Here is a 59,014-nt window from a genome sequence, read left to right as displayed (position 1 = left end):
TTTGTGTTATGTGAAATTACAGTTCATTAAAATGTAATCTATTTTACAGAAAATTCACATTCTAAATCTAAAATGAAATTTCACAATAATTAAAGCATGACTCTTTAATCTGCATAATAATCATTTAATTATTATAATTATATAAATTTCAGCTCTCATGGGATTGGGACAAAGAGATTTATTGCATTTAAAAACTCCCAAATATCTCTTAATCACAGTCGTGGAGCTGTTAACGACTTTATTTTGAAGGGGAAAACTTACTGTAGGGCCTAACCGATTCAATATTCATTTGAAAACATCCCAATCTAATTCAGACATCTGTAGGAATTGGGATCTGTCTTGTTATTTGATTAGATTGGATTCAACCTGTCATGGGGGCAAGTACTCAGACAATGAAACCCAGTTTGGCATCCAATCCGAGGGTGCATGGAGTGAAAAGTAGTGCAAGGAATAAAAATAATATAAACAGTATAAAACATAAGGTGCCGCAGGAATGAGAAAAAAAATGGTCAAGTAAATATATAAGTAAAGTACTTAAGTAAAGTATGTTATCATACTTTCAAAGAGAGCAGAAAAATTAACATCGATAATGAGGTCAGGAGGCCTTATAAGGATTTTAAAATCAGTTGAGGCAGTTTTCCTCCTCCAGTAGCCTCAAGTGTGTAGAGAGCCAAACATCAGCTCTGTCAAGGCAGATAAACAGAAGATGCCAAAGAGATGTCAAAAATGTTCCCGGGCATTGACATTAAAGATGTCGCTTGTGTTTTCATTTCGATGTGTTGTGCTTTGATGTTTAGACCTGCAGGGGGGAATTTTTTCACTAACAGCTCAAATATCCCTGACCGTACACCCACAATGCAGATATTACCAGGACAATGGAAATTGTATACATCATATTGGTTTTGCTGCGCATTTGTTTCTTTCACGCGATGCTGTATTATTATGTAATTTATTATGTAATAATTGTGTTTATTCATCATCAAAAATATCTGTTGATTGTATTATTGTCAGTTATTATGTTTAATGAATGTGCAGCTGTGTGTTCCTGCTGTGATGCAGCAGAAAGGATGAGTCTGAAGTAAAACAGAAGTGTGTCATTCCCAGTCAGCGTCATTGACTTTCACAGAGTGCATCCGGAGGAATTTCTAAGGAACTGAACTACCAGTTGGTTTGGGAACAAGCTTGGTATGTGCAGAATGTACCTCACTCCTCAGGCACATCCTGTTCCAGCTGGTTGTGGAGAAACAAAAGACTACAGCATGTGATTTAAGGTGGTGCTTTTTTATTTTCTTAGCCCCTGTTAGTATTAGAAAATGAATAGCACTTTAATATTTATGATTGCTAAAATTGAGCACAAGCTATACTAATAAATACAGCATATGCCAATGAAAGGTAATGCTACAAACAGCCTGGAGACAAACTATTTCCTGCAGAAATATGAGCCAAAAGCTGTTTAAAATGATAATAATAATACAGTAAGAGTAGCAGCTCCGAGTTAGTTCGAAAGCATGTTCACTATTACAAAAGTTTACATTACATCAAGAATCCTGTCATAACCTTGGACGTACAGAGGAATAACCTGTCTAACGATTATAACTTTCTTTATCTTCATGATTAATAATAACATAACCCGAGACCGTGTTTGACCTTTCAGTAAAGAATGAAATATTCTTTCCGGCATGTCTCTGCAAACACAACTAACCCGTGTTTATTGTATGCCACACCTAAACAGTGTCAGTTTTCTCGCTGACATTAAGGAACTTGGGTATGAGAGAATGAGGAAGACCAAAAATATAAATGTTGTGTCACAGGCTGATACTGATCGGTGCCAACAACCAGAAACTCAAATTTACATATTTAAATAATCTCACAGTTCAAAGAATTCAAAGTGCATCACAGGCATGAAACTATAAAAAAAACCGAGTTCAACATTGATGCAGAAAGACCAAGCTATTGAAAAGCTATGTGGAAGCTAAAGTAAACCAAAAGTACCTTTATTTGGATGGCTTTTCACTGGGATTTTACTGAATACAAAAATAAATACACCTTCATGCAGCGCTCGGGTTGTAGCCACACACAGATATATTGTACTGATGAAGGCTGCGAGATGGTCGTGACAGACTGGTAACCTTTGGACAGTAATTCATAATTAGCATACTGATGAGGATGTCAAGAAAATGAAGACAAATGATGTGCAGACTTTGCAAAAATAAAGGTTATTACTACCGATATTGATTATCAAGTTATGTGATTATTGTATTTTTTTTTTTTTTTCTGCTAAGTTGTACTGTTGCAAAGGCTGTAGACCAGGGGTCTTCAACGTTTTTCAGGCCAAAGACCCCCAAACTGATAGAGGCATGGAGCAGGGACCCCCTACTATATATGTTGTATAAAATTGTGTTTTGTATTAAACTGGAGGAGGCAGATGGCTTGGAGGGACCCGGTCCAGGACCCCCTGTTGAAGACCTCTGCTGTAGACTATTCAGCTGACCCCCTCTGGTGGCCAATGTGAAAGTGTAGAGCAGTGCTGATCGAGCACATGGAGCTGTGCGGTCAATGGGAATTAGGAGTAGCCAGAAACTGGTCGTCAGTAGAGATTACAGAGTGGACTTTCTAGCTCACAAGTGGTGTGAGGGGTGCACGACTCTGACGAACTATAAGTAAACTCGATTGGTTCTGACGAGGGGACGTTATGCAGCCTTTAACGGCTTCAGTTGACGGTGAAGGTTCGGAGGCTGAGATAAAGCTCGGTTATTTGCTATGTGGCTCGTTTCCACTAATGCTCGTTAAGTGTTACATACGAGTTGAGTTAGAACTGTTGGGTTACGTTTGTATTAAAGTAGGATGTTTGCACTGCCATTTAAAGAGGCAACAAGTCATTTCCTTTGTGTGTTTACAGTTGGGGTAATGTAACTTTGCTGCTTGTTTGTTGTTTAAGTATTGTTTTCAATAGCTACCAGATGATGTTAGATTTATTGGTACTAGAAGTAATACCATTATGTGTATCCTTGATATTAAGTTAATAGTTTAATTCTTCTGATTTGTATTTGTTCTTATTCTAGACTGCACCTTCAATTTATCTAATGGAGGAAATACAGTGCGGTTGTGTGACAAATCAACCCAGTAAAGAGCAGTTAACTGAAGCTGAGTGTCCTGTGTGTTCTGACCGACACCCCAAGACCAACATCACTATTCGTAACCTCTCCATACAGTCCGAAGCATCACCTCCACAACATATACTGTTTCCTTGCCAGGCCCGAGGCTGGGAACCTCTGCCACACAGCAGGTTATGTTCACCAGAGCTGAACTGAGGTACAGTAACAGACAGACCAACTCAGCTTTCAGCGACTTATTTAAACTTTAGCCACTGGTGGCTTTGTATTCAACAGTGCAATTGTCACTCTCACCACCAAACGTACTTTAAACTAAACAAATTACATGGCAAGTTTTGAAAAACATCTGCTGCAAAATCAAACATTTTGATTGCGATAATCACAAAAAAACTCTGGAATCCTGGAGGACCTGATTAAACAACTGTCCCTGAGTACTCCACAGTGGTGTCCTTGCCATTAGAATTGTTTTTTAAATACAATATTTACTACAGAGTAAATATTTACTGAGGGGTAACTATTTTATTTTGTATAAATTGCTTTAAAAAGATGGATTTTATATATATATATATATACTTGGTATTTTTGGTTGCTTATTTATGGCTGGTGATTAAGGGAATAAAATCTGACAAAAAACAAGAACGCATTATCACGACTAAAATCAGCAGTTTCAGCTGACAGAAAGAAATGGCAGACAGTGTGATGAGTAAGTTAATGGCCTCATCATTAACACACAAGAACATCTGACTTTTGTCAGGAGTTCAGTTTTGTCCTCCGTTTTGCCCCCGATCACCTCTCCTCCTGTGTCCCCTGTCTTTGTCTGTGGCCACGCCACTCACCTCCCGTGGCCACGCCCCTCACCAGTCCCAGCAGATGCAGCCACTCACCCCTGATCACCACCTGCAGGTGTGCTGCATCTCCCTGATCACCTCTCCAGACTATATGTAACCTGCCCCTGCACAACTCTGGTTGTCGGTGCATTTTTGTTTAGCCACCCATCCGTCCTCTGTCTGCTCTCCGTCCGTCTTCCGTCTGCTCCCCGTCAGCTCTCCGTCAGTCCTGTACCTGTTCCCGTTCCTCCGGGCTCTGTGTCTCCTGCGGATATCCCCGTCAAAATCATCAGTCGGTGGAGTTGCCCTCCCGGCTTGGAGGATTGTTGACGCCGTCCCTTCCGCTGGTCTGCCGGCGGCCCTGTTACCCGTGTCCCCCTGGAGCTGTCGGTTGAGTTGCCCTCCCGACTGGACGTAAAGTGGACACGCTCGGTGCCACATTTTGGTTTGTAGTTTTTTGTTTGTTTTTTCGCTGGATAATAAAGACTGTATTTTTGGAATTTGAAAACCTTGAGTCTGTGAGCTTGCATTTGGGTCCTGGAAAAACACCCCACCTCATAACAACTTTAACCACATTTGTGTTCTCCTTTAAATGAATGTGTTGCTTTTTTTTTTTTTTTAATTACTTAAAAATGGGAGGTTTGATATTGGCCTATAATTTGTTATTATTGCGGTGTCTAAATTGGCCTACTTAAGGAGTAGTTTAATATCTGCAGTTTTTAGGACCTGTGGGAAGACACCTGAGAGAAGGGATGTGTTTACAATTTGTAAAAGATCAAGTCAACAGTTTGATAATAGCCCAGGTTTGTATATGTCACTCAGCAGGTTGACTGATCCTCCACTTTGGTCCAGACAGAAATGATTTTACTATTCGATGGAATGCCATGAAATTATGGACAGATTTTAATGGTCATCTGAGGATGAAGCCTATAGCCTTTAATATTCTGACTTTTTCTTCAGCACCACCAGCAGGTTGGGGTTCGTTGTTCCAAGAGAAATATCTCGACAACTGTTGGATGGATTCCTGTCATTTTTTGCTGATAGTTTTTGCATAACTATGTATAAAGAAAAACATCTGTGCAAGACTGTCCCGAACGTGTTGTGAGGTAGCAGGTGGTGGAGCCAAGAGCAGACACACAGGCGTAGATGGTGAGAATAAAATGGAATGCTTTATTGTAAACAGAAGTTGTAGATGGAGCGGGAATGTATAATCCGCAGGCTGTATAGTCTGTATATACATATACAGGTCTGCAGAATTCAGTAAAAACACCAAACAGAGCATTGACAACCTTGACTGTAGTCATTTAGCTTCAAGTCTTGTTTGCACAAGCTATACACAAGTCTGTCCAAACGTCCTACTTTTCATCCTAACCATTGGTTTACCACAAGTTCCCCTGCACTCGCCAAAGATTATCTGCAGCCAAACTGTTTTCTCTGAAACAGCTGTGACGCCACGCCACCTTGAACCGGTGCCGCTCTTGGTCAAGCATGACAAATTAGGCGTCTCCATGAAGGAGTGGCAATTTGATTTCTTTGGTGGGATGAGCAAAAAGGTATTTGCCCACTTCTGATGGATGATTACAATCGCAACGACTGATGGAGTTGTCAGTGTGGTTTAGTGAACACAGCCATCTGCCTGCCCTCCACAGCAGAGCCCATTCTTCACACACACAATGACAACATCTTATTAGGTGATAAACAAGCTTCTCGCCGTGTTTGACTGGAGATTTCCTGCAGAGAGGAATGAGTTGCTTTTCACCGGTCAGATTAGTTTTTGAGGAGGTTGAGAATCATGAATCACAAAGAAATTGTTTCCAGCCAATACATTCAAATATTTGTGAGTCCACTCAGACACAAAGTCCAGTCTGTAGAAGGTCATTCAGTGTTTTAAAGGAAAAACTACCAAAGAGGTTTGGTTGTATTACTCATCTTAGTACACTGTCATGCTAACAGATTTGAACCCTTATGATACTGATATGCAGTAATGATGGGTGTTGATGTAAGATGTTGGCATGAGTTTTTCTCTGGTTGTGTTTGGCCTCTTGCTAAAATGTCTGTGGGTGGTTCACCATTTCCTTTCTTCTGGCAGATGTATTCATCATCTGTCTGACAAAGTCCTTAGATTCAGGTACATGCTCCAGGTGGTAGCCTGTCAGATTGGCAGGCTTTGTGGCTTCTGCGGAGAGATTACACATTGTGGTGTCCTGTCACTCTCTACTCTTACTGTCTACTGATAACATACTTTTGGTGGCCATTTTAGGTATTTTCAATGTTTCTTTGTTGGCCTAGCTAGCATGAGAAAGGAAGTACCACAAAAGTGTGTTTAACATGTACATACGTCATTTTTATTAGTGAGTAGACTTCAAGCTATTATATACATGCATACATCCAATTCTCGTGAATGTAATATCTCAAGAATGCTCCGCAGGAGTTTGTTAAAACTTGGGACAAACATCCACTTGAACTGAAGGATGAACTGATTAGATTTTAGTGGTCTAAGGTCGCTGTAACTTCACCATACACCTATGGCCTTAACTCAAGTATTCATACGCTATATGACAACATTAAGAATGGAAGATTGTGACCATATTTAACATCTGGTCAGACACTGAAACGATGACATTATTCTTGGTGGTCAACCTTGAAAGTGGAGTGATTGCATAGATATTCTGTGCTGTCGGGTTGAAGATGTGTGTGAAGCATCTGTTTTCTCATTTGTTGCTTCTTTGCAGCAACTTCCATTGTATAGTCAAAGTCTACATATAGATATCAACAACATATTATACAGGTCTGGACAGATATGGATTTGAAACGCTGCTCGATTGGTTGGCGATAGCATACAACTATGAGGTGGTAAATCTAGTTGTTATAAAGGCCTGACTGCTGTCTCAGCAGGTTAACCATCACATCAGGCACTCGAGACAGAGATTCTTCTGGTCATTGATCCAACAGGTATTATTGGGCAGAATGATAGCAGCAGACGCTCCAGTCTTCCTCTGAGACACATCCATCAGTCAAGGAAGGAGACTCGCTTAAGTCCAGCAGGACCAGCACAAGACACAGATCCTCTCCAAGTTACCCGTTAAGTGCGGTTGTTGAGGTAGGATGAGAACAGGGAGAGAGCAGAGCCTGAGACACAGAGAGATTTTAGGCTTTTTATGGCTGATTATGAATCATTTCCAGAGACGCTGCGTAAAACCCCAACAAAGCCTTTTGTTGAACATTGTGATGGCTGCAGAGAAACTAACATACCAAGCATGTCCTCTTCCTTTCTTGTACACTAATTATTTTGCTTAACAAACAGTAGTTACTGCTCCTCTGCTAAACTCCGCTATAAATATGTATTCATGTGGTGGAACTAATTAAATTCTTGAATTAGTCAGCCTCAAAATTGAGTTTTCAAGTTTGAAGAAACAGAAAAAAACAGCGAAATTAGCTGCAGCTCAGTCTAACAGCAGGCCTTCACTGTGTTGCCGTTTGCTTTTTTTTCTGTTCCCAAGGAGATTTGCATAATAGTGACCTGTCCACCACACCCACTCTATGCTCTTATTTTGTTCATACTTGCATTGCTTTATTTTATGAAATACCAAAGGCAAGAAGGCATACATGAGAAAATTGCATGACTTTTCAGGAGGAATGAAGCATTGTTTCAATGAGCTGTTAAGAGTACCAATAAATTCCTCCATGACAGTGTAATATCATTATTTTTAAGCAATAGTTCATTACATTACATTTCATTTCATTTAGCTGACACTTTTGTCCAAAGTGACTTACAATAAGTGCATTTCAACCATGAGGGTACAAAACCCAGAACAACAGGAATCAAGAAAATACAATTTCTTCAAGAAAGCCAAACTACAAAGTTCTATCAGTAAGTTATATTTTAAGTTCTACTAAAGTTCTACTGTTCAAGGTAAAGTCTGAAGAGGTGTGTTTTTAGTTTGCGGTGGAAGATGTTCAGAGTTTCCACTGTCCTGATGTCGGTGGGGAACTCATTCCACCATTTAGGAGCCAGGACAGCAAACAGACGTGATTTTGTTGAGTGTTTAGCTCAGTGAGGGAGCAACAAGCCGATTGGTGGAAGCAGAGTGGAGGGAGCAGGCTGGGATGTAAGGTTGGACCATGTCCTGGATGTAGACTGGACCTGATCTGTTCGCAGCACGGTACGCAAGTACCAATGTTTTGAAACGGATGCAGGCAGCTACTGGTAACCATTGAAGGGAGCGGAGGAGGAAGAGGAGGAAGAGGAGGATGAGGAGGATGAGGAGGAGGAGGAGGAGTGAATTTAGGAGGTTAAAGACCAGTCGAGCTGCGGCATTCTGGATGAGCTGCAGAGGTTGGATGGTACTAACAGGTAGACCTGCCAGGAGGGAGTTACAGTAGTCTAGACGTGAGATGACCAGAACCTGGACCAGAACCTGGACCAGAACCTGCGCCGCCTTCTGAGTGAGAAGGGGACGTATTCTCCTGATGTTGTGCAGCATGTATCTACAGGAACGTGTCGTTGCAGCGATGTTTGCAGAAAGAGAGAGTTGACTGTCAAGTGTCACGCCGAGGTTCCTGGCAGTCAGGGTCGGGATAACAGAGTTGTTGAAGGTAGTAGTCAGGTCGAGGGTGGGAGAGTCTTTCCCTGGAAGGAAGAGCAGTTCAGTCTTGTCGAGGTTGATTTTCAGGTGGTGTGAGGACATCCACTGAGAGATGTCAGTCAGACAGGCAGAGATTCGTGCGGCTACCTGTGTTTCAGATCGGGGAAAAGAGAGGATCAGTTGGGTGTCATCAGCATAGCTGTGGCAGGAAAAGACATGCGAGTGAATGACAGAGCCGAGAGAGTTGGTGTACAGAGAGAAGAGGAGGGGACCCGGGATGGAGCCTTGAGGGACACCAGTAGTGAGAGGACAAGGTTCAGACACCGATCCTCTCCAAGTTACCCGGTAAGTGTGGTCGTTGAGGTAGGGTGAGAACAGGGAGAGAGCAGAGCCTGAGACACCGAGGTCCTGAAGGAGGAAAGAAGGATCTGGTGGTTCACTGTGTCAAATGCAGCAGAAGGTCTAGAAGGATCAGGACAGAGGAGAGAGAGGCTGCTCTAGCAGTGTGAAGCTGCTCAGAGACAGAAGGAGGACCGTCTCTGTTGAGTGGTCTGTTGAAACCAGACTGGTCAAGAGGGTCAAGAAGGTTATTATGGTGGAGATAGGAGGAGAGTTGGTTAAAGATAGCTCGCTCCAGAGTTTTGGACAGAAAAGGAAGAAGAGAGACGGGTCTGTAGTTGTTTACATCAGACAGGTTGAGGGTGGGTTTCTTCAGGAGAGGGTTCACTCTCTCCTTCAGAGAGTTCAGGAAACAGCCAGTTGACAGAGAAGTGTTAATGAGATGGGTGAGAAAAGGAAGAAGGTCTGGAGCAATAGACTGGAGAATGTGAGATGGGATGGGGTCGAGGGGGCAGGTGGTTGGGCGGGCAGAGGTTACCAAGGTGACAACTTGATTGGGAGACAGGGGGGTGAAAGAGGAAAGCGAAGGGGATGAAGATGAAGATGATGGATGTGGTGGTGGGGTGTGGTTAGCTCAGCTGCAGGGGGTAGAGAGTGGGAGGAGTGGTTCAGGGAACAGTGCCGGGCAGGTGTAATGAGCTCAGCTGAGCCAAATACGGACTGATGAGCACAGCTGAGCTGGAGGTGGACTGATGAGCTCTCCCCTATAAAGGGAGCAGGGAGAAGGAGGAGGAGAGAGGAAGTGGTTACACGAGTGCATGGTGTATGGGCCGGGCAAATAAAAGCATTTTACACCTGAACGTACGACTGAGCGTGTCATCTGTGTCCAGGAGAGACCCCGGTAGCACCAAGCTTGCTACAATGGACATGTAGTTACAGAAGCTGGGTTTGAAAATGAGGAGCGTATATCATCTATCTTTTTAGTAAAGCAGTTGACAAAGTGGCTTGGTAGAAGGATGGAGGGAGGAGCGGGGAGGGGGGGGTTAAGGAGGTTGGAGAAGATGGAGAATAGCTTTTGGGGTTGGAAAATGAGGATTGAATTCTGGTTAGGTAGAAAGAGCTTTTGGCTGCAGAGATAGAGGCAGAGAAAGAGGAGAGGGGAGATTGATAAGTGAGCAGGTCATCAGGGTGGTTAGATTTTCTCCATTTCCTTTCTGCCGCTCTCATAGTGGCTCTCTGAGAGCACTGAGTCAGACAACCACGGGGCTGAGGAGGACTTACGGGCCTGTCGTAACGTAAGAGGACAGAGAGAATCAAGAGAGGAAGACAGAGTAGAAAGGACAGTGTCTGTGGCAGAGTTAGGATGCATGAGTGAGAAAGAGTCAGTTGAAGGGAGGGCAGATAAAACAGAGGAGGGAGAGAAGAGGGAGAGAGGAGGGAGAGAGGAGGGAGAGAGGAGGGGGAGAGAGGAGGGGGAGAGAGGAGGGAGAGAGAGGAGGGAGAGAAGAGGGAGAGAGGAGGGAGAGAGGGAGTGAATGTTGCTACAGACAGGTACAGAGTCTGTTGATGTGGGAGGGTTGTCGGTTTGAGAGAGTGGGAGAGTGTAAGAGATATACCAAGAAATTCCTCCATGACAGTGTAATATCATTATTTTTAAGCAATAGTTCATCAGTCACCATTCAGCGCCCTGTCATTCATTTTCAATATCACAGGTGTATAAATAACTGCCTTGGGGCTATGCAGTGTCTGTGCGTGTCAAGGCAACACTGAAAAATGAGGGAGAACTAGTTTTTGTGTTACTCCAAAGTTATTAACAGTCGGTTAGTCTCATCATTGACAACGTACCTCTGGTACATCATAATACTGTCACACCTAAAGGCAAATTAATTTCCCACCTGTGAATGCAGGCCTGTTTTTTTGGTTGTTGAAGGTAGAGATCCGTGAACAAGGTTTGTCTTGTAAACCTTTGACAGAATTGTCGGAGGAAAACTCTTCCGACGTAACTGATCTGTATCTGACACTAGATCCCTGCGTCAACAGTGCGTTCTTGAAGGGAAAACAGGTATATCCAGCCCACATGTCCCTTCTCTGTAATCAATCCGTGTTTGTGTCCAGCAGTGTTTTTCTACCCCGGGGCACACATGACCTTTCTCAACTGGAATCCACAGTCCATATGTGCAGATGACCAATGATGGATGTATATGCTGAGCGCCCCGAGGGGTGGAGAAGAGGGCGCCTCCTGACGTGGATATAAGGCCGCTTTCCTCACAAGGAGGGGGTCAGACTTTCTGGACTCTCCGCGAGTGTAGAAACTCTCTCCAAAACTATTCAGATGAATAAGTGTCCTGTGACTCTGTTTGTACCTGATGTACTCGCTTGGCTCATGTTTGACGATTTGTATGCTGTTCTGATTTTCCATATTTCATCTTGTAATAAATACTCAAACGACAGTGAGCTTGAGATGCTTTTGATTTCTCACAAGAAAAGACATACATTTCCACCACAAAAATGCCTGGTATCAGGATCTCTGTCTGTCCCCGTTTGTCATTCTGTGTTTTACATGATCATTATTAGTGTGCTCTGCCTTTATTTGCTCGTGATACCAGATCCTCATCTGTCACTTGGCCATTATTTACATGTTTAGAATTTGTGGGAACCAAGACCAATAAATCTTGTTCAAACAATTTTAACCCTATTGCTCATCATAACAAGCTGATTGAGCAAACCAATTTTTTTAGAGACTTGGGATATGAATGGACATGAAAAAATACCTCTACAAAATGGAATAAAGTTCAAAACTATTTCAATATTTACTTAGGGTTGTCACGAAACTGGATAAGTGACTCTCCAGTAACACAACAATTCAGTGACGCGTTGTTATCACAGATTCCAACCCTTCTCCAATCCTCTCCCCTGGCAGTTTGCGCTGCTGCATTTCAGTTAGTTGCATCACCAAATTGTACAGGATCTTTCTCACCTCACCGGCCTGCATTATATTTCAACTGTTGCCAGGTAAGAGAAAACATATTTGAACACATTGGGATTGACTTCAAAAACCGTGACAAAATGATTTGTTTTGGTTGAGTGTAGATTGGAAAATATGTGTTCTGTATCTTGATCAAGGCAGAAAATAATTCAGTTGTGCTGTTGTAGTTAGACTTATTGTTAATGTACTGTAACATGTGTGACATTAACTTTCCGATGGAAAAAAACAAATGAAGAAGGTATACTTCAAAACCAATAGTTTTCTGTTTATTAATAGATTTAAGTCCTAATTTCATGGCTGTAATACTTAGAGCACCCATTATTAAACCTCACAATTACTTTTGTGACCCCTTTTCCTTGTTAAACAATTAAAGTATACATTTTTTGTTATATATCTGTTTTTTAAATAAACAAGGCTTATTGCGTTGTGTTTCCATGTTACCTCTGTCATTAACTGGTTTACGGTGTTCTTCCTCAGAGATTATTTTGGTCTCCGTGGAGACAATTTGAATAACACTTGGAACAACATCTACACAACAGTGAAACCAGCACTACAGTAAATACAATACTTTTATTTTAATACAATAGGAAAAACCCAAGCAATGTTTTTCATTCTGCTCATTATGGTGCTGTTTTAATTATCTCCTTACTGAAGGCAGCTCTAAATAACAGGTTTGGTTCCTAATATAAACTGAAAATGAAGTGATGGTTTACACTTCTAAATGGCAGATGTGTATGAAAGTTTCCATGAAGTTAATGTTACTTTTAAATCAGGATCAGATTGATATTTTCAATAGGGTGTGTTTTATGAATCTAATTAATGAATGATGTTTTTTGTACTGCTATTACTATGGTAAACTACACAATTTGTTTTGCTGTAGGCTTATTCATGAAACATTTTCCACATTCATGAATTTACTCACCTGATTATTTCACCACTAATTGTGTCCACAGATTGGATCTGTTCTTCATTCAAGATGCGTCACAAATTCACAGCCAGGATTCTCATTTCCCTTCTCCTGTGCATCCTAGCATTTGCTGTTTTTTTTACCTCTTCATGGAATTTATCTGTGCGTTCCCTTTTCCCTTGGGAGTCAAGACTTTGTGCCTGCGACAAATGTTTACGAGAGAGTACTCCATGCGTAGCAGAGATTATCGAATCATCTCCTGAGCCTTTCATGTCAAGAGACACTACCGCCACAGAGGATGAATTCAACTGGTGGTCGGTAAATATCCCCTTTACCCTAAAATATACAGCACAGGTGTTCTGCTTGTGTTGCACTCTTTGGGTGCTATTTTCATCCACCTATGCAATGCGCCAAAAGCGCAGGGTGTGGCCAACTTGTTTAGTATCTTGGTAAACACTGATGGAAGCACGTCAGTGGCGCAGTAGATAGCGCGATAGTAGATAGAATAGATGGAAGATGTGTCCCAGTCAACTCCAATCAAATCAGCTCTTGTCAATCCCTTTCAAATCACTGTGACATGGCGCATTGTTTCATAATGGATGAAGAAAGAGTAGACTTGTAAAAAAACTTGCATCTTGTAGATGCCAAACACTGGCATCAATTATATGTCAAAGTGAAGAAAGAACACTCATTCAATATAGGGAAATCAGGTGCTGGAAGAATGTTGAGGAGTGAGCAGAAGTAAATAAAGCACATTTAAAGCTCCCAAAACAATTCATTTATGAACAAAACTGATGAAGAGCAATTCGCTCCAAACATCACTGATGTTGTGGTGTTAATAAATAAAGTGCATCGGAAGCTTTGAGTGTGAATAATTTACTTTACAATCATTAATTAAATGACCCAAATTGCCGGTTGTAAATTGCCCATCGTTTGTTTATTAATGACACAGTGTCACACTCCGCGGTCTTGCACAGCTGGCTGGATTACTAAACCAGATCAGTGGGTTAGAAGGCTTTCGAATTGAAACCCCATTTTGTGTTATTTAATTGCAATTAATTTGCACTTAACCTGTGAGCCTTTTGAAATGTAATGCCTGAAATTGACTGCTGCACCATGACCTGATTCACATGCACTTAATTAAGAGTCAGCTTTTCTTTTTTTTTTTTAGATGATTAATTGAATTGGAAAGTTGCATTGACAAAATCTTGTTTTAGTTATCTCTGCAAGTGGACATCCACAAAACCTCTGTGATTTTGGATGTGTCTGTTCATGTGCGCTCGGCCCACTGGAGCCACAAAAGTAGCCCACAATTTCACCTCAAAATTAAAACTAAAATTGCATTGCGTAAGGGCATCTTTGCCGACATGTCTCTTGCTGCATCGTTCTGATCAGCTCGGCAAAACCAGGTTCACGTTGAGCCTTGAAAACTGCAAACCGGTGCAGGCATGGAAAAGATAGGGCCCTTAATTGTTATAGACATTGTGACCATTTGGCCACAACCTTGTTTTTTTTATTTATTTTTTATTTATTACCTTTTTAAGAGGCTCCTTCATGATTATATTGGATTTCATGTGAGTGCTTTACATCTAAAACCTGCTACGTAACACTCTTTTTCTGTCATGTGTGTCAGACCCTACAGGGCAACAGGGCAAACTTCTCTGTCTTCAGTGAAACACTGGAAAGCTTGTTTCAGAAAATACAACCCATTTCAGGTGTTACCAATTTCAGCTCCGACCGCTGCAAGACCTGTGCTGTGGTGGGAAACTCTGGTAATTTGAAGGGATCACATTATGGACCTCTGATAGATTCTCATGATTTCGTAATAAGGTAAATCATCATATAGTTCAAATTTTATTTTTATTGCTGGGTAATATCAACATTATTCTATCCTTCCTTAAAATACAAACATTATTGTCAGTCATTTTCGAAAATCTACTTTGAACAATGGTGTTGACGCTAAGACAAATTCAGAAAAATGCTCTGATGTGGATTCACAAAAACTTCTAAAGGCCAATTTATGGTTTCAATGTGTGTGACCAATGTAGGTTTTGAATGACACTGCAAATGTGCCTGTGGTTTCGTTCAGACTAAAATCTGGTTACGCTTTGCTCAGCCACGTAGACGCAAGCCAGAGTCGGCTGCCTTCTCGTTCAGTGGCTATGTTCACAAGCATGAGATTTCGGAAGAATTGGAAACGTCTCACCATGTTTAGGCGGCATTGGTGGAAAGGTGGCTAAAATCAAAGCATTACCAAATTGTGGCAGCAACTAATTCTGTTATGAGGTGGCAGGATAGGACTCGATAGCAGACACAGAGGCGTAGACGGTGGCAATACAACGTGATGTTTTATTGTAACAGGAGTTGTAGATAGGCTGTGCAGGCAGAGGAAGACCAGGTGCAGGACCAGAGTTGATATACTCCCAAGAGGTGATCAACTTTATTGCCAGCAGCTGTGCAGACCAATCAGGGGCGTGGCCATGGGAGATGTCTGGAGGCAGGAAGAGGAGAAACAGAACAAAACAACAAGCACATGGTAGACAACCACAAACAGGGGAATGACAGAACACATGAGAGGAGATCAGCAGGAACAAAGGTTAAAACACAGAAGGTCAGACAGGGATGCTGACAACTTCACTTAGAAATGGATCTACTCCACAGGTCTCATTCCTGTATGTCATGCACATTGATACAGAAATCATGAATTGGCCAAAAGATTGAAAAGTTTTTCGAATTTCCATGTAGTGTAAACTTTGTTCACCTATAATTGTCATTTAACTATATGTAATTCAATATTTATCTCTCTGTACTCTTTAGAATTAACCGTGGATGTACCAAAGGCTATGAGGCACATGTTGGGACCAGAACAACTCATCATGTCATGTATCCAGAGAGTTCTGTGAAACTGGACAACACCACTTATCTTCTGTTTTTTCCATTCAAGACAAGAGATTTCTATTGGCTCAACAAGAACCTCAATGTAAAGTAGGTCAAACACAGCGACAAAAACCTTTGGGCTTAACAAAAACTGCACAGCAGAGTTTCGGCTTTACTATAACAATTCAACATTTGAATCGTAGTGTTGTTTAATTATAACCAATTAATACCTGCTAAATGTATCAATTAACTTTATCTGCAGCGGTCCCACAGTGTCAAGGCCAGTAGCTTCAAAGGACAAGGTGAGTATTTTAAATGATTTTGCATATTAAATTATATAGATATCTGATAATAAAATGTAGCGCGTTGTTGCAGAAAAGAATTGTTGATAAAGGGCTATTTCTAATTCATTATAGGTGATGATCCTTCGTCCGGGTTTCATGAGATATGCTCATGAAAATTGGCTGGGAAAAACAGGCTATTACCCATCCACTGGCTTTCTGGCTTTCGCTGTCAGCACGTTGCTTTGTGATGAGGTAGGTTCTGTATTCCAGATTATTATAATGACTTTCTTCATTTGTGTGGTATTTTGCAAAATGCTCAGCCTTTTTCTTCGCACCATCTTCGTACGCCTAAAGCAGGAAAGTGTAGCACAGCAACGGTTTGCTACCTAACCAAGACATACATCAAACCCACTGTCTTAATCAATGGTTTGACCTCATCTGGAGGGGACCATTGATGAGGGAGATTATTCTAGCGCTCTTTACAGTTTTGAGAAAGTGCCTCGTCTAGCCACGGCCAACCCTTTTGCTTCGCTGTTTCACTGCTACGACTTATTGACACCTTTTGAATCCGACAAGCGTAACCGCATGCACTCTTAGCATTGCATCACCCTGGAGTGGATGGAAGTTCCTAGCGGTACCACCACTGGCAACAACAGTGGCCCGCCAAACTTAACAAGATATGGTCTTTTGGTTTATAATAGATTTTATATAACACAATGACTTCCAAACAGCTAAGGCAGCTCCCATCTTACGGCCAGGTTCCTCCGATGCATCTGTATTCTCTATTTAATCATCCTCCATCTTGTTCTGTTCAGATTTTTATGCAACCTGGCTGGCTAGTGTACCCACCATGCTGTTAAGTGGTATCATTTTTAAATGTTCAATTATCTGTTGTCACATTATTGTGTGCCATGGCATTTTGACCTGTTAAAGAGAAGTAGTTGTGGGTCATTAATTCTTGTGTTATAGTGTTACAACCGTTACAAGGAAGGTTAAAACCCGTTCACTCTCATTTTGCCACTCATAACACGCTGTAACAAACAACTTACTATATAAACAAATATAGATGACTGACCAAAGCAAATTTTTTTGTTCTTTCTATTTCAACATCTATTCTCATTATCAGTTTTTAAATTGTGTCAACATTTTCAGAGTTCCTTTTCAAGAGGTTTGTTTGTTTTTCTAAAATATTTTTCATTGTGTTCGGTGAGAAAATAGACAAATTGAGATTTTACCTTTTAAATAAACCTCTTAACCCATTTACTTAACAATACAAATAAGAAGTACAGCTGAGTATCAGATTGAATGTGTTATTTACCCAGGTCAGCGTTTTTGGGTTTGGAGCAGACTCGGATGGAAACTGGAGCCACTATTTTGAAATACTGACAGACAAAAATCTGAAAACTGGAGTGCATCCTGGAAAACGTGAATACGAAACTCTTAGGAAATTAGGCAGGAAAAAGGCAATCCAGTTTTTTAAAGGATGGTAAAAAAAAATGTTGGTGGTGGGGTGGGGGGCATTAAATGAAGACGTATGTGATCTGTATTTTGGTATTTTTGAAAATATTGTATTCAACAATCAGGGTTTTTTTTTTTATTTTAATTTTTGGTTGTTTTTTTGGTTTGTTAGGTTCAATTCTGGCAAAAGATGATAGGTAATGCAAAAATAATACATCTAACTTAATCATTTGCTTGGCTGAAATATTTTTCTGAATTTATCCATGCTTCCAAATAAATTTAATTTAAAATAATCATATTTAAAAACTACAAGAAATGCAAAATGCAAAATTGTTTGTGTTTATTGTTTTGATTGCATTGTTTATTTGAATGTTATCTGGGGATTAGTCATCATAAGGTGTTAGACCCAAATCTTGAGTTTGAGGACTTGTGTGATTTCTAAATGGATGCATGAGCATTTAGGACTCTCTTACTATCTCCTCTTGTTATCAGCCAGCAGAGTTACATGCATCATTGCGTCATTTGACCACTTTTGAGCAGTTGTTAGGTTGCTAGTTTGCTGGCTAGTTTAGTCTTCCCTAGTAAAGCATCAACTTACAGCAACGTTATGGTGTCTAATGAATGCATCGAGTTCAGGCAATCGTACACTTATTTTTTGTTCATTATAATATTTGTTTTATTTATCCGGCGCCTCAATGAGTAAATTTCGGATCATTTTTTGAAAATCTGTTTACCATTGAGAACTTCATTTGAATTTCACTAGTTTCATGTCAATTCTGCGAGAGAACTAATACAACCACTTTGATTACGTTTATTAATGTTTCTGTTTGTGCAAAAGCTGTCATTTAGAAGTGATCAGTTAATCTCATGTTCGGACTTGTACTTTCATGTCGTTATGGTGTTTTTAGAATGAATACTTAAGATGTACAATATGTTCCGTATTATTTTATCATATATGGTATGTACAATGTCTTAATGTTGGTAAATTCAATAATGAAATAATCAGAATTAAATCAAACTTTTCTGTTAATCAAAACAAGATTTTGTTCTTGATGTGTTTTAACCATAAAAATCTCCTCAAGACATCATTGGCGTATTGAATTCATTCCAATTCCTTTCAGAGAACATGGCCCCAAGAGCCACCTGCCTCCTTCTACTATGTGTTCTTCACTAATTTGGTGTTTGCAGATTGCAGATGATTGCTGGCAGATGTATTCATCATCTGTCTGACAAAGTCCTTAGATTCAGGTACATGCTCCAGGTGGTAGCCTGTCAGATTGGCAGGCTTTGTGGCTTCTGAGGAGAGATTACACATTGTGGTGTCCTGTCACTCTCTACTCTTACTCTCTACTGATAACATACTTTTAGTGGGCATTTGAGCTATTTTCAATGTTTCTTTGTTGGCTTAGCTGGCATGAGAAAGGAAGTACCGTAATTTCCGGCATATTGAGCGCACCTGAATATAAGCCGCACCCACTGAATTTGAAAAAAAATATTATTTTGAACATAAATAAGCCGCAGGTGCCTACCGGTACATGGAAACAAATGAACTTTACACAGGCTTTAACAAAACACGGCTTGTAACAAAAATAAAAATGTCAGCGTGACGGATGATTCGCCTTTCCTGTTGACAGTCCGAGTGAGAGGCAGGTCAAAGGTCAGAGGAACCTCATCCATGTTCATGATGTCGTGCGGGCCAATGGTATGCTCCGCTATCTTTGCATCAGTGAATTTGCGGAAGTTTGAAACTTTTTCCTCGTAGTCGGGAGGGAGCTGCTGACACAGACTCGTCCGTACCCTGATGGACAGGCCTTTACGTCTCATAAATGTGAGACACCACGATGGTCCACCTCTAAAATCCTCAAACTTCACTGCGGTGGCGATTGTTTTGGCTTTCAGTCGGATCTGCACAGTTGAAACACCTTGGCCGTCTGCTCTCTGTGTGTTGACCCGGTCTTCGAGCTCATTTTCTAGTTCGGGCCATCTGCTTTTCTTCCCTCTGAAAGCTTCAGTTGTCTTTTTGAACTGAGTCAATTCCTCACGCTGCTGTTTCCAACGTCTTCTCATCGACTCATTAATACCAAGCTCCCGTGCAACAGCTCTATTTCCTTTTCAACAGCCAGATTGAACGCCTTCAACTTGAAAGCTGCATCGTATGCATGTCTTTGTGTCTTTGCCATGATGAGGGTGACAAAATGACGACCGTAATCAGAATGATGGGAAGTTTGAGTGCGCTCAATTCAATCTAAACAGTAAACTAAAAAGTTACATTATTTCACCTTAACCCGTTCGGCAATTTCATTGGTCTAATGAAAGCTTCATGCCGCCAAAAAACTGAGCACCGTCACAGAATGTGGTTTTTTGCTCAGTTTTTTGGCGGCATGAAGCTTGTGAAAGCGGGAAAAATCCATAAATTAGCCGCGTCATTGTTTAAGCCGCGAGGTTCAAAGTGTGGGAAAAAAGTAGCGGCTTATAGTCCGGAAATTACGGTATCAGAAAAGTGTGTTTAACATGTACATACGTCATTTTTATTAGTGAGTAGACTTCAAGCTATTATATACATGCGTACATCCATTTCTCTTGAATGTAATATCTCAAGAACGCTCTGTGGGAGTTTGTTAAAACTTGGGACAAACATCCATTTGAACTGAAGGACGAACTGATTAGATTTTAGTGGTCTAAGGTCGCTGTAACTTCACCATACACCTATGGGCTTAACTCAAGAATTCATACGCTATATGACAACATTAAGAATGGAAGATTGTGACCATATTTAACATCTGGTCAGATACTGAAACGATGACATTATTCTTGGTGGTCAACCTTGAAAGTGGAGTGATTGCATAGATATTCTGTGCTGTCGGGTTGAAGATGTGTGTGAAGCATCTGTTTTCTCATTTGTTGCTTCTTTGCAGCAACTTCCATTGTATAGTCAAAGTCTACATGTAGATATCAACAACATATTATACAGGTCTGGACAGATATGGATTTGAAATGCTGCTCGATTGGTTGGCGATGGCATACAACTATGAGGTGGTAAATCTAGTTGTTATAAAGGCCTGACTGCTGTCTCAGCAGGTCAACCATCACATCAGGCACTCGAGACAGAGATTCTTCTGGTCATTGATCCAACAGGTATTATTGGGCAGAATGATAGCAGCAGACGCTCCAGTCTTCCTCTGAGACACATCCATCAGTCAAGGAAGGAGACTCGCTTAAGTCCAGCAGGACAAGCAGCCGTGCTCAATTAGTTCTGGCTCTAGCTCTGTCTACCTGATCTATAGGACGCATTTAGAAAAAAGCCCAGTGAAGGCATTGTCATTTCTTTCTGCCATACCAGAAGCGTCAGTATGACTGCCTTATTATTTTTTAGAGTTATGTATTGTGTTTGAAAGGTTGGGAAATTCTTCTGTAAGCGGCCTGCCCACAATCGGAATGCAGTAAATATGTTAACCAGAATCTAACGTTAAACACAATCAGAGCTGAGAAGATGCAGCTAATAATCATCTCTGTTGGGTGTGGTTGGGAAGAACTGGTTGACTTGGTTGTGTCAAGGCCACTGGCACTGTATCACTCATCACAGTGTCTGTAAAGAACTTGATATGCAACAGATACGGTGCTTTAAACTTACTAAATATCAACGTAGTAGCATTGTCATCATGAGCCCGACAAGTACAGTGTCACAGAGCCTCTAACATGGATGTGAACTCTCTCTATCTTGTTTTTCTTTATATGATCTACTTTCGTATCATTTTTGACATTTATTCAAAAGCTGACAGCAAACCTACTGTTTCAAAGGTTTATTTCAGGCTCAGTCAATCATTGGCATTTAAACATGTTCCCATTTTTACCTGTCTTTTGGCTCAGTGGCATGTGATCGTGATTATTATTCCATAAATAAGTTCAAATGAGATCCAATTAAGAAGTAATTGCAGTGCTGCTGATCAGTAACGAGATGCTAATGAAAACCTCTGGCTCGTGATGGGAGTGGGGGTGGGAGATTGCTTTTAGGATTCAGCTGCCTCACCAGTTTTTCTCACTGGGGATGATGAAATTAGACAGCTCGGGTCTGATTCAGGGAAGTCCTGGCTAATTACTTTCAAATCCCAGAGAAGTCCATTTGTGGCAATAATTACTCTGTGACTGTCTTTGTACCCTCTCAACTCACAAAGCTGCTCACAATATCATTAGAATTTCTTACAGACTGTCTTGTACAGCACTGGTAGTTACTAGGAAGCTGGTCCATCAAAATTAGTTATGATCAGTATTTTAGTGATGTAAACCTGAGCTGAGTGACTGGTCATAGGTAAAAATGTATATGCGGTATACAAATAATCCTCTGATGCAGTATGAGCGATGGCCAGCTTCACAGTTATCTGCTCCATTATAAGGAGCGTTTAATAAGATGGAGGAAATGCTGATTTTTGCAGTCTCTAGCTTTCTAATTTGCTACCACCTGTCTCAAAACAAATGTCTATAACCCTCCCCTTTCTACACATTTAAAGGTAAAGGGGGGTGCTGTGGCTCAGCAGTTTGCCCTCTAATTGAACTGTTGGCAGTTTGATGCCCGGATCCTCCTGTCCACTGTGCGATTCTGTGCTCGGCTATGTTTACAATAATACTATATATGTATGCCATATTATATTCCTTATATACAATCTCGTATTAATCAACTATTAATCCTCAGGCTATGCAACAGGCTGTTTCTGTGGAGGTCAGCGATACTGCTAAGGTCAGAGATCCTGTTGGGGTCAGCATGCTGCTGTGCATAATAACAAGGCCACAGGCTGTAACGGCTGATGGCACGACCACGAGTTTCACCTCCTTTCTTTCTTATTTCTTCCGAGTCATAAAACAGGAATAAGTTACTGACCTGAGCAACACGTCCCCCACAAGGCAAGACCCCCACCATCATGTTTTTTGCAATATAATAATTTGTATGGAATTGGGCATGCACTTCCAAGGTAAAAGATTTAATTGAATTGCAAATTTGTTAGAAATTTTTAACAACAAATAGAATATCATCTATCATGGTTCCTTTATCCTCCATCTTGTTGCCCTAGTTGTGAAGAAAGAAATGTAATTGTTACATGTACTGTATTTATATTCAGAAAAGTTAAGCTTTATAATTTGTGTTAGTACTGAACTCCAAAAATGTAGACAAGGTAGTTAAATATTATTCCATTATTAAAGTACTGTCCTACGTTCCGCGTATAATATGTCAGAAAATGGTTGAAGCCTGGCTATCGACATGTTCAAATAGCTTCTTTTACGTGATGAAAACTCAAAACTCGCATATGTTTATTGTGGCAGAAAAATGTCCTTTGGGAAAACATGTAAATTGAGATGTTTTTTGAGCAAATTTGTGGGGGATGCCGTTGTTGTTGAAGATCTAAGCTTGGAGTTTGTTGAGGCTGTTTCAAACTTTGTGTTGGCAGCAATAGAAACACCTGCGAAACTGGCACAGTGAATGTCATTACATACATGATTGTGTCTCAGCCAAGGACACTCCACTAACCACTCCTGTATTTTTAGCTGCACTTCCTGGCGCTCCTGCCTTGTCTGCAACATCTTTAGCTTGTTACCAGTAGCCTTCACATGTAACCTGGATTCATGTCCTTTGACTTATCCAGCGACAACCAACCTATCCCCCGTCACTTAAGCTACTTTTGAATTCCATGAATTGATCTCCATGACATTACTTTCATCACATGACCTCTGTCTTCGACCCTGTTCATATACGTGCATGTACTTTTCATGCCAACACCTCTAGTGGACTGAGTGGTGTATTACACTCTTACCAGGCTAATTGTTGCTATGACTGGACTGTGGCGATATGTCCTTATATGTCAGCTTGCATGCTGCTATATCTCTGATTACCATTTCTAAAGTGGCACAAGACCACAGCAGATTTATTTTGCAGTTTCACTAATACAGCATTTGAAAAAACAAAAAAATCCCTTGCACCTTAAATGTAAGTGGTCACATTTGGAGACCAATCAGTTGCAGTCTGAAGTCCAATATGTTGACTGTTAATCCTGTAGGCAATATGATTTCTTCAAAATACGTTATTTTTAAATTGGCATTATTGATTTATTGTTGACTATTGATCACCCTTTTTAATTACTTTACATTTTTTCCCCAGATAAAAAATGGAAATAGGATTTTTGTGTTATGCACATACCTGTTACTGAAGGAGTTGATGAGCCACTCTAAATCAGATATTTTGAATGGAAACAGCACAAGATGAGTGGAGTTGTCCAATTCAGTAGAGCTGTGTGGATACATCACATGGTGTGTTGTTTTGGTTCCAACATCTCTTTCAAAACCTTTGGTACGAGCCTTGTTCATTCTAAATGGTACAGAGGATATACATATTTATATATGGTGACTGAATTTAACATTACATCGATACAGAGGTGTGTTACTATCGTGGATGGCTGCCTGTTACTCCTACATGTTTGAAATTTCTCTGACTTTTTTTCTCTCTCCCCTCCCATCACTAATTTAGTTAGTTTTAGTTTAGTTTCAGTTTGTGGGGGTTGCTTGGTGGTGAAGTGGTTAGCACTGTCACCTCACAACAAGAAGGTCCTAGGTTTGAACCAAGGCTGGGGCCTTTCCATGTGGAGTTTGCCTGTTTTCCTCATGCCTGCATGTGTTCTCTCCGGATATTCCAGCTCCCTACCACCATCCAAAAACATGCATGTTAGATAATGTGATGATTCTAAATTGCCCGAAGGTGTGAATGCGAGTGTGCATGTCTGTTTCTGTCCAGGGTGGACCCTGCCTTCACCCAGAGTCAGCTGGGATAGGCTTCAGCCCCCAATGACCCTGTTCAGGATAAAGCGGGTGTAGATAATGGATGGATAGTTTAGTTTGTTAGTTTATGGTACTAGTGATTGGTGATGTGTGCGTTAATCTGGACTGATCAGACACTAATGCAGACAGACTGGCTCTCAACTAATTCCCTTATAAACCCCTGTTTATGTCCAAATGTATGTACACATGTATTCATGCACAACATTTTCCATGTGACTTGTGTCTGTTAACATGTCCCATTTGTTTTTGCAATAATGGCCTTAACCCAATTAATGCAAAGAGCTTAAAAGTGCTCAGTGTCACTCAGAGTTTGGCTTTATATTCAAGAAGCTATATTCAGTCATGGAGTATGGAAGAAGCTGCCTGAGGTGCATTTATTAAGTATGACTCCACTGCACACATCCAAATATAACAGTAAGAAGTAAAAGAGCACCCTCTATGTATCACTATGTGTGATGACAGGGTGCCTGGCCTAATTTTAAACATGTATCCCCTGATAAGCATGAGGAAACTGATAAAGATAACTGAAAACAAAGAATAGCTTTGTTTGAGAAACATTTGTTCACGTTGTCCCTTTTGTCTCCAGCAGCTGCTTATTCAGGCTGTTTAATCAGAATCAGCTTTATTGGCCAGGTACGTTGACACACACAAGACATTTGACATTTGTAACTTGAGCTCTCAGTGTGCAAAAAAACAAAAACAGTCCGACATAAATAGACATATAAACATAAATAGACATATATACAGCTAAGAAAGAAAGAAACAAATATATACATATATACACCTAAAACAATGGTGCAGATGGGTGGAGTGCAAAAAGTCCAGTTATCCATCCGTCCATTATCTATACCCGCTTTGTCCTGAACAGGGTCACGGGGGGCTGGAGCCTATCGCAGCTCACTTTGGGCGAAGGCAGGGTTCACCCTGGACAGGTCGCCAGTCCATCACAGGGCCAAATCCAGTTCAGTTATATTGAACATATTAAGTGTTGAGCAGAGTGACGGCCTGCGGGTAGAAACTGGTCTTGTTTCTGGTTGTTTTGGCACACAGTGCTCTGTAGCGCCTCCCAGAGGGGAGGAGCTGAAACAGGGTGTCCGTGCAATCATCTCCACAGTCTTGATCGGGTTCAGCTCCAGGTTGTTCTGACTGCACCAGAGAACCAGCTGTTCAACCTCCCGTCTGTATGCAGACTCATCACCGTCCCTGAGGAGGCTGATGACCGTTGTGTCGTCTGCAAATTTCAGGAGTTTGACAGATGAGTCTCCTGCGGTGCAGTCATTGGTGGAGACTGCAGAGGGAGAAGAGCAGTGGGGAGAGCACACACCCCTAGGGGGCGCTATTGCTGATTGTCCGGGTGCTGGATGTGATGTTTCCCAGCCTCACCTGCTGCGTCCTGTCAGTCAGGAAGTTTGTAATCCACTGCCACAAAAGTAGGTGAGGGGTGTGAAAGTGTCTTATCCTACAGTAAAACAGGTTTAGGTCGTCAGCCAGTCGGGGATTTTCTACAGTGTGGGGAGATGGGGTCTTGTAGTTCGTCAGGTTTTTCAGGGTTTTCCACACTGACGCTGGGTCATTGACTGAAAAGCTGTTTTCAAGCCTTTCAGCGTAGCTTTTCTTTTCTGCCTTGATCTCTTTTGTCAGTGTGTTCCTGGACTTGTTGGACAAGACTCTGTCCCCACTCCTATAGGTCTCCTCCTTGGCCTGGCGGTGCTGCCTGAGTGTTACTGTAAACCAGTGTTTGTTGTTGTTGTTGTTGTTGTATGTGCAGAATGTTTTGGTCGGCACACACATATCCTCACAAAAACTGATGTAAGATGTCACAGTGTCGGTGACTTGGCTGATCCTTTGAGCTCTTCAGAGCAAAATACCTGTATGTATGTTCAGAGAGATATAATGTGTATTTGGGCTTCGGTTTTATAGATATGCTGTTTTTGTTTGAATGAAAAGAAAAACACCCCAGAGACCATATCACGAGTTAAATGCAAAACCAATACAGTTATACACTTCATCATCACGTTTTCTTCCTCATAAACTTAAACCTCTTTTAAAAAAATACACTCAGAAAATAAGAAGGAGATGCTATTTTTTGTCTAAGGCAGACTACTTCAGTCGATGCAATATTATTGTGTGTATTGACACTCCACAGCTGATGACTTATATAGTATGTATCTGTGTGTCCACATTTGCCTTCAATATCATTAACTATTTGTCTTCCAGTCAGCAGCAGGTGATTTTCAAATGAAAAACCTACAAATTAGATGATCTTGTCCAAACCCTGAAAGAATATTTCATTTTCATAGATTTCTTACAACAATGAAAGAAAAGTATTGATACATTACAGATCTTATTAAGCCAACTATTCACCGATCTGAAAATACATAATCACTCATCTTTTCTTTTTTTTTTTTTTTTCAAGAAAAAAATGGGTAAATAAAACCCAGTATACCTTCCCTTGGATGGGATTCAGTTACAGTTCTCAGTTAATCTCATTAAATCATCTTAAATCGTCTCAGTAGGATCAGCTGTATCTGTATACATGTGGTTTCAGTTCTGTACTGTCTATAGATTATGGGTGAGCAGAAACTGAATAAATTAGATCACATTCACATCTTCAGGCTTCAGCTATAGTCTGGTTTTGCTGAAAACTTTACATGATGAAAGAAATGTTAAACGCCTGTAAAAAACTGAATTTTTCCCTTCTCGGCTAACTGCTTGATGATGTCGTACTCATGGTGTCCTGAATGTACTCCAGTTTTCAACATTTTGTCTTTGAGTTTTTCCCAGTAGTGGCTCCAGTTTCCATCGGTGTCTGCTCCATAACCGAACACATTGACCTATAGGAAGAGAAAAATGATGTAATAGGTTAGATATATAGTTACCCTGTTGAAAAGTAATATAACCATTTTAACTATTTCATTAAAGTAATGGAACTTATTACATTTTATAACATTTTGATTTTATTTTCTAACAAATGTTTTAAACTGGGCAATATCCTGAGAAGTCCTAAAAATTGAATGGAAACTAGTCATGTAAACTGATCAACTGAACATTTGGAAAGTGCTCAAATCAGCATGACATCACACCCTGCTCATCACCAGAAATATCACTCTGACTCCTCAATGGGAATATATGATTGGAATTGAATTTCATACAATATGCAATATAATGTTGTTTTTATTTGTTATAGGTCTAATTAAATGTGACCTATTTGGTGAAATTGGGTCTCTTTTGGTCCTTATTTGTCGCTGAGCACCGTTACCATAACACCACAGACAGTCACGCACTTAAAATCTTGGCAGCGGCTGGCTTGACCGGTTATGTTTTAACACGACACGGTGCTAAAATCTTAAAAATACATGAGTACATCGATTTATTATTTCAGCAGATGTCTATATTACAACAAGATTGAGCGAGCTAAGCAGTTTAGTGTTTCTATGTGCTGTAGTTATTCATAAACGATCTCTATAAAGTAATAAAACAGACTACACCTCGTCTCTGTTGCTACATTGTTGCTAAGTCGGTTCAAGTCGGACTACTTCCTGGAGTAGCATGTATGTATTCATAGCTCCACAAAACCTCTTATGGAGGAGGTTAGGGTTGATCTTTGCATTTTTCCGTTGTAGAAGGACTGATTATTTTGTCCTCTTTCTTTCAGTGTGGTCGCATTAAGAAGGGGTTGTTTCATGGCCAGTATGTGCAGGAGGAATAATTGCAACTCTTATAATAGAAAATGGTGTGTGAATAAAACTAGACTTGAAATTATCCAATATAATGTAATCTTACAAAGGTGATAGTTCAAAGAGATACTTTTGGTCATACTTGTTATGGAAGGCAACAAATAAAAACAGGACAGATTTATATTTGTTTAAACAAAAAGAAAAATCTGAGTACCGTAGATCATTTTGGAGGTCTATCACAAACATTTTGCTTTTTACTTTGGAGCAAACTTTAAATAGAAACTCACCTTTAAAAATGAACTTACCTCATCACAAATGTGCAGTGCGAGAACAAATGTCATGAAGCCAGTGGATGGATACTTTCCCTTATTGTCCAGCCACTGGTCATGAACATACTTCATGAAAGCTGGATTCACCACCATCACCTGTTAGTAATCAGAATTAGCCTTTAACCTTATTTTTATGAAGTTTGTCGCTGAATACATTTAAAAAATAATGCTTACCAAATACTTGTTAGCTTTTATCTTTGTTTTTACCGGCATGTATGATCTGTTGGAAACGGCATGAAATGACAAATCCAAAATCAAATGAATTACTTGAAAATATGACGTTGTTTTAGTTTTCTCTCAGAATGCCAACTAAAATGGTATTATTTCACATAGTCTATGCTAGACTGTGTAGCACAGACATATCAGAGGACACTGTGTCTGTGTCACGTTTTGTCCTGTTTAGTCGTAAAAGTACATGTATGTCTGAGTAGGGTCGAAGAGGAAGGTCACGTGACGAAGTATAACCCTGTTTCTAATTAAGTTGGGATGCTGTCTAACATGTTAATAAAACATAACGCAATGATTTGCGAATCATTTAGGACCATATTTAATTCAAAGTGGAACAAAGACAACATATGTTAATAATGAGAAATGTTATTGTTTTATTGAAAAATATATGCTCATTTTGAATTTGATGGCAGCAACATATTTCAAAAAAGGTGGGACAGGGCCAACAAAAGACTGGTAAAGTTGTGTAAAGGAAAAAATGTCAAATTAAAAACACCCAGTGGAACATCTCACAACAAATTATTTTAATTGGCAAAAGATCAGTAACATGATTGGGTATCAAAAAAGCTGAATTATAGGATGACATTTCACTTTCAAAACTCCAGCAACTGGTCTTACAGTGTTGTTAAAAGAAGAGTTGATTCAAAACAGTGGTAAACATGCCCCCGTCCCAACTTTTTTGAGGCATGTTGCTGGCATCAAATTCAAAATGAGCATCTATTTTTCAAAAAACAATGACATTTCTTTATTTCAACATTTAACATGTTGTCTTTGTTCTATTTTCAATTAATTAAGCGTGTAAATGATTTGTAATTCACCACAATCTGTTTTGATTTACATTTTACACAGTGTCCCAACCTTTTTGGGCATCGTCCAAAGAGTGATACAGTTGAGGCAGTGGGGCTGGTTAGGGGTGGTGGAAGCATCAAACCAAGGACTTATATCCAGTGGAGCATGGTTCAAGTCCGTGAGAAGATAAAGTAAGTTTCTTTAAAGTATCATAAGTCATTTCTATAACGTAACATATTGCGTGATATACGTAAAGTAAAGTAAAATTACTTAATTTAATCCAAACCATGATCTCTTTCTAAACCTCGCCAAGTCGTTTTTTTTCCTACTCCTTTCTTTCCAAGTTTAGGTGAGGCAAAACAACCCTGACACGCTATCCTTTAGTGGACTGAAAAGTGCATTATAAGCTTTGGTGTGATACAGTCGGACAAGTGTATTGTCAACATTTAATGTAGGGAATGACGCTTCAGTTGATTCATGATTGAGCCACCTCCTCCTCTGCTTATCCTAACCTCTGCTACTCCCGATGGACTTAAATCAGCAGGGAATCCTGTCTCCATCAGACTGTAGATCTACTGTACATGTCTTGAAAAGGAGGGAAAAGTCATGAAGTCCAGTCCCTGGCATGGCAGTCAGTCATTACTTTTTACTTTGCTCACATTTAAGGGCTCGCTGCTTCATGCACTGGGGAGTAAATGTATATTAGCAACGGATACCTTGAAACTATTTTAGGAAGCCTACAGCAATGAAGCAATGAGCGGGCGATGTGTTTTGAGTGACTTTCGTGTTTCCGAGGGGCAGAACTGTCCAAAAAACATGGTTTTCATCCAGGGTTAGACTCTTAATGCTAAGCTCTACTGTGATTTTCTAAAGTGTCTGAAGGGAAACATTCAGTGCAAAGGACCTGAACTGTGCTGGAGTGGCACTTCTCTACATGACAGTGCACCCGCTCACAGCGCCATGAAAATGAACAAGTTGCTTGCCCACCCGACCTCGATTTGCTGGTGTTGATTTTGATCAACCCCTGAAACTTGGAGTACTTACACACAAAGGTTATAGCGTCTCTGTGCATGTCACAATGCTGTGCACTATTCACGTGTGACAGGAGCAGTCTTGGAATTATTGATCCACCCTCGTAAGCCTACAGAACCTTTCAAAGTGGGTAGTCTGTTGAAGTGGGATTGAAGTTTCACATCATAACTCTATGACCACAGGCTTCCCCCGACACCTCGGGTCACACTGAAAAGAAGTCATTTTAATTGCTGCAGTTGATTCATAGGTCATATCTATTTTAGAGATTGAAAAAAGTATTCATTTGAGTATTTGTGTAATGACATCCTCTTCATTACACTACATTGAACACATATGCACACAAATGTAAAATTGTACTCACTTTCCTGTAAAGCCTGTTGTGAAGGCCCCAGTGAGCCACTCGATGTCCAGTATCTTGAATGGAAACAGCACCAGATGACTGGTGTCGTCTAAGTCTATGGCACTCTCTGGATACATGACACGATGAGTCGTTTTGGTCCCGACGTCTTTTTCGAAGCCTTCGACACGACCACCGTTCATTCTTAAAAGCACATATGAATATATTTCTTATGACACTGTTTGGTTTTGGTTTTAGAGAGGTGACCTTTATTAAAGTACACTTCCTTTAGCTGACAATGTACCTTATGACGACATCATGGGTATCTATCAGATGCCCATAGTGTGATCTCCTGAGATTACCAGAGTTCCCCACTACAGCACAGCTCCTGCAGAGCTCAGGGCTCTGTTCTATGAGATCCGGACTGGGTGGGAACATCTGAAACATCCTGGCCACTGCTGTTTTATAGGTGTTGAAATTGCGAACTTCCGCCTGTAAGCGCTGGCAAACATATCAAAAAGTTAAACCATCTCCCAGGTGTGTTTTAAATGTTACACAAGACAATTTGCATGGACAAAGTTCCTGGTCCGCATCTGTAGGAGGGACTCTTTTCTTTCTGCCTGGTGACAACTTACCTTCCACCAGTTGAAAACATCTTCGGGGAGATTGTATTGCATGGACAAAAATGGCTGTACAGATGTATTTCCATGATGCAGTAGTAGGTTATCCTCTGTTAAACATTTCTCACAAGCACACACATCCTGAAGCTGGAACCCGTCAGATAAACGGGGATATGTTCTTATGAACACAGCGATGCCAGTGACAAACAGCAAGAAAAGGAACATCTTCCATTTTGACATCATCTTGGATTGATGACACTTGTGAATGGGAAACATTTTCCTATCTGTGGACAAAGAGTGTGGTGAAATACACAAGGGAGTTTATAAATGAGGAAAGAACTGTAATAGAAATAATTCACAAAATGCATTTTAATCATGTGTTAATGATGTAATATAAACATGGCATACATTTAACCAACTTTAACATAATATTTCTATTTAGCAAGTCAAACTTGTACATTTAGATTTTACTTTTTTTTTTGAGATTATATTATTTATTTACATCTTTAATCAACTAAAGAAAATAGTGTCTGTCCCAGCAAGGGAAAACCTGTAATACTTGATGCTTGATTGGATATCGTGGTTCTTAGTCCATATAGTGTTGGTCTCCAGCAGCTTCTCAATATTATGTTCGATGTTTATTATGGAACATGATATCAAATACAATGACAGTAAGAGTGTTGTCATGATGTGTTGTCTTCAAATTGTGTAATTATATCTTAGTGTTTATAATAAGGTAAAATATCTTGGTCAAGAACAACCGAATCATGATGATGATATTAAAGAAAATGGAAGCAAACATTCTTTCATGCAAATTCTGTATGTGCACTGAGGTTCTTTGTTTAGAGCATGTATGTCAAGCTCAAGGCCCGCGGGCCAGATCCGGCCCAGCGTGCAATTATATCAGGGCCGCCAGATAATTTTATATAGATCTATTATTATGGCCCGGCGATATGAAGCGCTGATAATACACAAACTACAGATCCCATAATGCAGTGCTTCAGTTGCCTTTACGGACGCTCGGATACCCGGGAACTTTCCCACGTCAATCAAGTCAGCTTCTGTTGCGCTACAACTGGCTACAACCCTGTTGAAAAGTTATTGCGATGCCCCTCACAATGGAGAAGAGAAAAGTTGATTCTGAAAACAGAGCTTTTCAAAACCGATGGGAGGCTGAATACATGTTTACTGACATTGCCGGTAAACCTGTGTGTCTCATTTGTGGAGCTAATGTGGCTGTAATTAAGGAATTTAATCTACGACGGCACTACGAGACAAAACATCAGGAGCTGCAAAACCTGAATGCAGAGGAGAAGATACAGAGAGTAGAAGAGCTAAAGAAGACTCTGAGATTTCAGCAGACGTTTTTCACCACAGCAAAATCCCAAAGTGAAGCTGCTGTGAAAGCAAGTTTTATTGTGGCAGAGGAGATCTGCCAAATCAGCCCGTCCATTGACCGAGGGAGAGTTTCTGAAGGGATGCATGATGAAGGTGTGCGATGTCTTGTGTCCAGAAAAAAAAAAGCAGATGTTTGCAAATGTAAGCCTGAGTAGAAATACGGTTGCTGATCGGATTTGTGAGATGGCCACTGATTTAAAAACACAGTTGAGTGAGAGAAGCAAAGACTTTACTGCATTTTCTCTTGCTGTTGATGAAAGTACCGAAAGGGACGAGACCGCATAATCACTGACATGTACGATGCAGTGAAGGCATTTAAAGTGAAGCTGCTCTTATGGGAGACACAAATGCACCAGTCCAACTTGCCTCACTTCCCCTGTTGCCAAGTAATGTTGAACCAAGTCGGTGCAACAGTGTTCCCAAATACGCACTTTGCTGACAAACTGAGCGCACTATGCACTGAATTCGCACGGCGCAACGGTGACTTTGAAGCACGAAAAAAGAAGTTCGAGCTGCTTCACAACCCGTTTGCCGTCGACGTGGAAACTGCTCCTGTACAGATTCAGATGGAGCTGATTGAGCTGCAGTGTAATGAGACACCAAAACAAAGTACGACACCGCAGGGCCCGCACAGTATATTCGCTCCATTCCTGAAACAATGCCCCAGCTCCGTCTGCATGCTGCTCAAACCTTGTGCATGTTTGGTAGCACATATCTGTGTGAGAAGCTGTTCTCAGTGATGAAGATGAACAAAACAGCACACAGGAGTCGTCTCACCGACGAACACCTGCAGTCCATCCTGAGGATCTCCACAACACAGGAACTCACACCAAACCTAAACGATCCTATTGCCAAAAAAAAGATGCCAAACATCCTGCTCTGACAAAATGGCATAACAGCAAAGAAAAATGTTTTGATTTGTTTTACTTAAAAGCACTATTTTTATTTATTTTTTTTCAGGTTTTTTGCAGCATGTTCATATTTCTAACTTGTATAATTTTGACAGGATATATTTTTATGGAGAGCAAAATACTTTATTTTATTTAAAGTTTAAGTTGATTTATTCTGAAATAATATTCCTGTCTGTTTTATTCATATTTATGTTCAAACATGTAGTTTCAGTGTGTTCAATAAATGTTTATCCTGTTCGGCCCGCGACCTGAAGTTTGCTTTGAGTTTTGGCCCCCTGTGCAATTGAGTTTGACACCCCTGGTTTAGAGCATACTGTTCACCCTTTTATACTGCGCAAACTAATAAAAGCAAGCTTAAACAGACACTTCACCTGTCCTATAATAATACATAATAACGACAATAAAATGAATAATACAACTTTATTAGTTGTAGTTTTCATATAAACCAAATAAATACAAAAATGTATGTTACTATAATAAAACGAAATAAAGAAATTCCCTTAATTAAAATATATAAATGTTAATTAAATGTATTTCTTACCTGATCCAAGTGTAAGTCCGCTTCTGCCAAATGATTTAATAAACATGCACGAGTGGTGAAAAGGCAGGACGTAATTGTGACCGTCTCCCGATGAACAGGCTTGTAGAACAGGTCGGAGGAGGTTTTCAGGAGTGGATGATTACCTATGTGTTGAGGGTGTGGTCTGATCTGGTCAAAAAGAGCTTTTTATTTACTGCACCAATGTTTGAGTTTCTTAACCTTTTGTATCATTATATAATGTTAAAAGCTGTGAAGTAAATAGGTAGGTAGGTAGGTAGGTATTTACTTTATTAATCCCCGAGGGGAAATTTTTTAAATAATTCAATACACAAACAAAGCATGCAAAGTGCTTGCGGAGTCTTCCGCTCCTCCAAAACAATTCAAAATCAATCATTGCAGAGGCTGTTAATAACTCCAGCAGGTGTACACCATAAATGCAGTGAGATGTTTAATACGTATCCACAAGTTTATAACACTCATTCTCTCCGTTGGTTCAAGTTGCTGGCTTCACTGCCAGCTTTTAAACTTTACGAAATAATGCTTGTAATCAACAAACTTGATGGAAAAGATGTGGTCAGTCCTTGTCACGAATACCATCAAACAGATGATGCAGCCAATCACACAAAGACGTAGCGGGCGTGCAGCTCCAAAGAGTCGCGGGTGAGTGGACGTAGCAGATAGTATGGACCGACAACCCAGGACAGCAGGACCAGGGTTGATATACTGGCAGGTGGCAATCAGCTGCATTGTCGCAGCTGTGCAGGCTGATCAGGACCGCAGCCAGAGGACACAGACTGTAGCAGGTCTGCGCTACCGTGGGGGTTCCTCGGAGATGTAAACGACCCGCCTGTGTGATGTCACGAAGGAGTGGTTCATTTAGCCTTATATACCATTTCAGCCCTCATGAACTCAAACACTACAGGTGTGCGTCAGTTAGGTCGGGAGGGTTTAGGCTTTACGGTCAACATTGGGATTTGGCCTGAGTTGTTTTTTTTCTCCACTCCTCAGCTATTCACTGAATTAATGGCTCCACCAGAGACTTAGGGAATCTTTAATTCCACCTTTTCTGTTCCTGTGTATCATTTAAACTACCTTTTAATCCTCTTTATCTGAGTTTCAACTTGACAGTTTGTGTTATGTGAAATTACAGTTCATTAAAATGTAATCTATTTTACAGAAAATTCACATTCTAACTCTAAAATGAAATTTCACAATAATTAAAGCATGACTCTTTAATCTGCATAATAATCATTTAATTATTATAATTATATAAATTTCAGCTCTCATGGGATTGGGACAAAGAGATTTATTGCATTTAAAAACTCCCAAATATCTCTTAATCACAGTCGTGGAGCTGTTTACGACTTTATTTTGAAGGGGAAAACTTACTGTAGGGCCTAACCGATTCAATATTCATTTGAAAACATCCCAATCTAATTCAGACATCTGTAGGAATTGGGATCTGTCTTGTTATTTGATTAGATTGGATTCAACCTGTCATGGGGGCAAGTACTCAGACAAGGAAACCCAGTTTGGCATCCAATCCGAGGGTGCATGGAGTGAAAAGTAGTGCAAGGAATAAAAATAATATAAACAGTATAAAACATAAGGTGCCGCAGGGATGAGAAAAAAAATGGTCAAGTAAATATATAAGTAAAGTACTTAAGTAAAGTATGTTATCATACTTTCAAAGAGAGCAGAAAAATTAACATCGATAATGAGTTCAGGAGGCCTTATAAGGATTTTAAAATCAGTTGAGGCAGTTTTCCTCCTCCAGTAGCCTCAAGTGTGTAGAGAGCCAAACATCAGCTCTGTCAAGGCAGATAAACAGAAGATGCCAAAGAGATGTCAAAAATGTTCCCCGGGCATTGACATTAAAGATGTCGCTTGTGTTTTCATTTCGATGTGTTGTGCTTTGATGTTTAGACCTGCAGGGGGGAATTTTTTCACTAACAGCTCAAATATCCCTGACCGTACACCCACAATGCAGATATTACCAGGACAATGGAAATTGTATACATCATATTGGTTTTGCTGCGCATTTGTTTCTTTCACGAGATGCTGCGCGCCGTGCCCTTTTGTTGCTTTAGGGGTGTGACACATGACATGCCATGGCTTCGCGACCTGTGTTTTTAGCTTGATAAATCATCCAAAAACATGCACCTCAGGTCAGGTTACCTGGCGCTGCGCTGGTGGCAGCCTGCTGCAGCATCTCCCCCCTGAGAGCCCCCCTGCTGTAGTGAAGAAATTTCCCCTCGGGGATTAATAAAGTGTATAAAAAAACAAAAAATTTAAAAAACAGAGGAAAACACAAATCAACCAAAATCAAAGGCTACCAGGAGCCTGCTGTCCATGGAGAGAGAGAGTGCAAACAATGAGGAAGCCTGGCTTTATGCTCTTTCTCTCAGGTGCAGCTGGTCACCAATCAAGGGCAGTCGGAGCTCCACAACCAGTCAGGAAACCATGCCAGCAAAGCAGAATGACAGTGCCAAGCAGACCACTTCAGCACAGCAAGTGAGCAGGGACATTACCTATAACAGAAAGCACAAAGAGCAAGACAGGAAGGAAGGCTGACAGTCTGGGCCGTCACAATATTTCATTATAATTAAGGACAGTCAGATGAACTTAAATTTCCAGGCATATAAATAATATGTACAAAACTTTGAGAGGTCTTCAGTCTGTCCAAAAACTTAACTAAAAAAACACTGTGTGTGTGTGTGTGTGTGTGTGTGTGTGTGTGTGTGTGTGTGTGTGTGTGTGTGAATGACTGGGTTCACCGACTTATGAGGTCAGACTGAAAGTCCCTTCATTTCTGTAGCTGACTTGAGACACAAGGGCGAACTGATGTCATCTTCTTCTGCACAACCTTCCCAATTGGCTTTGATAGGACTTTGCCTCTTCCAGCCTTGGTGCCTCTTTTAGGATTTATCCCAATGAACTGCTTGAAAAACACGAGTGTTAGCAGGGAAAGAATTACTCATTGAGATAATATAAATATAGGAAAGTCTATTCTTGTGTCAGGAACACTGCTCTTTACTGCATAGGTGTATTTCATATTACCTTTTAGCATCTTCTATCATACATAAATATGTTTCAGAGAAAGTGGTAGTTTGCTCTGCCCTCAGTCAGGAGAGCTTTCTTAACAAACTTCAACAGTCACATCTTTTGGATGCTAGATCAAAGGTGGGCTACACAAGGTCCTTAAATTGTCACATCATACACTAACAGCTGAAAGATGTAAGCATCTACAGTAAGCATCTAACCTTGGAATTACTGTTCAGTATGCAGGCAACATCATCTCGATGTTGAAGACCAAAGGTTTAGGAAGACAGACAGGAAGTTGGTTGGATTCCCTCACATATGATGTGCCCCTTATGGCTGATCATCCTGTGGTGAATCGAGCCGCCTGTCGTTTCCCCTGAAATTATACAAATGAAACCACATTTCGACGTGAGCATAAAAATTTATTAATTTGACACTGTGAAAAGTGTTTATCATGTATTTATCTGGACGAACTCACAAAGAAGCACGTAACACTTTTGTCGATATCCAAAAAACACCCGGTTCGCTCATAAAATCATAATTAGAGAAAGTATGTATACTTGTATACATACCGAGGATTATCAGTTAAGGAGTTGTAGGTAGTGTGAGTGTCCTTTCTACATCAGCTGCCATTGCAGGTGCCTAGGACAAATGAGGAGGATATGATGAGACAAAATAAACTGACAAAATGTGTTAGGGGGTGGTTGACTGGATCCAAATGCACATACACAGCAGAGGACTTGATGTAACGCAGGTTTATTTTCCACACAGAACAAGAGAATAGTCCATGGGATAATGTGCAAGTACAGAGGCAATTCCAGAATGGCTGGAAACCAACAACAGTCACTAGCAACGAGAGGCACAGCAGTCTTATTATAGTCTCTGATGAAGCGACGGTAGAAGTTAGTGAAGCTCAGGAATTGTTGGAGTTTCTAACGTAGTTGTACATTGATTTTATTTATAATTCATTAACAGTGGTCAACAATGTTTTACTTGGTGTGAGCTTTGTGTGGGTTAAAGCCTCTTTCCCCGTGTTCTGAGACATGAAGATGTCTTACAATAGCTTATATTCAATGAAGTTCCTTCGGAAGTAATGAAAGTCGTGTGTGTGTGTGTGTGTGTGTGTGTGTGTGTGTATGTACTTGTACAACTATCTGGTGAGGACCAATTTTGAAAATGTCAGAGTGAGGACGTTTTGGCCGGCCCTTTTCTTTCTCACACCCTGTGCAAGAAGTTTGTGCATACACAGTGCCGTTTCTACTCTTGTGAAAAAACAAACAATGTAATGAGTAACCCATGTCAACGACTAAATATAACACAAAGATGGCTATATCCCTAAAACTGCATTGAGTCTGTAAAAGTAAACTTAGTAGTAAGCTAATGGTTATCGTTATTCTCATGTTAATTTTATAATCACTTCATTTTTGTGTTAAGTGACCGTCTCTTTTAGTGTGTAGTTTAAAGCTTGACCAAACTTCTGAACTTGGGTAAGAAGTTAAAGGTTTGAAAACAATGCTTCTTAATCAACCATATCATTCAGTAAATGTTCTATGTATAAAGTATCTGACAAATAGAAGCAAAGTTCTGAAGTCTCTGTTTCAAAAAAAAATGTCAAAAATATGTTTGATCCAGAGTGAATCTCATGTTTAGCATGTCAAATGAATGTTACATTTTTTGTGATTTTTGTTTGGTTTGTTTGTTTGGTTTGTCTGCATTTTGTAAAAAAAAACAAAAACCTGTATGAATACAATCACTCAAAATGATTTAATTGAAATCAAACATTTTGATCTCGGTACGTGTTGCCATGTGTCTTGACAGTTTCCACAGCAAATTTAGTTGTTCTACAGTGTGTCTTTTCCTAAATATACTATATAAAGTTGTTAGTCATGAATGAGTTCGTGACATAATGACTCCTGTGTTACGTGACCTTCGTTAATAGTGGCAGATCAACCGTTTGGATAGATTGCGTCATGCCATTGAGGTGAAGAATCAAATCTCCACCGAGTTAAACAGCAAAACTAACCAGCGTTACACCTTTTGTCACCTTTTCTATTTGTCTTCAGGTATGTAATAATTGTGTTTATTCATCATCAAAAATATCTGTTGATTGTATTATTGTCAGTTATTATGTTTAATGAATGTGCAGCTGTGTGTTCCTGCTGTGATGCAGCAGAAAGGATGAGTCTGAAGTAAAACAGAAGTGTGTCATTCCCAGTCAGCCTCATTGACTTTCACAGAGTGCATCCGGAGGAATTTCTAAGGAACTGAACTACCAGTTGGTTTGGGAACAAGCTTGGTATGTGCAGAATGTACCTCACTCCTCAGGCACATCCTGTTCCAGCTGGTTGTGGAGAAACAAAAGACTACAGCTTGTGATTTAAGGTGGTGTTTTTTATTTTATTAGTCCCTGTTAGTATTAGAAAATGAATAGCACTTTAATATTTATGATTGCTAAAATTGAGCACAAGCTATACTAATAAATACAGCATATGCCAATGAAAGGTAATGCTACAAACAGCCTGGAGACAAACTATTTCCTGTAGAAATATGAGCCAAAAGCTGTTTAAAATGATAATAATAATAATACAGTAAGAGTAGCAGCTCCGAGTTAGTTCGAAAGCATGTTCACTATTACAAAAGTTTACATTACATCAAGAATCCTGTCATAACCTTGGACGTACAGAGGAATAACCTGTCTAACGATTATAACTTTCTTTATCTTCATGATTAATAATAACATAACCCGAGACCGTGTTTGACCTTTCAGTAAAGAATGAAATATTCTTTCCGGCATGTCTCTGCAAACACAACTAACCCGTGTTTATTGTATGCCACACCTAAACAGTGTCAGTTTTCTCGCTGACATTAAGGAACTTGGGTATGAGAGAATGAGGAAGACCAAAAATGTAAATGTTGTGTCACAGGCTGATACTGATCGGTGCCAACAACCAGTAACTCAAATTTACATATTTAAATAATCTCACAGTTCAAAGAATTCAAAGTGCATCACAGGCATGAAACTATAAAAAAAACCGAGTTCAACATTGATGCAGAAAGACCAAGCTATTGAAAAGCTATGTGGAAGCTAAAGTAAACCAAAAGTACCTTTATTTGGATGGCTTTTCACTGGGATTTTACTGAATACAAAAATAAATACACCTTCATGCAGCGCTCGGGTTGTAGCCACACACAGATATATTGTACTGATGAAGGCTGCGAGATGGTCGTGACAGACTGGTAACCTTTGGACAGTAATTCATAATTAGCATACTGATGAGGATGTCAAGAAAATGAAGACAAATGATGTGCAGACTTTGCAAAAATAAAGGTTATTACTACCGATATTGATTATCAAGTTATGTGATTATTGTATTTTTTTTTTTTTTTCTGCTAAGTTGTACTGTTGCAAAGGCTGTAGACCAGGGGTCTTCAACGTTTTTCAGGCCAAAGACCCCCAAACTGATAGAGGCATGGAGCAGGGACCCCCTACTATATATGTTGTATAAAATTGTGTTTTGTATTAAACTGGAGGAGGCAGATGGCTTGGAGGGACCCGGTCCAGGACCCCCTGTTGAAGACCTCTGCTGTAGACTATTCAGCTGACCCCCTCTGGTGGCCAATGTGAAAGTGTAGAGCAGTGCTGATCGAGCACATGGAGCTGTGCGGTCAATGGGAATTAGGAGTAGCCAGAAACTGGTCGTCAGTAGAGATTACAGAGTGGACTTTCTAGCTCACAAGTGGTGTGAGGGGTGCACGACTCTGACGAACTATAAGTAAACTCGATTGGTTCTGACGAGGGGACGTTATGCAGCCTTTAACGGCTTCAGTTGACGGTGAAGGTTCGGAGGCTGAGATAAAGCTCGGTTATTTGCTATGTGGCTCGTTTCCACTAATGCTCGTTAAGTGTTACATACGAGTTGAGTTAGAACTGTTGGGTTACGTTTGTATTAAAGTAGGATGTTTGCACTGCCATTTAAAGAGGCAACAAGTCATTTCCTTTGTGTGTTTACAGTTGGGGTAATGTAACTTTGCTGCTTGTTTGTTGTTTAAGTATTGTTTTCAATAGCTACCAGATGATGTTAGATTTATTGGTACTAGAAGTAATACCATTATGTGTATCCTTGATATTAAGTTAATAGTTTAATTCTTCTGATTTGTATTTGTTCTTATTCTAGACTGCACCTTCAATTTATCTAATGGAGGAAATACAGTGCGGTTGTGTGACAAATCAACCCAGTAAAGAGCAGTTAACTGAAGCTGAGTGTCCTGTGTGTTCTGACCGACACCCCAAGACCAACATCACTATTCGTAACCTCTCCATACAGTCCGAAGCATCACCTCCACAACATATACTGTTTCCTTGCCAGGCCCGAGGCTGGGAACCTCTGCCACACAGCAGGTTATGTTCACCAGAGCTGAACTGAGGTACAGTAACAGACAGACCAACTCAGCTTTCAGCGACTTATTTAAACTTTAGCTACTGGTGGCTTTGTATTCAACAGTGCAATTGTCACTCTCACCACCAAACGTACTTTAAACTAAACAAATTACATGGCAAGTTTTGAAAAACATCTGCTGCAAAATCAAACATTTTGATTGCGATAATCACAAAAAAACTCTGGAATCCTGGAGGACCTGATTAAACAACTGTCCCTGAGTACTCCACAGTGGTGTCCTTGCCATTAGAATTGTTTTTTAAATACAATATTTACTACAGAGTAAATATTTACTGAGGGGTAACTATTTTATTTTGTATAAATTGCTTTAAAAAGATGGATTTTATATATATATATATATATATATACTTGGTATTTTTGGTTGCTTATTTATGGCTGGTGATTAAGGGAATAAAATCTGACAAAAAACAAGAACGCATTATCACGACTAAAATCAGCAGTTTCAGCTGACAGAAAGAAATGGCAGACAGTGTGATGAGTAAGTTAATGGCCTCATCATTAACACACAAGAACATCTGACTTTTGTCAGGAGTTCAGTTTTGTCCTCCGTTTTGCCCCCGATCACCTCTCCTCCTGTGTCCCCTGTCTTTGTCTGTGGCCACGCCACTCACCTCCCGTGGCCACGCCCCTCACCAGTCCCAGCAGATGCAGCCACTCACCCCTGATCACCACCTGCAGGTGTGCTGCATCTCCCTGATCACCTCTCCAGACTATATGTAACCTGCCCCTGCACAACTCTGGTTGTCGGTGCATTTTTGTTTAGCCACCCATCCGTCCTCTGTCTGCTCTCCGTCCGTCTTCCGTCTGCTCCCCGTCAGCTCTCCGTCAGTCCTGTACCTGTTCCCGTTCCCGTTCCTCCGGCCTCTGTGTCTCCTGCGGATATCCCCGTCAAAATCATCAGTCGGTGGAGTTGCCCTCCCGGCTTGGAGGATTGTTGACGCCGTCCCTTCCGCTGGTCTGCCGGCGGCCCTGTTACCCGTGTCCCCCTGGAGCTGTCGGTTGAGTTGCCCTCCCGACTGGACGTAAAGTGGACACGCTCGGTGCCACATTTTGGTTTGTAGTTTTTTGTTTGTTTTTTCGCTGGACAATAAAGACTGTATTTTTGGAATTTGAAAACCTTGAGTCTGTGAGCTTGCATTTGGGTCCTGGAAAAACACCCCACCTCATAACAACTTTAACCACATTTGTGTTCTCCTTTAAATGAATGTGTTGCTTTTTTTTTTTTAATTACTTAAAAATGGGAGGTTTGATATTGGCCTATAATTTGTTATTATTGCGGTGTCTAAATTGGCCTACTTAAGGAGTAGTTTAATATCTGCAGTTTTTAGGACCTGTGGGAAGACACCTGAGAGAAGGGATGTGTTTACAATTTGTAAAAGATCAAGTCAACAGTTTGATAATAGCCCAGGTTTGTATATGTCACTCAGCAGGTTGACTGATCCTCCACTTTGGTCCAGACAGAAATGATTTTACTATTAGATGGAATGCCATGAAATTATGGACAGATTTTAATAGTCATCTGAGGATGAAGCCTATAGCCTTTAATATTCTGACTTTTCCTTCAGCACCACCAGCAGGTTGGGGTTCGTTGTTCCAAGAGAAATGTCTCGACAACTGTTGGATGGATTCCTGTCATTTTTTGCTGATAGTTTTTGCATAACTATGTATAAAGAAAAACATCTGTGCAAGACTGTCCTGAACGTGTTGTGAGGTAGCAGGTGGTGGAGCCAAGAGCAGACACACAGGCGTAGATGGTGAGAATAAAATGGAATGCTTTATTGTAAACAGAAGTTGTAGATGGAGCGGGAATGTATAATCCGCAGGTTGTATAGTCTGTATATACATATATAGGTCTGCAGAATTCAGTAAAAACACCAAACAGAGCATTGACAACCTTGACTGTAGTCATTTAGCTTCAAGTCTTGTTTGCACAAGCTATACACAAGTCTGTCCAAACGTCCTACTTTTCATCCTAACCATTGGTTTACCACAAGTTCCCCTACACTCGCCAAAGATTGTCTGCAGCCAAACTGTTTTCTCTGAAACAGCTGTGACGCCACGCCACCTTGAACCGGTGCCGCTCTTGGTCAAGCATGACAAATTAGGCGTCTCCATGAAGGAGTGGCAATTTGATTTCTTTGGTGGGATGAGCGAAAAGGTATTTGCCCACTTCTGATGGATGATTACAATCGCAACGACTGATTGTCGTGTGGTTTAGTGAACACAGCCATCTGCCTGCCCTCCACAGCAGAGCCCATTCTTCACACACACAATGACAACATCTTATTAGGTGATAAACAAGCTTCTCGCAGTGTTTGACTGGAGATTTCCTGCAGAGAGGAATGAGTTGCTTTTCACCGGTCAAATTAGTTTTTGAGGAGGTTGAGAATCATGAATCACAAAGAAATTGTTTCCAGCCAATACATTCAAATATTTGTGAGTCCACTCAGACACAAAGTCCAGTCTGTAGAAGGTCATTCAGTGTTTTAAAGGAAAAACTACCAAAGAGGTTTGGTTGTATTACTCATTTTAGTACACTGTCATGCTAACAGATTTGAACCCTTATGATACTGATATGCAGTAATGATGGGTGTTGATGTAAGATGTTGGCATGAGTTTTTCTCTGGTTGTGTTTGGCCTCTTGCTAAAATGTCTGTGGGTGGTTCACCATTTCCTTTCTTCTGGCAGATGTATTCATCATCTGTCTGACAAAGTCCTTAGATTCAGGTACATGCTCCAGGTGGTAGCCTGTCAGATTGGCTGGCTTTGTGGCTTCTGAGGAGAGATTACACATTGTGGTGTCCTGTCACTCTCTACTCTTACTGTCTACTGATAACATACTTTTGGTGGCCATTTGAGCTATTTTCAATGTATCTTTGTTGGCCTAGCTAGCATGAGAAAGGAAGTACCACAAAAGTGTGTTTAACATGTACATACGTCATTTTTATTAGTGAGTAGACTTCAAGCTATTATATACATGCGTACATCCAATTCTCGTGAATGTAATATCTCGAGAATGCTCCGCGGGAGTTTGTTAAAATTTGGGACAAACATCCACTTGAACTGAAGGACGAACTGATTATATTTTAGTGGTCTAAGGTCGCTGTAACTTCACCATACACCTATGGGCATAACTCAAGTATTCATACGCTATATGACAACATTAAGAATGGAAGATTGTGACCATATTTAACATCTGGTCAGACACTGAAACGATGACATTATTCTTGGTGGTCAACCTTGAAAGTGGAGTGATTGCATAGATATTCTGTGCTGTCGGGTTGAAGATGTGTGTGAAGCATCTGTTTTCTCATTTGTTGCTTCTTTGCAGCAACTTCCATTGTATAGTCAAAGTCTACATATAGATATCAACAACATATTATACAGGTCTGGACAGATATGAATTTGAAACGCTGCTCGATTGGTTGGCGATGGCATACAACTATGAGGTGGTAAATCTAGTTGTTATAAAGGCCTGACTGCTGTCTCAGCAGGTCAACCATCACATCAGGCACTCGAGACAGAGATTCTTCTGGTCATTGATCCAACAGGTATTATTGGGCAGAATGATAGCAGCAGACGCTCCAGTCTTCCTCTGAGACACATCCATCAGTCAAGGAAGGAGACTCGCTTAAGTCCAGCAGGACAAGCAGCCGTGCTCAATTAGTTCTGGCTCCAGCTCTGTCTACCTGATCTATAGGACGCATTTAGAAAAAAGCCCAGTGAAGGCGTTGTCATTTCTTTCTGCCATACCAGAAGCGTCAGTGTGACTGCCTTATTATTTTTTAGAGTTATGTATTGTGTTTGAAAGGTTGGGAAATTCTTCTGTAAGCGGCCTGCCCACAATCGGAATGCAGTAAATATGTTAACCAGAATCTAACGTTAAACACAATCAGAGCTGAGCAGATGCAGCTAATAATCGTCTCTGTTGGGTGTGGTTTGGAAGAACTGGTTGACTTGGTTGTGTCAAGGCCACTGGCACTGTATCACTCATCACAGTGTCTGTAAAGAACTTGATATGCAACAGATACGGTGCTTTAAATGTACCTAAAAACTTAATAGCCATGCTAGTGGCATGACTCTTGGGATAGCAATCTGCCCGTTGGTCGGTTGGTCCACCACCTCAGTCCAGACTAAATAATATCAACAACGACTTGGATTGTCATGATATTATATATGGATAGAAATTTTTGCTGATGTTCTGACCTTAATTCCCACCAACCGATTAATATCTTCTATGATACACTGGCACAAAATTTGGTACCGATGGTAACAACCTCCCACAGCATGAATTTTAACCACTTTGTTGATCCCTTTCCTTTTCATTCAATCCATAATTAGCTCAAAGTCTTAATATTCATTAATAAGCAAATGTTAGATATTCTGTGCTGTCGGGTTGAAAATGTGTGTGAAGCATCTGTTTTCTCATTTGTTGCTTCTTTGCAGCAACTTCCATTGTATAGCCAAAGTCTACATATAGATATCAACAACATATTATACAGGTCTGGACAGATTTGGATTTGAAACGCTGCTCGATTGGTTGGCGATGGCATACAACTATGAGGTGGTAAATCTAGTTGTTATAAAGGCCTGACTGCTGTCTCAGCAGGTCAACCATCACATCAGGCACTCAAGACAGAGATTCTTCTGGTCATTGATCCAACAGGTATTATTGGGCAGAATGATAGCAGCAGACGCTCCAGTCTTCCTCTGAGACACATCCATCAGTCAAGGAAGGAGACTCGCTTAAGTCCAGCAGGACAAGCAGCCGTGCTCAATTAGTTCTGGCTCTAGCTCTGTCTACCTGATCTATAGGACGCATTTAGAAAAAAGCCCAGTGAAGGCCTAGTCATTTCTTTCTGCCATACCAGAAGCGTCAGTGTGACTGCCTTGTTATTTTTTAGAGTTATGTATTGTGTTTGAAAGGTTGGGAAATTCTTCTGTAAGCGGCCTGCCCACAATCGGAATGCAGTAAATATGTTAACCAGAATCTAACGTTAAACACAATCAGAGCTGAGAAGATGCAGCTAATAATCGTCTCTGTTGGGTGTGGTTGGGAAGAACTGGTTGACTTGGTTGTGTCAAGGCCACTGGCACTGTATCACTCATCACAGTGTCTGTAAAGAACTTGATATGCAACAGATACGGTGCTTTAAATGTACCTAAAAACTTAATAGCCATGCTAGTGGCATGACTCTTGGGATAGCAATCTGCCCGTTGGTCGGTTGGTCCACCACCTCAGTACAGACTAAATAATATCAACAACGACTTGGATTGTTGAAGTTCAATTGAGATCCAATTAAGAAGTAATTGCAGTGCTGCTGAGCAGTAACAAGATGCTAATGAAAACCTCTGGCTCGTGATGGGAGTGGGGGTGGGAGATTGCTTTTAGGATTCAGCTGCCTCACCAGTTTTTCTCACTGGGGATGAGGAAATTAGACAGCTCAGGTCTGATTCAGGGAAGTCCTGGCTAATTACTTTCAAATCCCAGAGAAGTCCATTTGTGGCAATAATTACTCTGTGACTGTCTTTGTACCCTCTCAACTCACAAAGCTGCTCACAATATCATTAGAATTTCTTACAGACTGTCTTGTACAGCACTGGTAGTTACTAGGAAGCTGGTCCATCAAAATTAGTTTAGATCAGTAATTTAGTGATGTAAACATGAGCTGAGTGACTGGTAATAGGTAAAAATGTACATGCGGTATACAAATAATCCTCTGATGCAGTATGAGCGATGGCCAGCTTCACAGTTATCTGCTCCATTATAAGGAGCGTTTAACAAGATGGAGGAAATGCTGATTTTTGCAGTCTCTAGCTTCCTAATTTGCTACCACTTGTCTCAAAACAAATGTCTATAACCCTCCCCTTTCTACACATTTAAAGGTAAAGGGGGGTGCTGTGGCTCAGCAGGTTGCCCTCTAATTGAACGGTTGGCGGTTTGATCCCCGGATCCTCCTGTCCACATGCCAAAGTGTCCTTGGGCTTCTCATGGCAACTGAGCATCTTGTAAGGCACCCCCATTAGTGTGTGAATGGAAAACAGTATAAAGTGCCATATAAGTGGCATATACGTGCAGACCAACTAAAGTTCATGACACTAACTTTCCATGGAAGTTGCTAAAAGTAATTTTGATTTTTTTTTTTTTTAAATTGAATTTGTATATGTTTATGCTTTGCGTTCAAATGATTAAAAAATTAACTTTCATGGCGTCTGACATTTCCATAAACGGCACTAAACTTGTCACAACTTGCGAACTCAAGGTTTATAGAAAATTTCGAGTTCCGACATCCTGAATACGCTATATATATATCTATATCTATAGATCTATCTATATCGATATATATATCTATCTATATATATATAAGCACATGGAACAGCTAAATAATACCTTTGAGACTCTGTTAAACAGTGTTTTCTATGAATGATCCTGTTTTTCGTGATGTGTCAGCTGCTGTTCTTACACATGTAACTAGCTTTTTATTTGGCTTCATTCATAGATCTTTTGTCTTAAAATGCTTGTGCTGTATTTAAATATAAAATCATAGATTTTTACACCATATTATGTTGCTTGTTTTGTTGGTTTTGTATTTCAAAGGTGAATGAGAGCTTTCCTATCAATGGGTAAAATTAAATTAAATATAAAATAAATAAAAACATTTTGTCACATTATCGAGGTGAATTGGGCAAATGAGGATGTTGATTACAAGTTTTTTTTTTTTAAATATAAATATTGGGCATGAAAATATTGCAATAAATTTGCACAAATTTATAATTGTTTTCTAAACTACATAAATTATGCTTTCAATGATGTGTATGTACTGAAGGATAAAAGACAGGACTTGATTCCATGTTTGATTGTATTTCATATTAAAAAAAAATAACCATGAAACATATTAGACAACAAGTAGAAACAAGTACAATTTATTTCTGATCTACAAGAAAATGCATCCCTGTCTTGAGCTGGAGGCGCTGCTCATGGTAATACAAATGACAAGTTACCATCCTTTGAAAAAACGTATTTTCTGCCGCTTATAAAGTTCCTGAATGAGTTGATACTCCTGCTTTCCAGAATGATGTCCAGTTCTCAGATGTTTGTTTTTTATTTTTTCATAGTAGTGGTTCCAGTTTCCATATCTGTCGGCTCCAAATCCAAACACACTGACCTGGAAAACAAAGATGACAGACTGCATTTCATATGGAACTAACTTACAGAAGTTAGACGCCATCACATTTCTTTGTTGTAGTGCTAAATTTTTCTGAACACATGACAATGAAAGACAAATATATAGAAATATGTATATATATATGTATATATATATATATATATATATATATATATACATATTTATGATTTATAGAAAATAAAGCTAGGAGCAGGCTAATATACAAATTTTCCAAATGAATAAAGCCTCTGCCCTCATTTAATGTTGGTAAAAAAATGGCAGGTAAGGAAAATATTATTTTCTATTTTATTCTGAGGTGCTGAAACCAAAAATTGTGCTTTAAATCCATTTTTGGTGTTTCATGTATATGAAAGAGAACACATGTACAATAAAACATATGGGCACTATTCAGCTTGCTACATGTTCAGTAGGCATTGTTTTCATGAAACCAAGCCCGTTTCTGCCTATATTCACAGCACACAAGGACCTGACTGTCAGGGAGTTCTCTTTATGCATTACAGTCTCTGTTTGTGGTATAAACCCACTGAAACCACATATATTCAAGTTCAAAACTTTACTGGCCCAATGCAAAAATACATTGTAGGAAAAAATTAATATAGAGTGGCAGTAGTAAGGGGAACGGGAGACTTGACAAAGAATTTATATGGCATTCAATATAGAGTTGGACTTGGGAGATGTAGGGACGCAACACAAAAGAGGAAACAATATAAAAAAAAAAAAAAAAACATGTTTTGAATAGGTTACTGTAGGCTAAACCGTACATTTATCATTACTGGCAGGCACCCAATTGGATTATGTGATCATATAGTAAAATAACAGAAACTGTGAAGCATGTGATTGTTAATTGTAGAGGAGGAATGTGGCAGAGAGTAAACATATGATGGATGAGATGAAAAGATTCGGGCCGACAAACAGGATTAAAAGGTATAAGTGTGGGGATAAGAGACAAGACAGGAGAGGCTTAATGAGCTACCTCATGAGAACAGGACTGACGGGGCCTATATGACAGACTGGACGCTGTAGGAAGTAATTAGCACCTGTCAAGGACATTGTATTGTTTAGGCCTGACATATTATGAGACTCCTCTGATTCCCTGAATGTGAGGTAAAGGTCCCATGAAGGACACCCTGACCTCTGGAGCTAACTGTCCATGACAAGTGTTGATTGTGGTCACATTGGAGACAACATGTCTGACTCTCTGTCTGGCAGTAATCAGCCAAGGACACATTGTTATCCTTATCAGAAGCAATGTCTTACTTATAGTTGAGCCCTTGTGAGTGTTCAGACAGCGGTCACCTGACTTCTTTACCTCATCTCCATGATTTCCATGTCAAATTGTCATCACCAACAGGATGCCAATACAACAAAGACTGGTAAGTGCAAAGATTTTTTTTTTTTTTGTATGGCCTTACAATGTCATTGTCTGACGGGATACAATCTCATCTCCATGATGTCCATCACAGCACCAGTAGATGGCAGTGGTGTGACATTAAGAATGCCAGCTTCCCTTAAAACCCAAAGTAGAAGGATGAGGGAAAATTATCATGACCTGCTGGGAATTTTCAAATACTGCAACACCGGGACCATGTGTATTCTGGATATAATCATGCGTTTGGGACTAAGACTGTTACTGGACTGGATTTACTGGACCTCTACTGACTGAACCAGACTGTTTTTGTGGGACTTTTCTGGATCGTTGCTGGACTATGAGCATTCATTGGTAAGTTATGTCACTTCTTAAATTGTTTGTTTGTTTCGCTGATGGTCTGAGAAAGCTGTTTACTGTATCTGCTGTGGCCGAGAAAAATGTTGATCTTCCCAACGGTCTCATTAGTTCTCTCTGTGCCTTTGTATTTATTAACATTAACTTACCCGCCTTGTCATTGCAGCGGTGGTGAAGCACGTCAATAAAAAAATTCTGTGCACGTGATAAAAAAAAACCAAAGTTGACAAAACATGTTTTGTGCACATAAAACTATTGACATTTATTGAACAAAAAATATGTATCCAAAACCACCCATGCACATCTAAAAATGTTAACGTGATTTGACGCAAAGTTTTCTGTTTGACCCAAATAACCCACTATGTGACTGTTTACATCTTTCAGCTGTCAGTTATTATCCCAGTTGTTCATCCTTAACTCTCCTTTTTCCACCAGTAATTGTCATCACTTCACACATCAATCACTGTTGGTGATACCAAAACACTTAGTTTATGATCATGTGCTTTTTTTTTTTTTTTTTTTTTTTTTTTGAGGAGGGTGGTCTTCAATAACTTTATACAATTTAGTTTCATAAAAATCCCTTCACATATCTATGATTTGCTGTTGGTTATCCTACAACTCTTAGTTTAAAAAATAAAAAAATAAAAAAGGGCTGTTGCATAATTTAGAGGATTTTTTAATTGGAAAAAAAAAAAAAAAAAAAAAAAAAAAAAAAACAGTTGATCATTGATCTTATTTTCCAAACTAAATCTAAATCCTACACTGAATTGGGCTGAAGTTATTAAATACTTTTTAAGGAGGCTTTTTCTTCCTCGGTGTGTCAATTTGTTGACGCTCGTTATCTGTTCAGCTCCGGGATACTCGTTGTAAGCACCGTAAAGCAATCGTTGTAGCCTGTGATTGTTGCGCGTTGTCTTCCACACCGCGGGAGGAATGAGACGTTGTTTGTCCCTCAGACGAGTGTGTTTGCTGTGCGACAGTCAGGTGAAGCTGCAGGAGTGTTTTCTGTTCGGTGAATAATAATGACACCGTCGCTGCTCGTTGTTGTACTGTCGTCATCATCAGCTCAACGGTGATAACGTTTCTGTGCTTCACTCACAGGTGTGTAAATTGACCTGAATATGATGCGTTGCGCAAAATAATATAACGTTGGTTTTCAGAGAGGTGAGACGGAGTCGTCTCCTCCTCTCCTCAAAAATAGATAGATAGATAAATAAATGAATCAAAATTGTTTCCGCGGCCGGGGTGTGGCGCTGCTGAATGAATATAAGGGAAACACTGGGATATTTCCACATTTCTGCACCAAAAGTGCAGTTTGCGTGCCTTTAGTTGTCAGAGGCGCACACACAGACCTGTACAAAACAAGAACACTTCTCATCTAGTTTTGCCTCCTTCATTTAGCTCTACAATTTCTATTACAAACAGAAATGTGTATAAAAAAAATTTTTTTTTTAAATATAGCTTTACTGTGATGAAGAGTCTGTAACAGATTTGACAGATGAGACTCCTCAATGTTGGATGTGCTTTGACAAATGTTAACATGACCTGAAGTTGTGTTGGTTGTTTCCAGCTGTTTGTAGGAGCCTGTCCTCTGAGTTTATTAAATACCTGCAGCTTCAAACAGCAGCAGGATCCATAAGCATGTGGCGGCACAACAGCTTAAAAAATTAATCTCCAACACAGAGAGCGGATCGATCAGGATGTAACTGCAACTGACAATGTGGAGCCTACTTTTATTCCCTTCAACTAAATGAGCTATCACACAGAGACGCAGTTTTTAAGCTGCAGTTAAATTATTGCTCCACAGAGGCTGTCCTCATGGGGCTGAGTGTTGAACTCCATCACAGCTGTCGGGATACTTTTAGAGAGAGGCAGGGATCGAAAAGGGACTGTATGCCACTCCAGATGCAGCAATGTACCACTCCTGTGTACCGACCGCTGGTGGTGGCATCTGAGGAGCTATGTGAGCTGGTATTCCTCCCTAGATGTTTTATAGCCTGTCAATCATTTCCAGACGCAGTTAATACCTGCACAACCTCCTCTTCCCTCCTCTCCCGCTGTATTATCCAAGAGCCTTGTGTTGCTGCTGTTAGATATATTATCATTATGCACTGGCTGATTTTTGTGTTTTAGGAAATCATAAATACACTAATAAAAATATTTTGGCAAGTGCACAGACCCCTGATTTGAGCTGATTATTGATTTATTTGAGGTAAAACTTAGTATGTACAGTGATGGGAGTTCAGAGGTGAAATTCCCCCACACCCTCCCCAAAAAAACACCACAGCAGGAATTTTGCTGTTTTCTTTTTGTTTTTTTTGTTTTTTTTAAATGGCCATTTTTTTTTTTAAATGGCCAATGGTTAATTTGGGTTAACTGTGTTAACATTTAAAAATGTCTATATCTTAATTCTGCTTTGGGCCCTGCTTTGTACTATGAGGCGGTTCCTTGAACTTACCTCATCACACATGAGCATGCTGAGAATCAAAGTCATGAAGCCAGTGGATGGATACAAGCCTTTTCTTTTCAGCCAGACATGATGAACGTATTTCATGAAAGCTGGGTTGAGGATCATCACCTGTTAAGGAACATAGTTAGTCTCTAAACAGACTGCCTTTTATGTTTGTTCGTAAACGACTTATTACGTATCTCTACATACCACATTTATGCAAAATAGTTGTAATACTCACCAAATCCTTGTTAGCGTTCAACCCTGAGTCAGCAGTTGCTAGTTGCCTGTTGGATGTAAAATGAAGAGTTAGAGTCCACCCTTTGAAATACGCCAACCCTGCGTTCCAAAACGCATACTATTTCTTACTTTTTTATTACTTATTACTTTTAGTATGTATTACAGCTACCCTTAAAAAGTACATACTGTTGCATGTAGTATGTATACAATTGGGACATACCTCTTCATCATAAAAAAGCATCTTGAACTTTGACTCCCTTGGTCATGTCCGTTGTGATATTTAGCGTGACATTTGAAGTAAAAAGATAAGGGATGTAATTTGGAACTATTACGCTTCCTTCAATGCCTGAGTGCGTTTATGCAACATAACCATAAATACTGTCAGTCATTTTTTATGGTTCCTGTAAGCAGTCTGCATTGGCAATAAAAAAGTTTATGAAAGATAAGATGGCATGGCTCAGACTAAAGTTGAACTAATTGAATTTAACACCAGTGACGGATTTGGTGAAACAGTTTTTTTGTTTTCTTGTGGCACAACATAAAAGAAAAGCTGCATTGTTTTATAAATGTGATGTGGTGCTTAACCATAAGATATGAATATACTGTATGTATGATTAAATTAAGAAAAGTAGAAGTGCACTCAGGGAGCTCAGACCTCTCCCAAGGTCAAGAGTCCACTCTTCTATGATAAGCAAATCTACAACCACTATGCCAGGATATATTTCGAAAACTATGAGTGATTTAAAAAAAAAAAAATGCAGTGCCTTGCTGAAGTATCGCATCTGAGCTGTTGTTATGAACCTAGCATCCCAGAGAGCTCTAAAATGGCTGCTCGCTGTATTATATTTGAACAGACAAGGAACATACATTATTATTAAATTCAGGAAAATACATTATTATTATTTGGCATCATGTTTTTTGCAATATAATAATTTGTATGGAATTGGGCATGCACTTCCAAGGTAAAAGATTTAATTGAATTGCAAATTTGTTAGAAATTTTTAACAACAAATAGAATATCATCTATCATGGTTCCTTTATCCTCCATCTTGTTGCCCTAGTTGTGAAGAAAGAAATGTAATTGTTACATGTACTGTATTTATATTCAGAAAAGTTAAGCTTTATAATTTGTGTTAGTACTGAACTCCAAAAATGTAGACAAGGTAGTTAAATATTATTCCATTATTAAAGTACTGTCCTACGTTCCGCGTATAATATGTCAGAAAATGGTTGAAGCCTGGCTATCGACATGTTCAAATAGCTTCTTTTACGTGATGAAAACTCAAAACTCGCATATGTTTATTGTGGCAGAAAAATGTCCTTTGGGAAAACATGTAAATTGAGATGTTTTTTGAGCAAATTTGTGGGGGATGCCGTTGTTGTTGAAGATCTAAGCTTGGAGTTTGTTGAGGCTGTTTCAAACTTTGTGTTGGCAGCAATAGAAACACCTGCGAAACTGGCACAGTGAATGTCATTACATACATGATTGTGTCTCAGCCAAGGACACTCCACTAACCACTCCTGTATGTTTAGCTGCACTCCCTGGCGCTCCTGCCTTGTCTGCAACATCTTTAGCTTGTTATCAGTAGCCTTCACATGTAACCTGGATTCATGTCCTTTGACTTATCCAGCGACAACCAACCTATCCCCCGTTACTTAAGCTACTTTTGAATTCCATGAATTGATGTCCATGACATTACTTTCATCACATGACCTCTGTCTTCGACCCTGTTCATATACATGCATGTACTTTTCATGCCAACACCTCTAGTGGACTGAGTGGTGTATTACACTCTTACCAGGCTAATTGTTGCTATGACTGGACTGTGGCGATATGTCCTTAGCTGTCAGCTTGCATGCTGCTATATCTCTGATTACCATTTCTAAAGTGGCACAAGACCACAGCAGATTTATTTTGCAGTTTCACTAATACAGCATTTGAAAAAACAAAAAAATCCCTTGCACCTTAAATGTAAGTGGTCACATTTGGAGACCAATCAGTTGCAGTCTGAAGTCCAATATGTTGACTGTTAATCCTGTGGGCAATATGATTTCTTCAAAATACATTATTTTTAAATTGGCATTATTGATTTCTTGTTGACTATTGATCACCCTTTTTAACTACATTACATTTTTTCCCCAGATAAAAAATGGAAATAGGATTTTTGTGTTATGCACATACCTGTTACTGAAGGATTTGATGAGCCACTCTAAATCAGATATTTTGAATGGAAACAGCACAAGATGAGTGGAGTTGTCCAATTCAGTAGAGCTGTGTGGATACATCACATGGTGTGTTGTTTTGGTTCCAACATCTCTTTCAAAACCTTTGGTACGAGCCTTGTTCATTCTAAATGGTACAGAGGATATACATATTTATATATGGTGACTGAATTTAACATTACATCGATACAGAGGTGTGTTACTATCGTGGATGGCTGCCTGTTACTCCTACATGTTTGAAATTTCTCTGACTTTTTTTCTCTCTCCCCTCCCATCACTAATTTAGTTAGTTTTAGTTTAGTTTCAGTTTGTGGGGGTTGCTTGGTGGTGAAGTGGTTAGCTCTGTCACCTCACAACAAGAAGGTCCTAGGTTTGAACCTAGGCTGGGGCCTTTCCATGTGGAGTTTGCCTGTTTTCCTCATGCCTGCATGTGTTCTCTCCGGATATTCCAGCTCCCTACCACCATCCAAAAACATGCATGTTAGATAATGTGATGATTCTAAATTGCCTGAAGGTGTGAATGCGAGTGTGCATGTCTGTTTCTGTCCAGGGTGGACCCTGCCTTCACCCAGAGTCAGCTGGGATAGGCTTCAGCCCCCAATGACCCTGTTCAGGATAAAGCAGGTGTAGATAATGGATGGATAGTTTAGTTTATGGTACTAGTGATTGGTGATGTGTGCGTTAATCTGGACTGATCAGACACTAATGCTGTGTTCCAACTGACATATTTCCCGTAGTACAATAAAAATAGTGTTCTTCCATGTTAGGACTCTTACTTGTGTAGTGCTGGAGTTTTGACAGAGAAGTGTTGTTTGAATTCACACACTGCTGTTCCGCACTGACCAGAAATGACCTCAGCATGTGAACACATCACCTGCCAAAATATCTGCAGCTTTCATTATTTTACCCAGAAATGAATGTGTTTTTGTGTCCTCTTTTTAACATACTCAATAAACACACAGATTTTTCTGTCCAGCTGCAGCAGTGAAAAAGAAACACGAAAGTGAGTGTTCAGGAACAGCTGCAGCTTCCTGAGACACCTTAAATTGAAAATTCATTATGTCAGTGGCCCCGCCCCTTCCTCTATGTAGCCAAGATGGCAACCGTTTAGGGTGGAAAGTGTCCAATGCTTCATACTTCTTTCTTGGGGCGTTTTGAGTGCATCATCCTGGTACTGGTAGTGCACTGCATGTTTCTGTACTTGACAGTGTGAATGCACTTCTGCACTCAAAATAGTGAGTGTTAGTACACAAGTACGACATTTTGAACACGGCATGAAACAATCACCTATAAGCGGAAGTGCTCTTGCTATATCGGGCTTAAGTAGGGGCTCCACGGGAAGAGACATGGAGACATCAGTGGGGGAAGAGAGACGATGTGAAGCCAAGGGAGAGGAGCAGGAGACTTATGCCTTTGTTTTGTTCCAAATGGCGTACTTACGTACAGCACTCACTATTTTGAGTGCATAAGTGCAGCGGTTGCAGAACACCTCACAAAATTGTTTATTTTTGACGAAGTACCACCATACTGCTGCTGGACAGAAGAATCGGTGTGTTAAACGGAAGGCATGAAAACAAGTCAATTTCTGGGTAAAAATAATGAAAGCTGCAGTATTTTGGCGGGTGATGTGTTCACATGCTGAGGTCATTTCCAGTCAGTGAAAAAAAGGTTGCGTGCAATTTGAAACAACACTACCCTGACGAAATTCAAGTACTATACAGTAAGAATACTAACATATAAGAGCACTGTTTGTAAGTGTCCTAAGGGAAGTGTGTCATTTGAAACACATCACTTGCACACTCAACAAGACAGATAAACGTAAAGGGTTGGTGCGTCAGCGCGGATACGGGGAGGGCAGTTGTCCGTGTTACATGGCTAATGGGGAACATACTGGAACGTTTGGTCAAGGTAGTTGTTTTCACTTTGGAGCGGGCGGACAGGAAACAACACAGAAGGAAGGGGAAGGTTTAGCCATCTTTGTTAACTTAAAATCATGTAACACTAGACATGGAACAATACAGGGGAGCATCTGTTCTCTACATATAAGGCTGCTATCTTATCATATCTTATCTTATCTTATCATAAAGAATACAAAATGAAAATTTTGTTGACAGCTGACAGGAGCTGCCTGAATTATGCGTCAGATGCCTGAAGATTTCACTGAAGGCTGGAGCTGAAGATTCACTGTACCTTATGACAATATCATGAAAATCTATCAGCGGTCCATAGCGTGAGCCCATCAAATTACCAGAATTCCCCACCACAGCACAAGTCCTGCAGAGATATGGGCTGGGTTCTGTGAGCTGTGGACTGGATGGGAACATGTGGAACAGATTCTCCACTGTTTTATTGTAGAAGCTGAAGTCACGTCTCTCCGACTGCATGAGCTGAGACACATGACAAAAGCAGATTTTTGAAAACAGTGCAGTCTTGTCTTCTGGTTAATTAATATATTGTTGACCTCAGTAGCTTTAGGTGATCCTTAATTAGCCCAGGAGTATTTTGTTGTAATTTTGTAGATGCTTGACAAAAAGAAGATTAGCTCTGTCACTGGTTTACACTCGCAATTGATTACAGAAAAATTTACAATAAATTAATGTTCTCTTTATTCTAGAGATGATGAAGTTTTCCCTAAACTTGTCAATCTAAAAAGAATAAAAAAAATTAACTTTTTCCTTCAAATATTATCAGTAACAGCTATTACAAGTTAATATTTGGTTATCACATTGGGCCAGAAATCTCTCATTATGTAATTAGAAAATAAAGATAACCATATTTCCTGTTGCATAATAGTTTCTAAACACTCATTTTAGTCAATTTTGTTGTGAATTTTTCATCATATTTGTGCAGTATTTATTTTCATTTACGATTTGTGGCTTTTCAACATCTAATAATAATTATTATAATATTTACAACATTTTGAAAATACCAATAAATTAAGATGCCTTTCTTAAGAAAAGCATAAATAATAGCTATAGCTAATCATTAGAAATGTTAAAATTCACACTTACCTTCCACCAGTTAAAGGTGCCCAACGAAATATTGTTTTCCGTTGACAAAAAGGGCGTTGGAGATGCGTTCATAAGCTCACTAAACCATGGGTCATACTCCATTAAACATGTATGACAGGCACAGTGACTTGCATTCTGATATGGGAAGTAATCGTGGTACGCAGATAAAATCCATGAAGCCCAAGAAAACACCCCGATGGCAGTGATACACAGAAGTACAATGAAAGCACAGTTTTTTCCAGAAAACATCTTCACACCACGATGAGAATCAGATCCAGGCTGTGGATAAATTAAGTGGTGGAAAACAAAGGTTAATACTGGATTAAATTTGTGTACAGCAAAACAAATTCTACTGACATTTGTTGTTTATATGAAAATAAATTCACATTGTTAATCACAGAGAATATTGAACCGATATCTACAGCCACGCCTGAGCTTAAGATAGCAGCTACACGTGTCAATATAAGAATGCTCACTGTTTTTTGTATCTTTATCTCCTGAGTATCATTTACAGGTCTATCTGTGACAGTATACAGGGAGTGATAGCCTTTTGTGTTTTTGAAGACACTTCTGTTTGGTCACAGTCCAGTTTTGTGTTCACTCTGCTGTTGAACATGAATTCCT

At 39.9% G+C, this 59,014-nt stretch overlaps 3 protein-coding genes across 3 annotated transcripts; 1 reads left to right on the top strand and 2 right to left on the bottom strand.

Annotated features, from left to right (window-relative positions):
- The first annotated feature begins 11,778 nt into the window (after positions 1–11,778).
- Positions 11,779–18,451, top strand: LOC138214976 (CMP-N-acetylneuraminate-beta-galactosamide-alpha-2,3-sialyltransferase 1-like). Its single transcript, XM_069176842.1, has 8 exons — positions 11,779–11,877; positions 12,329–12,406; positions 12,805–13,076; positions 14,392–14,588; positions 15,576–15,743; positions 15,898–15,937; positions 16,052–16,171; positions 17,242–18,451. Exons 3-8 carry the CDS (start codon positions 12,828–12,830, stop codon positions 17,407–17,409), a joined length of 942 nt encoding a protein of 313 aa, XP_069032943.1. The 5' UTR covers positions 11,779–11,877; positions 12,329–12,406; positions 12,805–12,827; the 3' UTR covers positions 17,410–18,451.
- Positions 18,452–24,593: 6,142 nt separating this feature from the next.
- LOC138214984 (CMP-N-acetylneuraminate-beta-galactosamide-alpha-2,3-sialyltransferase 1-like) lies at positions 24,594–34,133 on the bottom strand. Its single transcript, XM_069176854.1, has 7 exons — positions 34,059–34,133; positions 31,224–31,492; positions 30,893–31,089; positions 30,613–30,792; positions 28,377–28,422; positions 28,179–28,298; positions 24,594–27,030 (listed from the first exon to the last, which is right to left on the bottom strand). The coding sequence occupies exons 1-7, from the start codon at positions 34,102–34,104 to the stop codon at positions 26,863–26,865; spliced, it is 1,026 nt and encodes a 341-aa protein (XP_069032955.1). The 5' UTR covers positions 34,105–34,133; the 3' UTR covers positions 24,594–26,862.
- Positions 34,134–48,555: 14,422 nt separating this feature from the next.
- LOC138214748 (CMP-N-acetylneuraminate-beta-galactosamide-alpha-2,3-sialyltransferase 1-like) lies at positions 48,556–58,639 on the bottom strand. Its single transcript, XM_069176531.1, has 6 exons — positions 58,391–58,639; positions 57,570–57,766; positions 55,333–55,506; positions 53,158–53,203; positions 52,926–53,045; positions 48,556–48,723 (listed from the first exon to the last, which is right to left on the bottom strand). The coding sequence occupies exons 1-6, from the start codon at positions 58,637–58,639 to the stop codon at positions 48,556–48,558; spliced, it is 954 nt and encodes a 317-aa protein (XP_069032632.1).
- Positions 58,640–59,014: the final 375 nt, after the last annotated feature.

Source organism: Embiotoca jacksoni, unplaced genomic scaffold (genome assembly GCF_022577435.1).
Source record: "Embiotoca jacksoni isolate LCO1_2020_lvr unplaced genomic scaffold, fEmbJac1.0.p SCAF_7, whole genome shotgun sequence".
NCBI lineage: Eukaryota > Metazoa > Chordata > Actinopteri > Embiotocidae > Embiotoca > Embiotoca jacksoni.
The sequence above is the reverse complement of the archived record's forward strand: the minus strand, read 5'-3'. Positions and strand labels throughout refer to the sequence as shown.

Excerpts from the sequence above, each read along its gene's own strand:
- LOC138214976 (XM_069176842.1), top strand. The coding sequence starts at position 12,828 with ATGCGTCACAAATTCACAGCCAGGATTCTCATTTCCCTTCTCCTGTGC. Across the intron at positions 13,077-14,391 it reads ATGAATTCAACTGGTGGTCG|ACCCTACAGGGCAACAGGGC; the intron begins GTAAATATCCCC and ends CATGTGTGTCAG. Across the intron at positions 16,172-17,241 it reads GCACGTTGCTTTGTGATGAG|GTCAGCGTTTTTGGGTTTGG; the intron begins GTAGGTTCTGTA and ends TTATTTACCCAG.
- LOC138214984 (XM_069176854.1), bottom strand. The coding sequence starts at position 34,104 with ATGTTTATTAAATCATTTGGCAGAAGCGGACTTACACTTGGATCAG. Across the intron at positions 28,423-30,612 it reads ACAACAGGCTTTACAGGAAA|ATCATACATGCCGGTAAAAA; the intron begins GTGAGTACAATT and ends CGTTTCCAACAG. Across the intron at positions 27,031-28,178 it reads CACTGCACATTTGTGATGAG|GTCAATGTGTTCGGTTATGG; the intron begins GTAAGTTCATTT and ends CTCTTCCTATAG.
- LOC138214748 (XM_069176531.1), bottom strand. The coding sequence starts at position 58,639 with ATGTTTTCTGGAAAAAACTGTGCTTTCATTGTACTTCTGTGTATCACT. Across the intron at positions 57,767-58,390 it reads GCACCTTTAACTGGTGGAAG|CTCATGCAGTCGGAGAGACG; the intron begins GTAAGTGTGAAT and ends CATGTGTCTCAG. Across the intron at positions 55,507-57,569 it reads TTTCATGATATTGTCATAAG|AATGAACAAGGCTCGTACCA; the intron begins GTACAGTGAATC and ends TGTACCATTTAG.